The 72,089-nt window shown below is 37.6% G+C and overlaps 1 protein-coding gene and 5 long non-coding RNA genes across 10 annotated transcripts in view; 3 read left to right on the forward strand and 3 right to left on the reverse strand.

Moving 5' to 3' along the window:
- Positions 1 to 8,063: 8,063 nt before the first annotated feature.
- Positions 8,064 to 23,598, forward strand: LOC124325074 (protein Star-like). 5 transcript variants are annotated; one of them, XM_046784405.1, is made up of 7 exons: positions 8,071 to 8,128; positions 8,200 to 8,243; positions 10,714 to 10,922; positions 14,408 to 14,583; positions 14,663 to 14,857; positions 17,287 to 17,517; positions 23,381 to 23,598. In XM_046784405.1, the coding sequence occupies exons 3-7, from the start codon at positions 10,730 to 10,732 to the stop codon at positions 23,519 to 23,521; spliced, it is 936 nt and encodes a 311-aa protein (XP_046640361.1). In that variant the 5' UTR covers positions 8,071 to 8,128; positions 8,200 to 8,243; positions 10,714 to 10,729; the 3' UTR covers positions 23,522 to 23,598. The 5 variants fall into 5 exon arrangements, with proteins under 5 accessions (XP_046640360.1, XP_046640361.1, XP_046640363.1 ...); XM_046784404.1 differs by having other exon boundaries at positions 8,064 to 8,243; XM_046784407.1 differs by lacking the exon at positions 8,200 to 8,243.
- Positions 23,599 to 25,376: 1,778 nt separating this feature from the next.
- On the reverse strand, positions 25,377 to 35,571 carry LOC124329508. The gene is made up of 4 exons (XR_006916801.1): positions 35,493 to 35,571; positions 33,425 to 33,429; positions 27,417 to 27,422; positions 25,377 to 25,389 (listed from the first exon to the last, which is right to left on the reverse strand). It is a non-coding gene; the product is annotated as an uncharacterized LOC124329508 (long non-coding RNA).
- A 506-nt stretch (positions 35,572 to 36,077) lies between these two features.
- Positions 36,078 to 46,804, reverse strand: LOC124321042. The gene is made up of 3 exons (XR_006914112.1): positions 46,794 to 46,804; positions 40,802 to 40,805; positions 36,078 to 36,176 (listed from the first exon to the last, which is right to left on the reverse strand). It is a non-coding gene; the product is annotated as an uncharacterized LOC124321042 (long non-coding RNA).
- On the reverse strand, positions 36,211 to 36,653 carry LOC124321040. Its single transcript, XR_006914111.1, has 2 exons — positions 36,560 to 36,653; positions 36,211 to 36,502 (listed from the first exon to the last, which is right to left on the reverse strand). It is a non-coding gene; the product is annotated as an uncharacterized LOC124321040 (long non-coding RNA).
- A 16,491-nt stretch (positions 46,805 to 63,295) lies between the features above and the next one.
- LOC124321045 overlaps positions 63,296 to 72,089 on the forward strand; it is a 20,718-nt gene continuing 11,924 nt past the window's right edge. The window contains exons 1-2 of the long non-coding RNA XR_006914114.1: positions 63,296 to 63,307; positions 64,820 to 64,822. This is a non-coding gene — a long non-coding RNA (uncharacterized LOC124321045). The remainder of the gene's footprint in view (positions 63,308 to 64,819; positions 64,823 to 72,089) is intronic.
- On the forward strand, positions 66,446 to 67,508 carry LOC124321044. Its single transcript, XR_006914113.1, has 5 exons — positions 66,446 to 66,568; positions 66,647 to 66,732; positions 66,798 to 66,898; positions 66,957 to 67,066; positions 67,132 to 67,508. It is a non-coding gene; the product is annotated as an uncharacterized LOC124321044 (long non-coding RNA).

The following is a 72,089-nucleotide window of genomic DNA, read 5'->3' on the forward strand; positions in this document are numbered from 1 at the left end:
TTTTGTTCTGGAGAGTGAGGAGCATTAGTTTCATGTTTGATATCTTTGACGGCCAGCCAGTCAGCAAAGGTTTTTTCAATGAATTCGCCTCCGTTGTCGGAGCGAAACTTGAACCATTTACTTCGTCTAATTTTTTACTCTGGCTACAAACACTTGAAAGAGTGATTCAACTTCAGATTTTTTTTTCATGTAGGGGACTACTGTCCATCCGCTGAAATCATCCTTAAAGAGGACAAAATATCGGACTCCGGCGGGTGTCGCAATTTGCATGGGTTTACATACCCCTGAGTATATAAGCTCTCCTATTTCCTTTGCTCGTGTACATCCTTCTGGGAAGGGGGACCTGTGTATTTTCCCGTAAACGCAGTCTGGGCATGGTGCAGAGGGAACTTCTCTGTCTGCCTCTAGATTGAGTCCCTTTACTAGTTGTTTAGATGCCATCTGCAGGATTGTTTTGTAGATTGCATGTTGAGACGGCGAGTCACACACTTCTCATGTCAGAAGAAGAGATAAAGAGGTTTGGACATCACATGAGGCCAAACAGTAGAAATGAGTTCAGGTAATACTAAACAGGAATACTGAGGTTTGCCTGTTTCAACATGCTTTGTCTTAAATTTCAAATAACACTAAATATTACCTATAATTTAAAACTGATTAGATCAAATAATTGTCCCAGTCATGAAGTTAATACAAATAACCCGAACACGAAATTTCTATTTAAATCTTATTTCATGATTTTTCAATGGAATGGTTAAGACGGGGCCATTAAGGGGGAGATCGATCGAATCCAGAAGACGGCGTTCCTTAACCCATGGCATCAGAGACAGCGACTGTTCTCTCATTTTTCACGGAAAAGTTACATGCGAATGTGGTTTTGTTATCGACGTCCCCCGATGCCTCTTCGTTCTTTTTCTCCCTGTAACTTGCCGTCTGTTCTCTATTCAATATCCTACGCACTTCACCGTTTTTCTTGTTGTCTTAATTGAGATAAAGTTGTTGGCGCAATCTATCTTAAACTTGATGCCAGTCGTTGTCTTCTGCCTTTTTTATCTTTTCTCTTGTTCATTTTCCTTTTAATGGAAAGCATTCTGCCGCAATGACAGCTTTCCAAGTCTTGCTTAGTTCTCTCACTCATTTTCTTCTTCTCGTAGAACCTTCTAGCAGGCAGCCAGCTCTCGTAATATTGCCTGTCTTAATTCTTCCGCTGCCATTGAGATTCATTTCCTTAGATGTTCTGCCTCATTTCCCAGTCTTACCAGTCTACTGCTGTACTTCGACGCAGTTTCTTCTTTCTTTCTACCTCTTTTCTATTCGAATCTTCATTTAAATGCCTCTTTTCTCATCACGAACATGCTTCGCTCTTTCTCTATTCTTTTCTAATCTGCGGATTCTCCTGTGTTATCTTTTCTCTCAACTTTTTATTTTCTCCTCTTTTTCCTTGACGCGTTGCCATTCTTGCTAAAAAAACACCCTTATCAACGAAACCTCGTAGTAATCAATGGGGGGCTTTGGGAATGGTTTCGATAAATAAAGTTTCAAAAGCTTAAGACCAAACGCGTATTTGAACATTGGCCATTGGACAGCGACTGGTGCTATATCCCAGTGGTACGGTCCAGTTAAGGATCACATCTGATAAACAGATACAAGTCGAAGGTTGAACCCTCCGGTTCTCGAATATTCAAACATGCGAGTTAGGATAAGGATATGGTTTGGGAATACTGTGAAAACAGACTGGGTCTTAAATGTGGAATTTCCAGATTTTAGGAACACTTTCTCAAAATCATCATTCAGACAATATACTTACTACATTTTTCCTGTAGACAAAGGGTTGCAGAAAAGTTGTTACCTAATTTATGCTCTCATTCTCACTCTAATAAATGGGTTCAAATTTGCTTTGCTCGTTTTCTAACCGTAAACCGTTGGATACGTTGTAACAACATTTTATTTTTCATGTTGGTTTTTTCCTATTTCGCTTGATTAGTTTTTAATATTCATGAGTAATTTGAGATAATTAAATACTTCAGTTATTTTTAGGAATGGAAATTTGCCATAGGCGAACTATCTCTAAGGTGACAGGTATAACTTGCCCCAACAAGGACGTTAACACAAACAAATATTTGAAGCCTTTTTTATTTTTATTTATTATTTTTTTACTCCGTTACATAGTCGATAGAAAACAAAAATCTCTATTTCACTATTAGTTTTTAATATTTGTATTGTTACTCCAAAAGAAATTATTTGAAAAAAGATTTTCGAAAATCTTACCCCAGGAAAAACAATTTTCTTAAATTTTAAATTTTTAGAATGGCTAGTCATATATTGTTGAAATTTATAGAATAAGTGTGCATGATAATAATGCAAACATGGTGAAAATTTCAAATGTTTAAATTTATTAAATTGCTAAATAACTCCAATAGAAGTTGGAGTTATGCCATGCCCCTGGGCCTTCTAGTTCTACTCTCCCCTATATGGTGCTAATTTTGGGGTTGTTCTTGCTACGAATGAAGTTTTTCATACCGAACTTAAACTACGTTTAACTGTTCAATGGACCTACTCGAAATCTGGAGTATGTTCATGGCTTGTTCTTTGTTCTCGAAGAGGTACCGTAGGGTTTCGGCGTCAGGGTAATAGAATGCGGGTATGGAAGTAGAAGTTAGGTGTAGGGTAAACAACGTGTTAGTACACTATAGGGGTAATTGAAGGCTACTTGAAGAGACCCTACACTGACTTCGAGCACATAAAAAGAATGAGAGTGCAACACTCACCTGAAAACTTGAGATTTCATTCCAATAATAAATTAAATTGCCTTCTACATGCATGTGCTGATCAGACCGCATAAGACAATGCAAAAAATCTCCTATTGAGATTTTAACCTATTTAAACCACACTCTCATACTTTTAAGGTACTCGAAGTGCACCAAAACTCGGTGCGAAATGCGTCAACACTCGAATTCGAGTGACAATAGCTCGAAGCTCGAGTGGTTGTGTTTCGATTGCCCATACTCGAACCGTTCGAATGGAAAATTCAGCGTATATTTTAACTTCCTTCGAGTAGGATACCAGAATCAAATGGGGCCCAAAGACTATGCAAAATACAAATTACTATCTATATAGGAATGAATAAACTAAAAAAAAACTAAGTTAACATGGTGAAAAGCACTTTTCATCTATCCATGCGTATACATAGACTCTCATCTTTATCTACACTGAATAAATATATATAAATAAGTTAAAATTATATATATTAAAATAAGTTCTGCAAAGAAAAAATAAATATCTGAAAAAAATATTTTACTAGGGACAATGATTTCGGTCTGGGCAGTTCCGAACTGCCCATGAGGCCCAAACTGCCATGAGGCAAAAAACCATGAGGCCCAAACTGGTTAATATGTCTGTTTTTCGGGGTTTAAATCGGGCCAAAGCCGGTTTTTGTATACTTAAAACAAAATTAATCAAAGCTTTGTTTAAATTAAGCCTAAAACATGCTAAAAATTTGTTTTTTTTTATTTAAAAATAAATTTAAGGTTATTTCACTTAAATTGTACTTTCTGAAGCCGAATATCAAATATAAAAGATATCATTACTCGGCGTTTGGGTCGCAATATCTTTGCCTTATGAATCCGGCACCCTAACCACTCGCCTATCTCTTGTTGTGATTGGGAAGGTTGTAATCTTCATTGTAAAAATAGCATTTGGACTTAGTATTTTCGCGCCTTTTGTGTCTTTGTGAACCACATACAGTACCCACCAAACTATTAGGTACACCCCCCTATTTTCAATGCATTCTTATGGCACTACGTGTCCTAGAAAAATGCAATAACTCTTGAACCGCTTGGGCTAGATTTTTTTCCTTTTGGCCCTGAGTAGATCTAATGATGATCTACATTTTTTCTACACATGAAGTTGTCGTAGGATTAACCCCCACGGCGCTACGGTATCGTTCAGTTTATTAGGTACACCCGTTTTCCCCCCATATGCGCCGTGTTAAATACGGCGTTTTCAAAAATTTACAAAAAATACTAAAAATCAAGCTAAAATCTTTTTCTTTGTGCCAAAAGATGCAGAATTCTTCACTCTATACGAATATAAAGAATAATTTACAATCAAACCAACTCAGAGAACCCTTCCCTATACCCTAAAGTTTTCCACTTCAAAATTTGTACTTTTTACTACACACTTGCACTGTCGCCCCCATAGGCATTAGAAATTTCGACAAATTTTGAAGTGGAAAACTTTGAGGTATAGGGAAGGGTTCTCTGAGTTGGTTTGATTGTAAATCATTCTTTATATTCGTAGAAAAAGATTTTAGCTTGATTTTTAGTATTTTTTGTAAATTTTTGAAAACGCCGTATTTAACACGGCGCATATGGGGGGAAAACGGGTGTACCTAATAAACTGAACGATACCGTAGCGCCGTGGGGGTTAATCCTACGACAACTTCATGTGTAGAAAAAATGTAGATCATCATTAGATCTACTCAGGGCCAAAAGGAAAAAAATCTAGCCCAAGCGGTTCAAGAGTTATTGCATCTTTTCTAGGACACGTAGTGCCATAAGAATGCATTGAAAATAGGGGGTGTACCTAATAGATTGGTGGGTACTGTACAAAACCCAAAACATGAAAACGAGACCAGTTTTAGACTGCTTTGGGCCATACGGAATTTTATATTTGTGCCCTTAAAAAACTAATTTGGGACCACACCAACAGGAGGGACAAAAGCCGTCTTTTTTCAATCTTTTTTTCTCGGCACGATAGTGGCGTCAGACGGAACCCTTTATTTTTTAAGCGTTTAAATTAGACGGACAAAAGCCGCATTTTTCCTGCCGTCCATGTGGACGGTACCACGGTAACGGTTTTTATACCGAAATAAAACCAAGAATGATGTCTGGGTGGCATTATTTTTCAACTCATGCCTCCATAAATAATATTGCTATCATTACTTGCCAAACAATATAGTATACACAGAACCTACTACCACTGAGTCACACCTGCGTGCTTACCCGATCCTTTTTTCTTTCTCTTGTTTTCTTCTCAAAAGTAAAAGTCAAGAAAGGGGATAGGGTGAACACACCGGTAAACTTCCCGCCAATATAAATTAAAACAGGCTATACTTATAATCCTGTTCCAGAAACTTCGAAGCGTGACTGTAATACTGGAATACTGGATTTGATCCATTAACCAAATTTATCGTAATCCAGTGCTCTTTCATAGTGCTAATCAAAAGTATTCGAGAATATTAGAAGTAGCCGATTCTTCCAAATTTCCAAAGTATACCAAGAAATACTCACAGTGTACCAAGAAATGTTGAAAAAAAGCTACCTACGACCCTCTGGCTATGGTCGATGGCAACGGGGAAGGGGAAGGAAAACCTCATTTTTGGCATCAGAGAAGCGTAATATGATTGGCCGTAACTAGACAAGGACATGATACAAACGATACAAACACTAAAATTAACTTGCTTTGTTGCCAGTTAAAACTATATACGAATGAAGCCTTTTGACATCTATTTTCGATAACGTTTAACTTTTTGATTGACCTCCTCGAAATCTGGAGTAGTAATCTGTAGTATATGTAGTAATTTAATTTGTTTAGTCGCATAATAATAAAATTTACTTGCATGAACTTACTTATTATCAGTTTTCACAGAATCTTATGAAAACTTGTTATGAGTAAGTTGCTGACAGAAATATATTTAGTCAATATACATAGAAAAAAATTTTGAAACAATAGAAATTTTTAAAGTCAGGCAAAAAGTACAAAAACTTGATTCTTTCTTAAAATCAGTTAAAAATAAAGCTGATGTCGACATTTGAAATAAAAATTAAGTTTAAATTTAATTCTCATCGGTTTTTACTATATATACACTTCAGGGTCTGACAAAAAATGTTATAAAAAACAAAATAAATTATACTAGACAAGTAGATGGTTAAAATGTAAATACCATGTAGTAGAGCCAGGCAAGAATTGTATCTCCACCACAATGGTAGGTGAAATGTTAGAAAAATTGCACGTCTGCTAATTTATTTAAATATTTTCTTATAATAAATAAGTCAATGTGAATTTCTAATAATATTTCCTTTAAAATAAAAAGATTTAGAAGGTTTTTATTTCTTGATACATTAAGTAACCAATATTTGCATTAAAATGCAACACTAAGTGTTTAAGGTTTAATGGGTTTCTGAATGCATGAACATCGTCGATTGTTTGTTAAAGAAAATCGAACATGGTGGTTGTTTTAGTTCATCCCGGCCTTCATTTTCCAAGTATTACAAGTTTAAAAGCCATATTGGAACAATTGTTTTTAGGTAATTTTGTAACAAATGGTTTTCATTATTAGGACCCTATTTAAATTAGAATCGATTTCCTACCTGTTTCCTACTTTTTTGTGCTACCATTTTAAGTAGATAAAAAAAGGAAAACGTAGGAAACTAAAATTAAGAGAGAAGGGGAGACCGGGGCTATGTGGGACACTTTTTTTCTTTACGCCGCCAATTTTTTAAATAGAAGAATTAAGAAAAAATAAAAGTATAGGAGTGATTCCCATGCATTTCTCTACATTAAGTTATGTTTTCATTTTTTTCCGTAAAACTTTTCAATAGTTATTTAATTAAATGTGAAGAGGAAAAAATGCAGAAAAACTATTTTCTTAGGGTTAAACGGAACAGAGCCAGGGGGGAAACGGAACACTGTTTTTCTCTGAAACGGATGGATTAAATTTATTAAAAGACGCACTAGTGAAAAGGAAATTGATTTCTCTTTCAGAAGTACTGTCATTTTATTCATTCTATTAAGTATAAGTAGAGATACAATAAAAAAATTAAAGATGTCTTTTTTTAACTGTTTTGGCCGTTTACCTGGCAACAGATGGCTGTACCATTTAACCCGGACCCGAACAACATCAAATAAACTAAATTATCAAATACTTAGAAACATATTTTTATCAAATAAAAATACTATTTTAAACTAGAAAGAAAACTCTATCAAATAGTTATCTGGGTTTTATAAAAATATTTATAGAAGTATAAAAAAAAATTGAAAACTATACGTACAAAATTTTTTTCCCGATTCTAATTTTTTTCCCCCATAAAACTTGCCATATTAATCAGAAATTCATGAAAAACAGTTTAAAGGACAAATAAAACATCATTTAAAATACGTAGTATTTTTATCGAAATTTTTAAACAAATAGTACAAATCAAAACTGCCCTGTAAATTTTAGCCCCATGTCCCACATAGCCCGGTCTCCCCTATGTTCAAGGGTATTACTACGTCCTCGAAGCTAACCGAAGGGATTCGGTGCGGCAGGTTAACCAAATTCAGATATGGAACTCGAAGTTAGGAAAAGGGTATAATACAACCCTTTGAGAACGCTTAGGGTAATCGAAGGAATACTAGAAGGGACCCTTGGTCTTGTTGACCACTTGGTCTTTGAGTATTAAAAAAGAATGAGAGTGTAATAAAAATTTCTAACAGTGTATTTAAAAATCGTGAAAAATTCAATAGTATCTGTCCTTAATTACTGAATAATAACCATTAACAAGTGAACCGCGAGACAAAATGATATTTTTTTTAAATTCTGGGTAAACAAATAGATAGGTTTTGTTAAAAACCGTAATCGCCTAGCTTTTGTAATTTGGGAGATATTAAAAAAAAACTGAGGAGGTAAACTGGAATTTTGACATTATTTTTGGATTGTGTGCACCAGTTTTCTCGTCAGTGTAGGGGAAAATAAATGAGAAAATTGAAGAAATAAGGTATCCTAACCTCAAACAAGACTTTTCCTAACCACTTCCAAAGAGTAAAGTGTCTATTTATGCAACGAGAAAAGTAGCCACAAGTAGCTCCAGGGAGCAATACATTAACAGTGTTGCGCCAGTTGCTGCTTCTATGTATCTATCTTTTCAGTCCTTTCGTTTATTCATATACTCATTTAAGAGCCAATTAAACATGAGATGAAAAGTTGTAGTACTTAAAAAGTTGCTTCTTCATGCCAAGTTAATGTATGCTATACGCTATAAAATATTATAGAAGCCACCGTAAAATTTAGTTGAAAGCCTATTTCCAAAAACAGTGAAACTGGTAAATTGCTCTAGAAAAACCTGGAAACAAGATGTTGCATTGAAGACTGGTAACTTAATTATATTTTAAAGGAGAAGATTTTTATTCCATGAGAAATAAAGCTCTTCATTCATTTCGGAGTAAAAAGATTCATCAAATTATATTTTTTTACGCATGATGAAAAGGTTAGTCCATCTCGTTCTCCTTTACTTTATTGGAATTTTATCTTCATATTATGTTAATAAATAATTTGGTGTGATGGGGGAGGGTGTGAATAGTTGTCAGAACTGGCTTTAATATTGTGTTAAGCGTTTGTAGAGAATATTCTACAAAGTTTTGGCAGCTACTGCATTTTGTCTTGATAATGACGAAAAAATATGCCGTCAATAGCGCAAGACATGTTTGTCTTGAACTTGAAGTTATGTTGAGTTAAAGACTTATTTGTCTTGCTAAAAAACCTAAATTTCTAACTAATACACGTTCAAGGAAAAAGCGACGATTTTTAATTTTGCAGTGAGGTGCAGCTGACTTTTTTCTTGTATGTCGATACAGATGGGACTTGATACATAGAAAACAATGGAAAAAGTGAAGGAGGGGGGGCGCAGTCACATATACGGCAATCGGCAACGCCGAATAAAATGCCTGAAAAATGTGTCGAAATGGGGGTATCACGAAAATCGTGATATCTCGGACATCTTAAAGAATTATTAAAAATCCTTTGGGATTCGGAAAGAGGGATGAAAGGGCTACATTTCTTTTTTATTCGTTTTTTTTTAAAGCCGAATATACGGCTAAAAGCGATGTAGTCGGAGGGGGAGACTTTGGGTTTTCGTAATATTTCACGATTTTCAATCCCGATTATCTCGTGAAGGAGAAAAGATAAAAATCCGGACTTTATTCCGTTGGAATTGCCTTGCGATTTTTATTAAAATAGACCTATTCCGTATTTTTAGAGTCTTTTTCCGGATAACGATCCGAAAAGTACCTCAACCAGAAAGAGGGTATTTCGGTCCGGTTGAGTGGGAGATCGCCCTTTAAAAAATCAGCAAACTCGTTGATTAGTTTGCTTTCGAGTCATGTGCGCATCAATGTGGGTCTTATAACCTGGACAGTATATGTGCGTTCATGTGTATACATCTCCCCCTTTTTCCCGTTTCACGCCGCCATTTGCTTTGTTAGTGTACCCCCTAAAAATGTGGTTTTCTATCTTGTGCAGATTTTTCAACGAAAAGTCGCACAAATTCATACTTTTTTCATCAGAAACAAGAAAAAAATGTAAGTGTATATTTATGTGGTATTATATTTTTTCACTCCCTCCAAAAAAACATTTTCGTGTTTTCGGTGAGCAAAAATTATTTTTGGGAAATCTTACAGAAATTTGCCTCGGTAGACACCCAAACTACTGAGGAAAAAATCTTTTATGGAGCTATTTTCTGTATTCATCCACTCGAGTAAAAATGTCAACAGAAAACAGGATTTTTAGGTAAAAGGCCGGGGAATAACAAAATATGCGACTACATTAAAATCTAATTCAAGTTTTTCTCGTTACGGGGGAAACAATTAGAAGTTTGTGTCGGAAAGGGAATTCTTATTCTTGAGGGAATTACAATTTATGGTAAAGTTTCATCCCATTTTATGCCCTTTCCTCATTCTTTTTCCTTTTCGCACTTATCTCATCAAACTATATGAGAAAAAATATGATTTTTAATGACATAAATGATTTTTTCATAACTTTGGTGATCTAAATTTTTTCATTAAATGATGAGCATTTTCACCCTCATATTTGTCATAAAAAATGTTCATGTCAAATATTTTGGTCTAATATTATGTGAACTAGAATTCATTTCGTAGTAAAAAAGAAAACAAATCATATAAATTTCTTGAGTTTACCATGGATTTTTGCTTAAGAAATATGCAAAAAATCGTTGATTCATTAGAACCTAATAATAAATCTGGAATTTTATCATATATCATAAGTTTTTATTATCATTTTTGTATATCATTAACTTCTATTGATATTTTGTTATTTTGATTTAGTTAAATTAAACCTATTCAAGAATTCCCTTTCTCGTTAAAAAAGTGGTGACCTGCGAATGCAAGACCATTTTTGTCCAATTTATGTATGAACTATTCCGAATGTCCCGAATTGGATTCCTGTTTTTCTGGGAGAATTTGTCCGATAATCGGCAAGGTTTTTTTAACACTGTTGTCTTTGTAATACCAATAGGACTATAAATCGTGTTATATTACTATTTTTAATAAATTTCCTTGTTATTAAAACCGATAAAAACGGCTTTTAACAACATTTTTTGACATGTTTAACACAGCACTTAAGGCGGAATCCATCAACTAAAAAAAATAAATGCATTGCAAATGCATAAAACGGAACCAACCAAAAAATCCATAATTAGTCTCATTTCATAGTCCGTATAACAAACCTCACTTTGTATGAATTATATTTCTTGGGGTTGTTTTGTAAATCATTTAGGAATTTTTTTTAAAGGGTAGTTTCTAAATTCTAAATAACTTTTCTGCTGTGTTCCTCTTAATAATATATAAAAAAATGTCATCAGACGCTTGGCACCATTTTTGAGCGAGTTTAGACTGAAATTCACTTGTGACATTGTTTTCTTTTTTTTTTGCATTTCATTTTAGGAATTAGTTTGGTGAAATGTTTTTAATTTACAAACGTCGCTGTCGATCGTCGGTTCCATTTTTTGCCACTGTTATCATCTATACATTTTTCCATTTCTTGCCTCCTAATTCTTTGAATTCTGAAATTCATCTCTACAATTTGATGGAAGAGACATTTGGGGAGCATTGGTCAACTGAGCTATCCTCGCATAATTCTTTCTGTACTGTCGGTAAAGTCTACAGTCGTGGCTACAAGTTTCTCTAAGTGTAAAAAGATAAAATCCTACTATAATAAAATGTCTAGGCTATGTGCGGATGGTATTATAACAAATGTTATACAGGTTTAGGTACCTTACTTCTTCGTTTTATTTATTGCTATAACACGCTCAGTGGTCACCAAATTGGGACTTGTACAGTACCCATCACAGGTATTAGATCACCTTCCTCAAATTTTGGTGTTTTGACCCGAATTTGGGGTGTCTTGAGCAGGAAATTTTTTAGCAATTAATCCTGCAAAAAATCTGAGGGGGCATTTTTTAAATTAGTACCATCTAGGACCAGCGATTTCTTACTGCAATATTTTTCTTAAAAATATGAAAGAGGGGAAGACGAAAAATTTACAAATTTTCCAAGTCCCAAATTTTTTTCGTTAAACTATTTGATAGCGATTTAATAAAATGCCAAAAGGGAAAATTGAAGAAAAAATTATGGTTTAACGGGACAGAACCGTCTGCAACGGTGAATTTTATTTATTTAAAAATGTACTTATGAACAAGAAATTTCTTTCTCTTTCAGAAGTGCTATCTTTTTATTTATATTTTTAGTATGAATGGAGATGTTTTCACAAAAGAAAAAAATGTCTTTTTTTAGCTATTTTATCTGGCAACAGCTGACAGTAACATTTGACCGGAACACAAAAAACGTCAAATAAAATAAATTTTAAATACTTAAAAACACATTTAAAAAAAATAAAACTACCACATCAAACAGCTATCTGGGTTTTATGAAAATATTTCTAAAAGTATTAAAAACATGAAAAACTAAACGTCCGAAATATTTTAGCTGATTCCCTTTTGTTAAATTTCCCATAAAACTCAGAAAAGTAATCAGAATTTCAAGAAAAAAAAGTTTAAAGGATAAATAAAAAATCATTTTACATACGCATTTGATTGTTAAACAAATTCTGCACATTAAAATTGCCCTGTATACATTATAGCCCCTCCCACAAAGACCTGGTCTCCCCTACTTCATTGGATATTAGGTCAGAATAGCACAGTGGTTTTTAAGCTGGAGTGTGACTTCATAGATTGATGGTTAAAATCTCAGCAAAGCTAAATATGAAATTATAAATTCACCCTATGATGACTAAATTATCATGGATTTATAATGATATAAAGTTGAGTAAGTAAAATAAGTAAGTAAATTCTGTAAGCAAGATCTGCCAAAAAAACATATTGGTTAAGTACATTACTACCACTGTTTGTGTTTTGAAAAATCTCTAATCCACAAAGTTACTAACTTAGCGAAAAAATTGTTTTTCATTGAAAAAGGGTTGCGCGTATCTTAAAATATAAGTTGATGTTTAGAGATAAGTGCAGAAGAGCAAAAAGTAAGGGGTGAGACTTAAATCATTTATTAATTTTGAAATATCTTTCTTTATCATATTCATACAGTTATTGACCAATACCATCCACAAATACACATTAAAAAACGGGTTATGTGCTACATGAAAAAAAAACTTGCAGCTACGATTTATTACAAATATGGTTCATCGAAAGAATAGAAACCCGTTGCACTCTCATTTTAAAAAAAATATCTATTAATACTTACTGGATGTACTTAATATTAAGCATAATCATGATATAGGAAACGAATTTGTGTATGGTTAATATTACTGAATTTTAAAGTAGGGTAGCCCTGTTAAAACAGCTCGTTAAATTTCGTATCTTCAGTTCCAAAAGAAATTTTATATTCGTCGTTGTCAGCTGGTACGAAAAAGTCGAAGAATGAACAAAAACGAAAATTTCATAGATAACAAAAAGGAAGAAGTTGTTTGAATAGTATATCGAACCGTCATCCTAGAAAACTACATTTAAATACTTTAACCAGTCAAAGTTTAAATACCAGCCATTCGTTTTGTAAGGTCAATATTTCAAACGTCCCTGACTACCCGTTTCTTCCAACGTTCTCCCTAAGAAATTACTTAGGCACATAATAAAATTTTGCTGCACATTTAACCCCAAAAGAATGGTTTGGGAAAGTACATAAATAATCGTGCAATCCATCAACTAGGTAGAAGAAACGAAACCGCCAGCAGCGGAAAACTACATATTTTATCACCATTTTAACTACTTAACCATGAGACAATTACTACTTATCTAATTAGACTTTAAACATTTTTTCTACTGAAAAAATAAACAAACTTAAATATGCAATTCTTTTACCTGTTAAAAATTTGATCCGATTTAAGGGTCGAAAAAATTAAATAAGATTAGATACAAAATTAGCAGTAAACAAATATCGGTCTCGGGATTTCATCATTCCATTTGGATCTTCTTCCGACAACCTATTATAATTATAATATGATAGTAACTTCTTCATGTGGATTAATGATATTTTTAGGTTGATAATTTTTTTATAGTTTTCATTAGGTTTTTATTGCAGTTACCAATTGACAGTTTAAAAATTTAAAATGAAATAATTTTTTTGCCCTTAACTCCACTTCACTTTCTTTTTTTTGTGGACTTCCCTAATACCCTTAATACTTAAAAAAAAAAGTTTCTTAAAGGAAATCCTTTTCTTTTTCAGAAGATAATTTTTATTAATTTTTTTAACCATATTCTTGGTTGAAAACGTTATATTATCGTAACCTTTTCTTGGCGCAAATTAACTTTTATGGTTAGAGATACGAGGGAAAACTTCGAAAAATTTGTTCATGTCGCAAACGCCAAGTATTCTTTTTGCCTATAAGAATAAAATGGGCCATTCTACCCCGCCTACACTAGCAATTTTCCCCGTGACTCATCAACCCATCTCCTTCATTTTCAAAGCGCTTTTGCTTTGAAACAAAGAGATTTGTCATAAACTAAAAATACGCCTTTGATAGCTAATTCTTCCTCTTTTTAAAACCTATCGAGGATAAAAAATATTGAGAAATAAAGAAGTTGGGGCTCAAAAACTTAAACAAGTGCGGGTGATGCCGATCCTCCCCTAATGAAAATGGAAGGGGAGTAGGAGAAAGGGGGGCTAGTTGTTAGATTTATTTTTTTTAATTTTTTTAGTATACTGTTTGTGAAGTTTATGAATAATGCAGATTTATATTCGTTTTTTCTTTGGATTGATCGTGTTTGTTATCGTATTTAATTTACATGAAATTCAGAAATTCAGAAAAACTGAAAATATAATTTTGGGCAACTTGCTTCACCTATATATACACGTTAGATAATACGTCATTGCATTATCGCAAGTCTTCCAATTCTGTCCAACCCCTAATAAATGGAATTCTTTTAATAGTAAATTTAATCGAATGCTAAATCACTAATTACATAAAAACCACTCGAATATTGCATACAAAATTTCATGTTTTAAAGATAAAAATAATTTAAAATGGGAGTGCAAGTCTTTGAAGCATGCTGCCCACCTAAAATCTTTTTAAATGTTTTTTTATGTTTTAATATATAAAAAATAAAATAAATTTATACTATTAAAACAACAGAAATGGCCAATGAAAACCGTTTACAACAGGATCACCCTTGCGTTATTGAACTTATCAGAAGATTGTTCTTGTACCTGCCATCCCCAAAAGAGAATTCTCCTAACCTTAATTTTCCCGATGTATCGGACCCATCTTCAGGCCAATCCAAAGTAATCCTTAATCACCTAAAAAATAAAGTAGGTTTTTACAAATTTTGTGGCATTTTTGGTTTAATTTTCTTCTTTTCATCATTGTAATGTTTGCATATTGTCAAAGTCTGGAGCTTTTTTTGTTGAGTGTGGGGCATTAGATGGTGAATATGGCTCTAATACGCTATACATGGAGCGATACCTGGAGTGGAAAGGAATACTGATCGAAGCGAACAGAGAATTATTTAAAGAAGTTTTGGCAAAACGACGCCATGCTTGGTCTTTACCAGTTTGCCTCAGTACGAAACCATTCCCTACTAAGGTATGTAAGCCTAGTATCCTATCATGACTTGAAAAATTCAATAACAGATTTTTGCTTCTAATCAACACTGCTAAATTGTTAGTCGATTCTAACGGAAGAAAGTCCAGTTTTTAATTTTTTTTTGTTCCCGAGATAACCGGTATTGAAATTCGTGAAATATGTATTGTTTCATAATGTAGCAAGTTCTTGTATTATATCAAATAGAAGGGATTTGATACATATTTAACAGGAAAAAAGCGAAGGGTTGGACAGGAGAGGGGTTAAAAGGGATATAAGTTATATATAAATCGACAACGCCGAATGCAATTCTCCAAAAATTGGTATAAATTGGGGTATCACAAAAATCTTAATAATTCGAATATCTGAACTGAGTTTAAAAATCCCTTTGAAGTTTTTAAGAACAGAGCTACATTTTAAATTAATTCGTTTTTTTAGCTGAATATCTGGCAAAAAGCAATGTTGACGGGCTGAGACTTGGGGTTTCGTGAATTGATATTTCATGAATTTTGATCCGGATTAGCTTGGGAACGAAGGAGATAAATCTGAGTCGAAGATTGTTGGTCAAAAGCAACCAAAAATGTTAGTTTGGATACTAAAAGTCTATTTCGTAGATAAAATTCCCTTTTTTTCGGTAATATTTAGTTGGGTTTGGAACGCATAGCTCCTTAAGTTTCCGTGAGAACTAGATCAATTTCCCCTAAGCTGCTCTCAGCTTGCCTTAAACTCTGGGTAGGTACTGTATCTTTTTAAAAAACTGCAAGCTGTTTTTAGTGTGCGCATTACTAAGAAAATTTGAATTACCATTTTATCATTAGGGGAGACCGGGGTTTGTAGACCTTTTTTTAACGCCCACCTCTGCGCATCGTAATTTTTATTAAAACGATAAAATGTTTAGCTTATATCAAACTTTATTTTCTTAACCTAAAATTAACATAAAAAAGTATTAGAAAAGCATAAATTCTAGCAAAAAAATACGTTTTATTGCGACACCTTCAGTGGGCAACTTACCAACATAGGGATTTACACAGGAATTAGGAAAACACACAAATATAAATGTTTGTCTTCTCACAAATCCAATAACAAACCAATAAACCAAGTTTTAAATATAGTCCTGTATACCGAAACGTTATCAAGTAGGAAGTCTGGCTGGCAGCTGGCTAACACATATTTCATATTCTTCCCGATTGAATCATTGAACTAACTTGGCCTTTCCTTCATCTGTAAAACTTGGTCGAAAAATCTTTATTTCTTATTAGCTTAATTAAGTAGGCCATCAGAATGCACTTAATTTCATTGTAACCTGACATTAAAAGATTCTTCTGTGTTTTTTTAAATAAGACACTCCAGCTTCTTGGTAAAATCTTTTGAGTCAACCAGTTTTACCTAGCTAAAGATTTTTCGATCTTCGTTGTTGGTAATTGTAGAATCATTGTGGGCATAAATTGAAAGCTTTCTTACACAGGACAGAATACCATAAATGTCTTCTTATCGATGGATGTAATGAACTAGTAAAGCCCTTTCTTCATCCATGAAAACCTTCCCGATAAATGTTTGTAGACTCATTAACTCAATTGATTATTCTATAGACTGCATTAAATTTCTTTCTTAGCTGGTATAAACTTGAACAACATTTAATTTTGAAAGCACTTTTTCTAGACATCTGTTCCCGTAATTAGAAAAAATGTCCTTATTCTTTCTGTCAATGTAGTTTTACAGACTTTTTCTTAGTATATCAAATGGGATTCACACATTGGTAATTCTTCTTACTTCTTTCAAAACAATTTAAATTGCTCTTTCAATTTGAACACTTAAAGTCTTTCCTCTTCATCATAATTTTTCATAATCTAAAAAGAAAAGAGAAGATTTTGACAGAGAAACAGGACTATTAAAAAATAGGCCAACTTGCTCCCGAAAAAGGGTGCGTGTCAGTTTTTCGTTTCAAATTACTTACCTCAAATCAAGTTATATCGACATAAATAATTTATTTCAGCTAGCTCAATGAAAAAACTACGTAACGAAAAAATATCACAAATATACACGGAGTTGACAAAAAGGAAATCGGTCTGGTATAAAAAAATTCACGGCGGGGTCAAAAACATATTTGGGCTATGAAACGTAACGATTTTAGTGCAGATGAATAAAAATTTGGTACACACACCCTATTGATCCAACTGGAAACTTTTGCTATTCTGAAAAATTCTGGATCTCAAGTTAAGCAAAATTAAAGGGAAAAGAGCGACTTACCACTAAGACAACTAGCCCCGGTCTACCCTTGTTTAACCATAAATTAGCTGTTGGCTATTAACATATGAATGAGCATAATTACAGATTTGTGATTTGAAATGATATTCCATAATTTTTCTTCATCGAAACTTCTGTATAGTATTGAAAGTTTGCTTTAACATGAATAAAAATTAAATTTTTGTTAGGTTCAATTCGATGCCAATGACGAAGCAGGGAAGATTTATGAACCCAACAAATTAAAAAAAAATGCTGAAAAGGAGGACATATCAAGCTGGCTTATTGAAGCACAATGCTTCCCATTGTATTCAATTTTGCTGGCTGTGGGCCAGACTCGTGTAGATTATTTTAGTCTCGACGTAGAAGGAAGTGAAATTAATATCCTCACAAACATACCCTGGAAGCATGTTGACATAAAGGTAAAAAAAAACAAAAAAAAAACAAGGAGGGGTCAGTGTTCATATGGTAAGAGTTTGCTTGTTATACGTAAAAAATTGTCAGCTACTATATTACAAAACAGTTATGTATACCCACATAAATGAAGAATTACGTGTTTAGTACGTATTATGAAGAATTTTTTGTTTAAACCACTTGGGGTCTTTGAAGGTATACTCTCTATCAAATTTGTCTAGGAATGTGGGGACATTATTTTACATAACGAGGGTTCTTTACATATACATTCGCTGCTGGAAGTTTCAATACCCTGTGCTAAAAAAACAACCTTTTTATTCTGTATTTCTGGATGGTATTAGCCTATGGTAGAGGTCGAGTTACCTTATTTGCTTGATTTTCGTATCCTCCCTCCAACAAAACGTGTTGGGGCGGACTTTCTTAACTAAATGGATGGCCATGGCAATTGAATCAATTCCCAATAAACCAGAACACTGAATGGTGCCTTCGAGGTTTTTTATAGTTATTTTCTATTACACAATTTTTACAGGAAACAGGGAACTGCGTGGTAGGGAAAGAATGACTGGTTATAGACAAATTAAACAAAAAATGTTGTAGAAAAGCCCATGCATTTCGAGCCATTTTGCTATTGAATCATTATAGACTGTCTAAGGCCATAACTCATCAGAAACACCCTGTCTTACTGGCCCATGGAAATGTGAGTCTGTATCTCGTCTTGACTTGGGTCCGTGTTTGGTGTGGGAAAAAAGTGGACCTGTAAGGCAGGACCCTTTGTTGGAATGTGTCTTTCGAGGGGAACAGGACCCCAAAACTTCGGATGGAGAAACGGCAATAGCAATAGCAAGCGAGGGCGTTCACCCTCGTTTGCCCACGCCACCCATTACTTCAAATTAGATATCCCTATAACATTTACTAAAAGCATTTTCGTTCCAAACAGAAATTTTTAAATAAATTTATCGGAGTAGTAGAAACAATCAGGAGGTGTTAAAACATCAGGCAAGGTAAGCCACAAACCCTTTTTAGCCACGAAGAGAGTTTTCCCTTTTGGCTGCTAGATGGCAGTGCTCGACAGTGGAGGTATTCCCATGGGATGTATCAGCAAATTAAGACGGGTGGGCCATCGGATTTCCAGAGAAAATCTCTCAGAGACTAATAATAGTTCTTAAATCAAATAGTGATATGACAGAGAATCGATCAGTTTGTTACTGGGACAAATTCTAAAATTATAAGATTAATTTTAGCATTTTCCATTTTAGGCAAAAGGATTCCATAATGTGTCACCCATATAAATGAGTGGTAAATTAATGATTGATGCTAAGATGTAGAGTTAAGTAAAGAAGGCGGTAAAAAATATAGAAATAAAAAAATATTATAGCCTTTCTCTTGCGATAGTCTCACACTATCCGGCAATAGGGGAGAGCGGGGCGACTAGGATAGTTTGTAAGTTGGCAGCCACCATTTTTCGTTCTCTTGCAACCGAGAGATTGCATTTTTTAAATTACCTGTTATGGTCTTAACTAAAACGCATATTAGAAAAAAAAACAATAAAATAGTCTTAGAAGTATGGGAACAACAAATAAAATAATTTTTTAGCCCTTTAATCGTGTTGTCTATTACGCTTTATTTTTTATTTTGAAGACTTCACTAGTTAACTTAAAATTTGTCCCCGAGGTATTAAGTTTAATATATAACCGAAGGTTTAGGGTTTTTTATAGCAGCATAGGCTCCTCCTCCATCGGTCGACCTGAAAAACTTGATTGGGATTTTTTTCAACCAATAGGAATCGTGTAAAGTGAAAGTGGTCAGTAATGACGAAATAATCATATTTCCAAGCTATTCCAAGCTAAAACTGGTAGATTTACACAATGGAAAATGTAACTAAAGATGGTTCGCATAGCTTTGATGCTTTAAACATGAACCCATTTGACATTCTAATCTTTAGTTTGCATTTAAAGATGTAAAAAATCGGTCATTTTGTATTTTTTCAGCATTTAAAGATTTCAAACATAGATGGCACCACTTGTTAAGTAAACAATAGTAACTAGACTGAATTGTAAGTTTCAAACGGTGGAAAAAAGTCTTGGAAAGGGGAACATTTTGAGACTACTTTCGTCACTCTGGCTGTGATGAGTCAGAGAAAGGGGATGGGAAAGGCTGGATCCATTCGGCAACAGAGGGATAGCCAGTATGTAGGCCGTGATTGTAGTAGGCCATGCTTTCATTACAGGACTTTCTGCAAATGAAAAACTTCCTTAAAATCTTAAAATCGTAATCAACTAAACTTAAACTCACTTTAAATCCCGAAGGTGCTCAAGGGGTCTTTATTAAAAATAAGTATCTAAAATAAAATTGTTTCCTCTTTCAGACAAAAATTTTTGTTTATTTCAATTGACCAGCTTATAGGGTGAAAACGCAATATTAACGAACCTACTTTTTTCGGGGCGAATTGTCTTGCAATTTTTGAGATGGGAAGAAAACATTTTCGGAAAATTTAGTTCATGACGACATCGCTAGGTGTTAATTCAGCCCATAAGTATAGCATGTGCCATTCTACCCCATTTATCCGAGCTATTTGCCACGCGACTTGACACAACCCCCTTCTTTTTCATAGCGCTTTTGGTTTTAAACAAAGAGATTTGTCATAAACCAAAAATACGCCTTAGATACAGTACCTACCTAAAGTTTGGGAACGCGCGAGAGAACCTTATGGAAAAAGGCGTTTTTCTCGGCGTTCCCAAAAATCCAATTTTGGTCGGATTGTGACAATTTTTTTTGTCGAAGCCATTATGGGTAGCAAGAGGCTGATTTTTTTTAATTATTCCTATCAAGGGAAGTGTAGGTTTATAATCGAGCCCTAATTTTGGGAACGCTCCGTAGAGCTATATGCAAATTAGGATACTTTAAGGGGGGATAAATAAAGAACGGGTAGAGCTAGGAAGACGCGTAAAACTCTGAAATTACGAGTTTCACTAGCTGAAAGACATCCTTCATTTTCAGATTTTTTGCGTCATATTAATTGTAGTCAATTGGAAATTTAAAACAGTTTCTATTTTTTGGCCCGTTCTAGTCCCTTTCTCCCCTCCCCCCCATTTCCACCACGCGAACCTTTTTCTCTGAAAAACAGTGAAAACGCGAACTTACGAGGGGGCGACAACCCAGCGTGGGTGGGTTCATCGGTGTAGAAATGATAAAAAATCTATTTTTTTTTAGAAAAGATCTGATCAAAATTTCGACTTTGCTGTAGCAGGCGATGTTTACCCTTTCTATTAAAATTGAACAAAAGAGAAATCGTGACAACACCACAGGGAGTGATAGAAGGGGGAAAAGGGTCAGAAATAACAAATCTTGTTTTCATATCAAAATTTATTACATTTAATGTTTATCGAAAAATTTGAAAATGGCACTAGTTAAAGAGCTAACAAAGTTCTTTACTTTGCACTTTTTGGCGACCCTTTCAGGTTATTTGTTTCCTATTTGGAGAGTGGTAAAGTAGCCAATTTTTAATAAACCCGTACAGAGTGTTTAAAAACTTGTACATCCATTTTTAGCTGCCCTCCCCTTAGATATAAAAATATTAAAAATTTCAGGAAGTAGCAAACTATTATGGCTACTAAAAAAAATTTTAATGCCCTCAGTCTAAAAACCTGATTTTGAGAACGCCGCGAAAATCAACTTTTTACATGAGCTTCTCTCGGGCGTTTCCAAACTTCTGGTATGTACTGTATACGTCCTAAACAAACTAACATTTTTTGTAGAGAGTAGGGAAGCAGGAAAAAAATGTTTTGCGAATATTTTTTCGCGACACCCTTTTTTCCCTATGAACCCCCATCAAAAATTGGATTTTTGGGACGCGGTTAAAATCGAATTTTTATGTAAGCTTTACTCCCTACACCATTGAAGCATACTTTTAATAATCTTATACAAATAACTATGTTTATAATACAGTTTTTTAGAGAATTTCCCAACAATTTTTTTAACCCAGCTGTTAAATGCAGAATGCAATCCAAAATTTTAAACATAAGCTTTTTTAATGGAAATAAAAATGTTTTTAAGCATAGGAGTGAACAAAATGTATCAAAATAACATCCGTAACATAATTCCTATAAGATATATGAAAAAAAAGAAATCAGTATTTTTTTCATTTTCCTATTTTAATGTATTCTTCTAAAGTAATGGGTAAAATTTGGAAACCTGCACTGCTTCATCATACAGAAATGTAAAAAAGAATCAAAATAAGAGCTAGAAACATGATTTCCACAAAATATGAAAATGGCAGCATAGAAAAAATGTAAAAATAGTACACAGCAGCGTGTAACCACTTAAATTTAAGGTTTTAAGGAAGCTAGCAATAATTTTAATTTTCAGTGACTTAATTTCCACTTAAGGCTCAAATTCCCTACTTAATGGTTCACTTCCTCACTTAAAATTTTAATTTCATGCCACTGAAATTATTTAATTGATAATTCTATGGTAAGATAAAAGTAGTTAAAAATTCTAGATTTTGGTGATTCCATGGGAATTAGAATGTGTTATAAATATGGGAACACAGCAAGAACAAGAGCGAAATTAAGAAATTCAAATGACTCCAAAAAAACTTTGAAGTGAAAAATTCGCGTATTTTTGTAAAAAACATGTTCTTATAAAATCCTTATAATGTAAGAAAATCTACGATGTATGTGTGCTTCGATGAAGCAGTTTCAAATATCAACTATTATAACTATAATGGTCGAATTTTTTTTCATCGATTTTCTATTGATGTTACTATTTCAGCCGTGTAAATAAAAAATGGGCAACAAAAACTGTTATCTTAAATAGGGAGATGCTTACACAAACCGATACCCTAGTAAATTTTTCATTTTTTATTAGGTGAGAAAAAATTTGTTTCTAGTAGGATGCTTAAATTTAAGTATTTTTTTAATATTTGGAGTGTGAGAAAAATTTTTAAGTGGGATAGACCATAAAATATTTTCCGCACTTTAAAGTAGTATTTTGTTAAGTGGTTTACTGCTTCGGTGTTGTTCCTGAACAACTATTTATAATAAATGGTGGGTTCAGAAAATTCTGTTTAAAAGCATTTTTTAAATACTGAACACATAAATGCATTCTGCATGCTGCTGGAACTTAATTCTCACTCTTCTCAGTTGATGCAGTTATCTGGGTTGCGTTCAACGTAGGAAAAAAGATAGGTAACTTTAACCAACTTACTTGGTTAGCTTATAAATTTACCTTTATACAGAGTAACCTTGAATTACTGCAATTCTATTTGTCAAGCGCAACCAATCGTTTCTTCAAGGGGTTTTCTTATTTTACGCAACAAAAAATAGACCTCTAGGATCATAGATAACCTTATTACATTTCTCATCTGTGATGACCGTTGATGACTACGACGCAAATCTACCTTCATAATAATTTTTTATGTTGCTTAATCAATCATAGCTGGTTTGCAACAGACCAGAAACTTTGAAAACATATTCAAGCAAACCACAAAGGGAGGAAACAAAGTAGGGTAGGTTAGATACCAAAGGAAAGGGGGAAAGAACAAAGGAAAGAAAATTTTTTTTAATTGATTTTCTCTTCCTCTATCAAGCTATCAAGCTGTCAAGCCACAAAGTTTTTAATAATTCGGCTAAAGACTTTTTTAACAAATACTGATTTCGTCACGTGACGAACTGGGGGCTAGCTAACTCATCTGTCTAAACGTACACAAAAGCTTACCACCCTAACTATTTTCTACTTTGGACTCAACCAATTGCCATACTTGAACTCCTCCCAATTTAATAGCGCATATTTTTTTTCATACTAAATTTTTTCAAAAGTACCCAGAAAATAATACAATTTTTAAAATTGCTATTTTTAATCATTCATTTACAGACACTGACAGTGGAGATCACATCACGAAGCAAACGAGAAATACAAAATCTTACAAAATACATGAAAAAACAGGGATACCAAAATACTGAATTAATGGACGGACCTGGATACTATGATTTAGTTTTCATTAAAAAAAGCTGATCACATTAATACATTATTTTATTGGAAACTGGGATAAAACCAAAAAACGTATAACAGATTTCTTTTAATTGTAATAAACGATTCTTGTTTAGAGACTCAAAGTCGTCTATGCACGAAAAATGAAATTTTACAGTAGTAAGTTACTAAGTTTACAGTAATCTTCCAAGACTTTAGATTTGTTGGAACACACGAAAAATGCACAGCAGCGGAAAACTACTCATTTTTTTTCTTTTTTGGGTAGTTTTAGGCTACTGATTTCATAAGTGATATTTTCATACTTATTTTTCTAATTGCCTTTTTTAACACTTATTTTTGTGAAAAATAATTAATTTACATAAATATAAGTGTTTTTGCAAATAAGTACTTTAAAGATGAATACTTATTTTTCGTTTTCATACTTATTATTTGAAACTTTGGTTTAATTTAGAAATTAAGTAGTTTTAAGCTATTTAAAACTAAATAATAATTGGTAAAGCTAATGGTTTACTGATAAAAATGAGTTGCTGACAGTAGAACTCCAAAGACAGAAGAACTCCACCGATAATAGAACCCCAATATTTTAAATAATTTTTAAAAATTTATTTGTATTTGACAGTAGATTTCTAACGACAGTAGAACTCCAAAGACATAAGAACTACCTTTTTAAATTTTTAAAAAAATACCCTACAATAGAACTTCAGTAATCGACAGTAGAACTCCACTGCCAAACAATAGAACTCCAATAATTCTTTTAATCATTTTAATGTCCGAAAATAGAATTCCATTCAGTTTTTTTAATTTTTTGCATGCCAAAAGTAGAACTCAATTGTTTTTTAAATATTTCAAAAGTCCAACGATAAAACTTTAAGTATTATAAAATTATTTCGTGTTCAACATTAGAACTCCATTTAAATTACAATATACAGGGTCCTCCAGTGAAGAACTTTGTCACTGCACTGCGAAAAAGAATTACATATCATAAAAAAGCTAAGATTGTTGTACAAGTGTTTTATTAAAAAAGCTTCTTAAATTAGTTTTTGTTCAATAAATCAAAGTTACTTACGTCTTTCATGTTTAAAATAAAACTTAAAAAACGCCAAACTTTAAAATACATGATAAAGGCAAACTGTTGCATTTATGAAATATTGCCGTGTTGATCATTGATCACGCGTTGGTTATTTCTCTCGCTATACGATCCTATTGGTATGTAATAATAATAATAATATATATTTATAAGGCGCCTTTTTCATTACATGGTCAAAGGCGCCCTTAAGATCAGAATAGGTTGACTACACTGTTATTAGGGGTGGGGAAGGCAAGTCTGTAGTAGTAAGTTTTTAGTCTGGATCGAAAACTAGTCAGGGTGGAAAGAGAGCGGAGTTCAAGAGGGAGGTCATTCCAAAACCTGGGTGCACTGCTAGAAAAAGAGCGCTCTCCCCATCGAACTTTCTTTGTAGGAGGAACAACGAGTTTGAGTGTTTCCTTATCCGAACGAAGCCCACTCCGGGTTGCTGTTTGAAATGACACCAATTCCATCAGATAAGCTGGTGCTGTGCCGTGAACACAGCGGAAGGCAAGTGTGTCGACCTTAAAGTCGATTCTGTACCGGATCAGCAGCCAATGTAATGCAGCCTACAAGTGGATAATGTGCTGCTGTTTTTCTCCATTCTTGACGTCCTGTTGATCAGTCGGACCGCAGAGTTTAGGACTGACTGAAGCCGGTCAAGTTGCTTTCCAGATAAACCAAGTAGAAGCGAGTTGCCATTGTCAAGGAGAGACAGGACAAAAGCAGAGATAAAACGAGCTGTTGCACTTTGGTCCAGGTACTTTCTTATAAGACTAATTCGATGGATGTGATAGAATGCACGTCTACAAATATCACTGACATGCTTCTCCATGTTGAGATTGGCGTCAAACGTGGCTCCAAGATTACGGACAAACCGATACGATGTGATGACTCAAAACACCGTTCAATCACTGAATCAGGAACATTAGCTTTCACATCCGATACCGTCAGCACATCCGTCTTTTCCACGTTCAGCATCATCTTGCTGACAATCGTCCATTGTTGAATAGCAGCAAAGCAGTTTGCCAAAGTAGAGCAGACTACTTGTTGAGAAACACCTCCAAGACGACGAAAAGTGCGAAAAATCTTGTAGAGCTGCGAGTCATCAGAAAAGAAGTGGGAATCAACGCGAAAAGCACGAATCAGTTGGTAAAGAGACGTAGTGTAAAGACTGAACACGATTGGTCCCAACACTGATCCTTGCGCCACACCAAACAGTAAGGGTAAGAGCGCAGAGGTAAAGCCATCAATAAGAACCGCTTGATGCCTGTCAGTGATATAGGACCGCATCCATTCCAGCGCCAGGCCCCAAATTCTAAATGTTGACTCTAGCCACCGAAGCAAGATGCTATGGTCAATGGTGTCAAATGCTGCACTAAAGTCTAGAAGCACCAGCACTGCAGCGTCTCCAGCATCCACAGCCAGGATCAGATCGTTGTAGACACGAAGAAGAGCCGTTACAGTCGAATGAATGGCCCAATATGCTGACTGGATAGGGACAAAGAGGTTATTGTTAGAGAGATGGTGTACAAGCGTAAAATTAAGCAAGGCGCTCCAGACATTTTGAAGAGAAAGCAACATTCGTTATGGGACGGAAATTGTTGAAAGTCTTGGACAGAGATTAGGCTTTTTTTATGACTGGAGATATAAGACCAATTTTGAGCTTTGAGGGAAACACACCAGTGGAAACAGATAAGTTATACAAGGAGGCAATCAGTACAGTAAGGATGACTGTTTTCAGGAGAGAAGTCGGGATTGGGTCAAGAGAACACGATTTAGTTGGGAATAATTTAACCATTTTAATCACATCACTATGTGAAACTTAAGGAAACTCAAGGAGATAATCTTTATCAGGAACAGCCATTGCAGCAACATCCTTTTCGTCGTTGGCCCCAGACAGTCGCGAATCCAGTTCAGCTCGAAGTTTGGTCGGTTTGTCAGCAAAGAAGGCGATGAAATCATCAGCAAGTTGCTGCAATGAGTCATACTCTGGAAGTTTCCTCGCCGGATTCACCAGAAGCCGATCACCAATTGCACGATACAGCTTCCTCTTATCAGCGCCACAGTCAAGTATCATCCTACTCAGCTGCTTGGTCTTGGCCTCGTCACGCAATAATGTGAGAAGGTCGCGGGCATCCCGCAGTAGTTGCTTGTCAATATCTAATCTCCGACTGATCCATCTTCTCTCAACCACACGTGCTCGCCTTCTCGCTTCTTCAACCAATTCAGTGCTCCAAACATTCTATGGTCGAATCGTTATAACAATTTTCTTTAAAGGTGCATGTTTGTCCAGTAAAGAAGCCAGCCCTCGATCGTATTGCTCAACCAACTATTTTACATCATCAACAGGATTCTGTATTACGGGCAGCTCCAACAGGTCACTCCTGAAGGCCGCAGTATAAATTTTTTTAATTAATCTGAAAATGATGCTTTTTCTCGACCGAACAGGGCGATGAGCTCGTACCAGTACCTCAATGGCCAGATGATCACTGAAAATACCGCCGACATTGCAACTAGAGATCAGGTTGTCGGTCACGCGCCAAAGAATAAGATCCAGTGTGTGTCCCTTAGTATGAGTGGGACCTTTCGCATGCTGGCACCAGCCGAATGATTTGAGGAGCGAAAAGAACAGAGCTGGAACGTTTTTCTCCACATTGTTAACGTGAATGTTAAAATCACCCGTAAGCAGAGTCTTTTTAGTAGAGGAGGCCAGACGTTCTAGAAGTGAAGTGAATTCAGTAAAGAATCGGTTGATGCAGTTTAGTAGCGGTCGATAGATAACAAAAAGATCAATAGAGACCGAATTTACGCAGAGCATCGTACTGGTCAGTTCAAATTATGTGCAGTCACCTGAAGCTCTAACTGCTTCCAAATCAAAGGAGCAAAACGTGTCTTTATAATCAATGGCTACACCTCCTACCCTTCCAGTGCATCTCGCCGAGTAGACAAATAAATAGCCAGGTGGACAGGATCGCCCCAGCAGATCGTCGCCATCCTCAACACTCTTCACCCATGTCTCGGTGATGGCAGCACGTCCAAATCAAGAGACTCAATGTGATGTTTTAGTCGAGGAATTTTATTATGAAATGACCGTGCATTCACGTAACCGAGAGGCAGGAACTGCTTCAATGCGTATTCCCGTCTCACTTGTGCCCCTGCACGATTGCTACGTCTGTTTGGCGGATGGAGATGTGATGTCTATTTTTTTCCATACAATAAAAACATCTTTCTCTAGCTTCTGGCTAATTGGCGGAGAATTAGACAAGGCTCGGATAAACGAGGAAGTGAAGGAGCGCGTAATTGCCATCGGCTCAATGGCGTCACTCAGATCCTGGCGTGAAGTCAGAAAACAAGAGATTTGCACAATCAAAATGAGAGAAAAATGAACTCAGAGCAGCCAAAAAGACTTGACATTCAGGTTCACTGTCACTAGTTTCACAAAGGGTCAAAATTTCAGACACACAGTCTTGCTAGAAATACACAACAATAAACAGTGTAGTGGGAGTTCGAAATAGGTGCTGCCAGTACAGCGCGACTCAGTTCTTTTTTCGTAGGCCAACCAGTAATGTGGCGTCAGCATCCGCCGACGCCAAAAACCTATATAACCATGTAGCTACCCTTGTATCGCTCTCGTGCTAGTGCAGTAGTTAGTAGAATACACGCTTGTACGTTACATGGTGGAGATGCACTGCTGGTAAGTGCGAATTTTCACCATTATTTTCATATTAACGAGTTGCTTATTGAGTGGTGTGACTAGCCGGCGGTTAAGCTTTTTGAGGTCAGAAACCATTGCTGACGAGCTACTTATGGGTGGAAAGATCGAACACTACTAGTAAGACCTCAGTACGCGTGTAAACTGCAGGTAGGCGAGCGTAGAAGTGTTGGTTATAAGCGCACAGTGAGCAGCGAGCTTTTTGGCCGCGGGCAAGACCTAGGGTCGCTTGAAAAACGCACGTTGAGTGGAAAAACGTGAGCCTTTTGCCCGCAAGAAACGGGGTCGTTTGTTTTATAAGCGCACAGTGAGCAGCGAGCTTTTGGTCACGGGCAAGATCTGGGGTCGCTTGAAAAACGCACTTTGAGTGGAAAAATCGAGAGTCTTTTGTCCTTAAGAAACGGGGTCATTTGGTATAAGCGCACGGTGAGCAGCTAGCTTTTTAGCCGCGTGCAAGACATGGGGCCGCTTTAAAAACGTACGTTGAGTGGAACAAGCGTGAGTTTTTTCTCCGCAAGAAATGTGGTCGTTTGGTTACAAGCGCACGGTGAGCAGCGAGCTTTTTGGCCGCGTGCAAGACCTAGGTTCGCTTGAAAACGCACGTTGAGCGGAATAAGCGTGAGTCTTTTTTCCACCAGAAACGGGGTCGTTGGTGGCAGCGCATGGTGAGCAGCGAGTTTTTGGTCACGGGCAAGATCCGGGGTCGCTTGAAAAAAGCACGTTGAGCGGAAAAAGCGCGAGCCTTTTTTCCACAAGAAACGGGTTCGTTTTTGTGGTAGTGAAACCAGGGGTGAATGGACTTTTGAAAAGTGACAAGTAGAAACGGTGGCATTTGTCAGTGATTAGAGTAAACTTCTTTTTGGCCGTTTGCGTGCGAGTGAGAGTAGCAGCACGCGGAGGGACGTGGTAATTGTATGACGTGCCGCGATCTACAACAAATGGTTTCGTTCTGTGTTGTGTTGGTTAGCGCGGTGAGAAAGTTGGAATGGTCAGTGACTAGTTGAACTTGACGAGCGAACTGTATGACTCAGAAACTATATGTCACACCGCGATCTACAACAAACGGTGTCGTTTTTGTTATGCTGGTAAGCGCGGTGTAACGAATGAGATGGTCGAGGAACATCGGTTATTACGAGAGAAGCAGAGACGCACGCGGACGCTTTGTTGCACGAGCAGGGTTACACGGGAGCATCACCAGCCCGCGAACACGCAGTCAACCAGGTCAGGAGAGGAGCCCAGGGGGAGTAGCCACTCGACGGACTCAGGGAGAGGTAGAAGAAACGCAGCCGGATACGCAGCTCCTTTCTGCGTACGAAGTGCATTAAATTTCGTTTAGCGAAGAAGATACAGAGCAGTGGGAGGATGCCGAGGATGACGACACGATCGAGCAGCCAGAGTGGGATTTCTCAGACTTCCGGAGGTGGTCGTCGATCCTCTGTGGACTTCTTCGGGTGGCCAACAACCGCGTGAGCGCAGGAACTGGACAGCGACGGCAGCCACGCCCACAACCAGTGATGGTGATGGCAGCGCAAATTAAATTCCAGTCCCCTACTGTGTTCACAGGGAAGAAGGACGAGGACGTCGTGCAGTGAATTCACCGGTACGAGAGGATAGGGAGATACAACCGCGGAAGAGATGACGCCGTGGCGATGCCGGGCATACACAACGGTTCTGCCCTGGAATACGACTACCCGGACCTCCTCCTCAGCAGTGATAGAGTGGGGTCAGACAACAACTGATTGGTCTGGTCGGGAAGGAGGACAGGAACACCGATGAGAAGGTATGCCCAGTACTGAAAAAAGACTTTAAACGGTTGGTGGTCCAAGATTTTTTGTGTGGAGGAAGGCGTATCTCGGCCGTGATCGACACGGGGGCAGCGGTATCCGTGTGTTTCCCAAAGCTAGTGGAAGAACTTAAGCTAACAGTGAGACCATGGCGTGTGAATCGCCTGGTTTCAGTGGACGGGTAGGAAATCATTCCAGGAGGAGCTGTTCAATTAGTGATTTCGGACGGAGAGACCAGAGTGGAGGGAGAGGCACTGCTTTCAGGGAAGGATCTATTAGAAAAACTAGTAAAAAGAATGAAGATCGGCGCACTGCCTGAAATATTCATCGGAAATATGCCCATCGGGGCGATAGCGGAAGAGAGGCCGGAGAGTGTCCAAAAACTAAGGATGCAGACCGGGTGCTAGGTACCGGCCAGATCCCTAAAGGTAGTAGCGATCAGTCCCCTGGAGCTGACGAAATATGGAGACTGCGTGCTGGTTGAGCCGTCGGAAAAACTGCTGGCCTCGAAACGCCTCTCGACTGGGAAGGCGTTGTTGAGCACCGTAGAGATACTGAAGCTCTCTTAGAATACGACTTCCAGTTTGTGCGAAAGGGAGAAAAACTAGGAAAGTGCACGGTGGCAGAATACACCATCGATACAGGGAACGCCAAACCCATTCGACAAGCGCCGAACGCCAGAGCATGGAGAGAGCGAGTAATAGTGGAAGAACAGTGTAGGGTGATGGAAGAGGCCAGGGATGATTGAACCGTCGAACAGTCCGTGGGGAGCGGGTGTGCTACTATTGCTGAAAATGGACGGGACCTGTAGGTTCTGTGTGGATTACAGGAACCTAAACACGGTGACCATCAGTGAAGTGTACCAATTACCCCGCATATAGGCGACGTTGGCTCGTCTGGAGGGGGCGGCATTTTTCTCGATCATGGATTTACAATCCGGATACGAGAAGATCCCATTAAGGAAGCGGATCGTACCAAAACAGCGTTTGTAACAGCGGACGGCCTGTACAGCCGAGTCCATAAATATCTACCCCCTCCCCCCTCCAAAGAAAAAGGCGCGAAAAATAATAGTACCGCAACGAAATTGGTTGTGCGCTTACTGTCATCTAGAAATGTCTTTTTTCAACGCAAAATAAGTGGAAAGGATGGGTTATAAGGATATTGTTTACAATGACAGTAAGTGCATAACCATTTTTGTTGAGCTACTATTATTTTTCGCGCTTTTTTGGGGAGGGGGGGGGGTAGATATTTATGGACTCGGGTGTACCAATTTAAGATTATGTTCATGGGACTATGTTCAGCCCCTGGAACATTCCAGAGGATGATGGATGTGGTGCTGAGTGGTCTTAAATGGACTACCTGTCTTGTCTACTTGGACGACATAATTGTATACTCGCGGACATTCGAGGAACACGTTCACGGGTTACGGTTAGTATTGGACCGGTTGAGGGGCGCAAATTTTATGGTAAAATTGGAGAAATTTGAATTTGCCCGGCCCTTCTGAAGGCGCTGGGACACATCGTCGACAAACACGGTGTCTCACCGTACCCCGAGAAAATACAAGCGGTTCGCGATTTCCCGCGGCCGACACTGGAGAAGAGCCAAGCAAAACAACTTAAAGTTCTGCGAGCATTCCTTGGATTTTTATCTTACTACAGGAGATGTGTCAGAGGGTTTGCGATGACGGCCAAGGCCACTCCAAGACCTGGTTGGGGCAAAAGGACCTAGGCAATGGGGATCAAACGCCAAAAAGAGCTTCCAAGCGTTAAAGAAGGCACTAGAGGAGGCCAATCGGTTGGCCCACCAAGAACATTCAAAACCGTTTGAGATCCACCCCGACGCTTGCGACTACGGGATTGGGGAAGTATTGGTCCAGAAAACTGCGGTGAGGGAAAGACCAATCGCTTTCGCGAGCCGCCTTGCTGACAAAAGCTGAACGTAACTATTTCATTACCGAGAAGAAGTGTCTGGCGCTTGTGTGGGCTGTTAAAAAGTTCCGCAACTACATTTGTGGAGCAGAGGTAAGGGTGGTGACCGACCATCACGCTCTTGTAGGTTGATCACCAAGAAAGACCTAGCGGGCCGTTTGTTGCGATGGGTACTTTCCGTACAGGTGTACCAACCTCAAATTGTTTACAAGAGTGGTCGGCTGCATGAGAACGTGGATGCGCTATCTCGGTACCCTGTAACCACCAAAGGGGAGATGGATGACGAGGACGATTGATTGCCAGTCTTCTCTTCAGCCTTGGAAACATTGCGTCACCGGACAAGGGAGCGCCAGGAAGCCGTACCGAAGTGGCAGAAAATATTCATGCAGTTGGGAAAGCGAGATGGTCGAGCGCATATGAACTTTGTTGTTTCCAACGGGTTGCTGCATGTACGCAGGTTGGTTAACCAAGGTATGCGCCTGCGACTTTGTGTCCTACCAGAGCAGCGAAAGGAGATATTGGATTCGTGCCATGGGGACAAATGAGCAGCAAACCTCGGGATGACACGGGCCATAAACAGGATTACGGAGAGCTACTACTGGCCACGGATGGTGCATCATGTGATGAACTATGAGTGGGCATGTACACTGTGTCAAACCAGGAAGTGCCCCCCTAAAGAACCACAGGGATTAATGGAAGTTATTCGGGTGGAACGACTATTCATGGTCTGTTTCCTGTAACTACGGGCAATAATGTTAAAATTATCGTCGCGGTGGACTATCTGACGAAAAGGGCGGAAACCCGGGCTATGCGAACAGCAACGGCGTGGGAGGCGGCTGAATTTTTCGTCGAGGACATTGTACTACGCCATGGCGCCCCGGAAAGTGTAGTGACTGACTGTGGCAAGTGCTTTATTGCAAATTTCACCAAAGAAATAATGCGACTCATGGAGGTCGACCACAGGACCACGACGCCGTACCATCCGCAGGCTAATGGGCTGGTGGAGCGGCTGAACCATACGCTGGCGGATATGCTGTCGATGTACATCAACAGCACCAATCCCAAACAAGATTCTAACGTACGTTACGTTCGCCTACAACTCCAGCAGGCAGGAGTCGACGGGAAGAACCTCGTTCTATCTCACCTATGGACGAGAGGCGGGGTTGCCAGTGGATGTGGGTCTGGGGGCAAGACCTTCAATCGGATCTAATGACCCACTTACAGTGGCCAAAATATTGGAGACGGCAAGAGAGGAGGTAAGAACGCATTTGGAGCAGGTACAAGAACGACAAAAGGAGCTCAACGACTAGTTGGGACCTTACGCCAGCCCTACAGGCCGGTGATCTGTGAAGGGCATATCAAGAGGTGCAAGTCATCTCGGCCGCTCAAAACCGGACTGCGACTATTTATCCATCTGCCTTTTATTGAAGTTACACAATCTTTTGAGTTGTATGAAATTTTTGTCTTGCCTGTATTCAGCACAACCGGGAATATTGGGCTACGCTACGCGCCAATACCCGCATTTCTGGCCGTTAGAATTGACCGTCAGACATTCAGAGAGTTAACGAAGTCCGAAGTCTGGGTCGGCTCTGTTTGTCCACCTAGTAAAGATATCTACCGCAAGAACTTTAAAAAGACATGCGCGATGGCGCTATTCTTACAAGATTCTGAAAAGAAAAAAAAGAAAAGTGACCAAATTGTAGTTGAATGGAGAGGCCCGGAGGCCATTTACTTGGGACAACGCCAGTGGGCGGTATCTATGAGTAAACTTCAATCACTTGTGATGGCCTGCTCTCAGCAAGTGGATATGCTGAATCATCCGAAAGCGGAACTGCCTTCAGTTGGCATTGTGAAAACTCCTCGTGGATGTTCGATCCAGACGGACGAATGGATTTTACAATCAAGCCAAAAATATTCTACAGTGTCTACCCGGAACGCCAGCATCTTTATGCCTCGGCTGCGAGGTGAGGCGAGGTGAACTTGGCTGTGGCGCAGGACTCGGGTGACGTACACACGGACGCGGGCGGGCGTTCGGTCAACTCATCACTCCAGACGTCATTGGAGACGTCCTTGAAACGCATAGCAAGCGGCAAAACTAGTGCTAATGATTTTGGTAAGACAGTCAGGGCTCTTGAGGAAGGAGACAAGGAAAGGCGAGACAGAGCTGCGGCAATATCCATACGAGCTGTGGGGAGGACTTTCGTTTGCTGCGTGTGGCGTTGCGATATGGATTCTATGGCGCCGCGGCGGTGGGAGTACTACGGAAATGGCTTGACTACGCATTCGTTTACTGGCCTTGGAGGATATCCTAAGAAATGAAGCGGAAGACAGGAGAGGCCGCCGAGGTAATACGTTGGAGCGTCTGACGAACTTAGACGGCCGGATGACAGTCCATGAACAGACCTGCATGTTGGCATTGAGCAGCCTAGAGTGAGCTGTTGGAAATCAGCCTGGGGAGTAAGCGTGTAGGCCTAGCGGTCTACTTTTCATCGACATTTTGTTATTTCTTTTTACACTTCTGTTCGCTCTCTTACTATTCATTTCGCTTGTTCGTCTTGCTTGTTTTTGTATGCATGCCTTACTATGTAGTATTTGTGTCTTGACAGACGTGTAGTGACATTCAGGACGAATGCGTCTAGAGGGGGAGATGTCGCGTTGATCATTGATCACCCGTTGGTCATTGCTCTTGCTATACGATCCTATTGGTATGTAGGCCAACCGGTAGTGTGGCGTCAGCATCCGCCGACGCCCAACACCTATAAAACCATGTAGCTACCCTTGTTTCGCTCTCGCGCTAGTGCAGTAGCTAGTAGAATACACGCTTGTTCGTTACAATATCCAAATGAAATCTAACACAATTTATATATTGTCGTTCTATTGTTGGATATACAAATAATAATTTAAAAAATATTATTTGAGTTCTATTGTCGCGTAGTGGTGTTCCAGTGTTCCACTGTCAGGCACTGGAGTTCTATTGTCGGGTATTGTTAATTTTATTTAAAAATTTGAGTTCTTATGTCTTTTGAGTTCTACTGTCGTTGGACTTCTACTGTCGCATACAAAGAAAGTTTAACAAAATTATTACAAATATTTGAGTTCTATTGTGGGTGGATTTCTTCTGTCTTTGGAATTCTTCGGTCGCCATACAATGCCGATCCCTTGCTGCGCGCGCGAGTTTCCCGATAGGAGTGGTCCAACAATTAGAAAATAGTTTTCCTCAAGTCTATATTTTGATTTTCCGATTTTCCCTTTATGGTAAAATCTATTGCACTCCGGAGCACTCTAGTGTCAATAAAAGAGGCTAATGCATTCCGGAGTCCTCTAACGTCTATTGTGGCTATTGCACTCTCATAAGTAGCAGTGAGAGAAAACCGCCTCCCAAAAAAGTTAATAATGTGATATTAGAGAAGGCTGTAACCGTACGTTCACCATTGAACTTGCAAAGTTGGAAGGACAGATCAATTTGGACATCATCGTGCAGACAAGAACCAACCAGGAAGACTAGAGACCCTGAAAAGCCCAACACGTTAGAAGACCTGTTGGTTATTACAGATGAATCTGTTCAAGTACAACCATTTGAGAAAATTTGGTTAGTTGGTTAGAATAGATTTCAATCCTGCAGTTCCTCATTGTTCACTTGCCAGCCTTATTGGTCTCTGCATGAGAGGCAAGATTTAGAAAAATGTGGTGGAAAGGATCAAATTGGACATAGTTATTGCAGAGGGTAAACACAGCACAGAAGAAGAAAGTAAGCCCTAATACCATATTTAAATGTTCAAAAAAGCTTTCATAAAATATTCTTTTACTTTATTCCCATCCAGTCAATAAACAAATAAACAATAAGGAAAGAGTCGCCGCCGCCTTAGAGAATCCCAACTTAAAAGAAATGTTCGATAGTTGCATAAGAGATGAAGAATAAGAATTTTGTTGAGAAGAAAAAAATAAAAGACAATAAATTTCCTCAGAGTATTTTGTATTCCATTCCATGAGATCAACTCACAAGTCAGAAGTATGAAATAAGGCACTGCAGAGACAATTTCATCGCACATATACACCCTGGATTGATTTTAGTAGAAGACTAGAACAATTACCAAAAAGCTCCCTGGTATATTTATAAATTTTGCAAGTGTTATCTCTGGTAAGAAGAAAAGCATAACCAAAAGCGACAAGCAAGTTTGTTTCGTGTCTTTGGACTTCGTGTCTTGGACTGTGGACTTTTGAAACTTCGGACAGGACCGCAGGAGTGCTGGGAATAACATCCATAATCACTTTGACAGGGTCGTTGTTGTTTTCCTCGGGCTCGATCTTGGACGCAGGCTGCTGCTTCTCCAAGTCCGTGGCAGTGCAAAGGGAACCAGTGCGGGGTGCTCGACGGCCGCTACCGCGTCAGACGGGCTTGGCTGGCTGCGCAAGGTGTTGATTGAGCAGCTTGATGACTTCCTCCACGTCGGCTTTATTCTTGCCTTTAATGTTCTCTTTGATAACCTCGACCACACCGTCATTTTTCTTGTCCTGCGAAAGAAATTTCAATTATCCGGTTAAGAATTGAAAATAAGAAAACAAACTCACCTTGAATGTTTCCGTAAGGCCTGCATAGGTGATGCTTGACTCGACGAGCATATGGCGGAGGAATCCAGCTCGCCGGCGAGGCTTGATACCTTGAAAGCCCAATGGTCATACGAAGGAATCTCGACCATTCTCTTAGTGTAGGATGTGCAAAATTTTTCTTTGCAGGTCGAAGAAAAGAAACTGCTTTTTGGAATTTCACGATGATCGGATACTCACTCCAAAAAAGGCTGCTGCTGAAACGGTACTTGTTGTCGATCCTGAAAAGGAAATCGCAGCCCAAACTGTCGAAACGGATCCTTTGGGGATTTATCCTTCATCTGATTCCTATGAAGATTCTGATTATGGTGTACATACGTGCTTGATAATGGTGTACATGCTGGTCTCTTTTTAAATGAAGAAATTTGGCTGAAATAAACTGTTTTATGTTGTATCAATTTGTTATTTTACTGGGTTTGAGGATCTAAATGAGTGGTCACCGGCGTTCGGGCGAAAGCCCGGAACTTAGCAATTGATATCAACTGAAATAGGAACGGTCGAAAAAAATGGATTTGAACCGGATGTTGAATTTTCCTTTCACCGCTACAAATGGATTTATTTTGATTCCAATTTCGGTCGAGAAAAATAAGAAAGAGAAAAGACGAAGAATTTCCAAGAAGTGTCGGATCATTTTTGTTTTCATCTTTCGCGTTCTACTCGCTGAAACCCCTAAGACTTTTAGTGCGAGCCGTCTGACGGGGCAAATTTTTTTAAAGTGGCTGCTGTGTGTAACCGTCGGGAATTTTTTTTTGTCCCGGCGGACGGCAGTCGATTGGAAATTTTGCCGTTCTTCGGTGACTGAAGTGCCACTCGGGTTTTCCTGGCGAGACAAAAAACAAAAAAAGCAAAAAAAAGTACAGTAAAATAGGAATTTTGAATTTCTTTTTAATTGAGTGGTTTGAGACGTCCTCAGCAATCTGTACTTTTAATTTCAGTAAAGCACGGCCAAAAAACTTTGGCGTCGAAAAAGGGACCCTTTATCTACCGTCGGGACAAAAAACAATTGACGGCTTTTCATAGGATGTGGCGGGCGCAAGCTCGCAGACACGAGAGAAAAAAATCAGAAAAAGTGCCTCACTCTAACGCTGTTTTCTCAATCATCTACTTACACAATTAAATCGCCTTTTCACCATATGTCAATTGTCCCAGGGTTTATCGAGGGTTAGAGTTTCAGTCCATTCGTGTACGTGGTTATGGAGTTCTAACGATTTATCGTTTAATTACTAGATGCTTAGGAGAAATGGTCGCTAGAGGGCACGATGAAATTTGTTATGCACGCGCTTATTACTCTTGTGCCGCCTGGCAACCGGTGGTGTGAGGGTAAAAAGCGTTGTATAAGAAAAATGATTGGTGCGAAAACTGGCAAATTTGACCAACATGATAAGGTTCGAACAGTTGGTATGGCTACGGCTCCTAAACTCAAAATACGTTCGAACGATACATTCGTTGGTGACCAACCGTCCGTTTGGACAAATATTTACAAAGTGGCTGCTGTGTGTAACTGTAGGGACATTTTTTTTTTCGCCATAGGTGTCCCCCCAGACCTCAGCGGTGGTGATATTTGGACTTTCCCGTCGGGACAAAACCACATAACGAGCGGAAATGTACATAGCAAACCGGCAGAATTGGGTTTTTTTTCTGAGTGAGGTAGTGACGTCACCAGGAATATGTGCACCAACGCTCAGTTGACTCCGGCAAAAAAATTTTTGGCTTCGATAAAGGGTTAAACTACACAGTTCATACAATTATACATTGTGTAAAGAAAATGGGTGTACATTTTAATTTATGGCCGTCGGCTCCATTCGCTATACGGCATTTCTTAGAGGCCATGATAAACTGAAAACAAATCAATGAATATGACTAGGATTTTAGTTTTGATTTCAGTTTGCATCACGCCCTAAATGTGGCCACTAAATTTGATTCCTAGGCGGCTTTAGAAAAGGCAACAATACTTTAACGAAATGTTTGAAGGTAATCTTTTTCTATGCGATACATTTTTTTCTCACTCAACTTTTTTTAGTTGTTAGGCAACTGTTTCACAGCCTGAAGAGAAATCGAAAAAAAACACATTGCTTTTTGGAATCGGATTGATTGGCACTTGTTTTCTTTACTATGCCGCAGAACATTTTAGTGTACGTAGAAAACAACTGGAACAAGTGAGGAACATAAGTTTTTATCATTTCGAAAAATATTTCTAACATTCCAACATACGTATTTCAACATTTGATGTCGTTGAATTCTCAGATGGTGTTTGAATCCCATCGAACGAAACGAATTCCTGGGATATACCGAAAACGATCGTCTTCTGGACAAATTTTTACGGCGATAATGTGTGGAGTAAATTAAAAATGGATTTGAATGAAGAATGTCCCTCTCATAACTGTCGATTAACCACCAATCGCTGCATGTTGAACGAAAGTGACGCTGTTATCTTTCACTTTTGGAATGATAAGTTGGATCGGATACCGGCTTATCGCAGGCCAGATCAATATTACGTCCATTTAAATTTCGATTCTTCCATTCGCAGTCGTCATAATTTCCCATGGAAAAAAATTCCATGTGATTTCTTCAATTTGACGGCCACCTATCGACTCGATTCTCGGAAAAATGTTTTACGGCTTCAAGTTTGAGCGTAAAGAATCAATCCAGTTAAGTGATGATTTGACTAATTATCACATATGGTTTGTCAGCAACTGCCTAACTTCAGTTAATCAAGAGGAGGTCTTTTTGAAAGTGTCGTCTTTGAGAAGTGTCTAGAGAATGGTAAATCTTGTCCGAGAGGAAGAAAGATGCCAACAATCAGCCGCTTTATTACGTTAAAACGGAGTGTGACGAGGTTCTGGAGCAGGATTATTTGTTTTACCTGAGCTTTGAAAATTCTTTTTGTCCTGATTATGTCACAGAAAAGTTTTACAGAGCTTTCGAAATGGGTACTGTTCCGGTTGTGTTTGGAGGAGCAAATTATTCCTTGTTCGCTCCGCCACTTTCGTACATCAACGCCCGTGATGTAAAAACTCCCAAACTGCTGGCAAAATATTTAGTCGAATTAAGTCGGAATCTGGAAAGCTGTATTCTAGATATTTTGATTGGATTGGAGAATTTAATTTGAATGAGGTTCTGGTTGGTGTAAGCTTTGCAAAAATGCTAAACGATCCCATTGCTAAAATAAAAAGTTATCAAGTTATTTAGGAATGGTTTTTTTTATAAATATCTTTGTGAAACATTTCACTGGACCAAGAATAACGTAAATAACCTTGCCAGACTACTTTTTTTTCTAGTTTTTGTAGTAAAGATTGAGCAAAGTCTTTTCCAAACAAACTGTGCTGTCAGTTTAAAATTATGTTGTTACACAGCAACAATTTTAACCCCACTTAAGCCCAGTAAAATGTGGAAAATTGTAAGTACCACTTATTTTGGTGGGGTACCATACTATGTAGTATAGTGATACACTTATGGGTACACTAAAATATAGATGGTCCCCAGAGATAAGGAGATGGGACACTGTGTGGGGAAAGCGGTCATGACACTTTTCGAGTCGCCATCTAGCGGCTAATGCCCTCTCTTCGTCATAAGCAGACTAATTCCCAGTAATTTTTGCCCCGGTTGATTTGAAGTTTCGAGGGGAATCCACTGGAGGACTCGAATAGGGCGAGTTGCCTGTATATTACGTTGACAGTCCCCCTACAGCATTAAAAATACGGCTTGTCACCATAACAAATATTTTCGAGTTTTTTTATGGTTTATACAGTCATGCCTGTGTAACGACCTCTCCATCTCGCGGAGAGCGGGTCGTACAAATAACACAGGCGAATAAATGACACTCGGGGCTTCCCACAATTGCTGAATGTATTCTGGATTTCTAAGCTTAAGAGTACATAAATGAGATAAGAGTTAAACGCGGGACATACCGATATTGCCGGAGGCCGATGACACGGGAAGAGAAAAGAAGTAGAATGAGAACACGGCACAAAAGAATACACGGACGATAACTGCACGACGGCAGACGTGCGTACACACACGACACAATAAGCGCAAATGCGCACACAAAACAGACACGAAGATAGGAAAATAGAAATGGGCAAGATAACTCGTAATTGGCACTGAACTGGGTTAACTGAAGAAGAATAGGGAAAAGTGAAAGGAGTCGATAGTAACTAGCTAATCAGAAATTAGGGAGAGCTCTACGAACTGGTCGGAGAGTCGAACAAGACTAACTAACTGTTCGTCGCACATTTGCGACGAAACTTTGCATACAGCTGGGCCCGTCTGGTCCAGCGACAAAGGCACATTAGTCACTAATAATCGCCCTGTGTAAAGGGTACCCCCAAATACGTTGACGTGTGAAACGATCACTTGTCAATATTATTCTGGGGTAGGCCTAACACTATGGGAACTAACACATTAACACACAATTTATGGGTGGCTCTAATTCTAAAGTGGTTGATAATATTACTGGCGCCGGACGGCGTCAGGTTGCAGCATCTTCAGCTGTTGCGGAGCGACGCTTCGTTACACCTGTAAGTTTCTTGAGCAGGCAAACTCCTCTATGTCATTTTAATTAAACTTGATGGAAGGTATAGCTTACGAAGCACACTGTTCCTCTAATTTTGGTTTATTCTTGTGGAAAAAATGAAAGAGAGAAAAAAGAGAATGGAAACGCGCAAAAGAAATGTAAAAAGGGGGATAGGTGTGCTTTATCGGTATACTTTCCGTCAATTAAAAATAAATGGCCTGCTCAAGAAACTAACAGGCATGACTGTATATATTGATATTATTGTAAGATTAAAAGAATAAAAAAATGAAAATATGTATGTTTGGTTGATCAATAAGAACGATCCAATTCAAAACCTTTTTCATCAATCAGATGGATTGTGAGATTAAAGTGACTCAGAAGAAGGGAACGGTCCAACTAAAAAAGGCTTTTAACTCAAACTATTTTACATCAATAATTAGAATTGAAGTTAATCACTAAAAGGGAACAGTTTAACTAAATTTCTAATCCCTGTCCCTTTACAATTGTGAAGTCAGGCTGTGTAGGAGAATTTCAGTTGGACCATTCCCTAATAACATTTTAACTTGTTGAAGTAATAATATCTTAAGACATTTACGATCATTGGGAACAGTCCAACTTTAACCCTTTTACATCAAGAATATGTTTTAAGTGACTCAATATAAGGGAACGGTACAATAAATTTCTCATTCGCAGTACTTTTACAGTAATGAAGTCATGGACTGTGAATGAAAAATTTGGTTGGACCGTTTCCTTCTTATGAGTCTTTTCAATTTGGTTTGATGAAAAAGGTTTCAGATGGACCGTTCCCATTGATCAGCTAAACAAACATTTTCCTTCTTGATCATTATTACCACAAATAATATCAACATATATAAACAAAAAACACTAGTTAATATTTGTATGGTGACAAGCCATATTTTTAAAGCTGGAGGGGGATTGGCAACTTGCTCTATTAAAGTCCACTGGGTTTCCCTTGAAACTTCAAATCAACCGGGGTCAGAATTACCGGCAATTCGGCTGCTAATGATGAAGAGAGGGCATTAGCCGCTAATTGGTTCGCCTAAAAGTGCCATGAAGCATTCCCACTCATGTGTCCCATCTCCTTATCTCTGACTGCGGCTGACTGCGGCGACTGGTCAGACGAGTAACGCGAGCACGTCCGTTTTTTCAGCGCTCATCGCTGGTCAGTACGCTATTTTACCGCTGTCGCCCGTCCGTTGTTTTCAACGGCTTATTAGAAGCGAAAAGTAATCCATTCAATTCCTTTGCGCTAGATCTAGCGCTATCTAAGCGCGCCTTGCGCTAGCGATTGGTTTGCGATAAACTTGCGCGCGATGCAATATATTTAGCGCAATTTATTTCATTGTATATTTTATGAAACGCGCAAGTGCTTCGTTAATTTGTTTGCGACAGGGAAAACAATTGCGGTGACTAGACAAGTAGCGCACACCCGTCCATTATTTAACGCTTGTCTCGAGTCCGTTTATAACTTACGAAAAACTCAAGCATTAGAAAAAATGTTTAGCACTTGTTGTGCGATAAGCGATAAATTTGAGCGTATCATTTTATCATATATTTAAAAAAGCGCAAGCGTTTAAATAACGCTACTTAATGCGAATCGCTCTAAATTAATTTTTTTATTTAAGCCATCTCCAGATGGACGCAGCGAGTGACAAGGCAGGTGAATAAAACGCCCCAGCGTTTTACAGTTCACAGAAAGATGGTGACTTCAATGGGCCCGAAGTAGTTGACTCCCGTATGCGTGAACGGGGGAAGGTCATACGTCAGGTGTTAAGCTGGTAGATCAGCAATCTTTGGCGTACATCCGGCAGCGTTCTTTCTCCGGCACAGGTAGCATGAATTATACACCCGTTTAGCAGTTTTCCTGCCTTTCGGGATCCAGTACTCCTTTTGCGCTTCGTGATGGAGCTGTTTAGCGCTCAGATGAGCATTTTCACGGTGGAGCTGGGACAGAATAAGTTCGGTGACGCGTTCTTTCCTGGGTAGAATAATCGGATGGCGAGCGTCGAGGGGAAGCGGCGCCTTGTCGATTCTTCCACCGACGCGTAAGATTCCGTTGGGATCCAAGTATGGAGAGAGCTTGATTAAATCGGAAGATTTTTTAATCGCGCGGCCTGCCCTTAAATCTTCCACTTCCTGGCGGTAAACGTTACTTGGAATGCGCTTAAAGATGAAATTTCGAGCGTATTCAATCTCTTCTGGACAAAGGTCGCCAATTCCTGGCCGCTTGCGGATTTTCCTCCCGCTCCGGATTAACCGGAACACGTAGGCGACTGCGTTGACAATTATGTGGATTTTTGATTTATTGATGATCAGCCGGTCAATTGCGTCGGTTTCACGTTGAGTTAAGCCGACCCAAATGGTTTCACGGATTTACCGGTCACCAGCTTCCACTTGCGGCAGAGTCGGAAGCGTTGGCCAGTCGGTCGAAACTTTGAGAAATTTCATAGGAATTGGTAGCGGGGATTTGTATTTCATTCAGAATTTTTATTTGTTCTTCTTGACATTTATTGATATTTTCTGTATTTATTCCCACTTATCTTTATAGTTACCCATCAATTTATCCCTTCCCGTTGGGTACCTGCCAGTTTATTCTTCAATTTACTGGTTACTGTCTTGAGTGTCGTTTGAACAATAGTCCGCTGAATCTTGAGTTCGACGCTCTAACCCCTGAGCCTTGGAGTTGTGAGACAATGTAGTCCGAGTTGCTGTAAATCGTCATTTAATGTGCGACAAAATTGTAAGAATTGTTCTATGGTCCAGTGTGGACTCTTGTATCATTTCCAAATTGCGATTTTATAGCATGCTATATTTAGACTGCTTATTTTATTCTTTGCCGAGAGTGGCTTTGAATCATCATCCTTTGGAATACCAATCAAATGCTATAACCAATACACCAACAGCGGTGTATGTAATCTAGTTCCGACGTGACCAGTTGGATAGCGCATACTTATACATTGTCATAGTTATCACCCAGCGTGAACAAAAGCGTTTAAATTACATCAGACTTTGACTCTATCGATATTGAGAATAATTGATTCAGTAGTCAGTTGATTGCCGAGAGTGGATTGAACCACTATTCTTTAGGTTACCACTCCAATGCTATAACCACTACACCAATAGCGGTGTTGTTTCGCAAGTCTCGACGTGACCAAATGGATGGAGCATACATCTATATTGTCATGTTCAGCGAAAAAAAGCGAAAAAGGGTGCATTATTTAAAGCCCGGCGTGAGCAACCTACCTTCGATTATTTTAAGTGATCCGATACTTTTGGAGCAACTTTTAGAGGCCTATCCCATGAACGAAAAAAATCTGAAAAAAAATTCAGACAAAATGCAAGAGGTAAAATGACATAAATTCCAAGTTTTGTGAATTTATGTTATTTTTTCACTTTTTGCCACCCGAAAAACCAACTAGAAAAATGCACGCCGCCTCACGGAACGGTGCGGGGTGATCCCATACTTATGGAGGGGACTGTACTTTGGAAAATTACAAGTCCCAAAACACCTTAAAATACCAACTGTCTAAGTCCAAAATCACACCCAAATTACCCAAATTACCTTCAGAGGGAATGTGTCAATTCCAACACAACCAAACTCTTAAAAAATATAAGTCCCCAAATAAAACATAAACTGAACCTATACTTGGTTGCAAAAAAAAAATATTCCACAAACAAAACCAAAAAGACCAACTGGCTCACGGTGGAAGATGTACAAGTCCATAAATGGATGAAAATATAAGTCCCAAATAGGAATTGGCCAGTGGGATTTGACGAGTGGTGTTTTGCTCAATGTGTACTGTGCGCGGTGGTCATGATGTCTAGCCGCCTGGTTCGCCGTCCTTGGAGGGCATCGGGTAAACTAGTAATCACACACAAAGTCACAACGATACAAATTTTCGGGTTTCGGAACCCCAGATCTGGTTTGCCGAGAATTTAGGGCGTTAAACCCCGAAATAGTTGATAATTTCTGGCGGAAGAGTAGAGCCTAGCATGCGCCACAGGAAGCGAAAGGCCGGCCCGTCAGCTGGCGCCACCAGCACCTGATGAAACATTCATATTACCGGAATCGCAATTAGATGCCGACGAGGCTGGTAAGTAGATCCGGGCCTATCAGGAGCACATCATTGAGACAAACTCCGTCACATTTGGCAGACAGGTCAAACACGACTCGGCATTTTACCGGTTTTTTCGGGTTGAAAACGGGGTGATGAGGGTTGCACCATGTTCGCCCGGGCGGGCCTTCGTCTATTTCCTTCCGCGTCAGCTTACGGGCGTGTTTGTATTCGACGTAAGTGTTGATCACGCTCTTGTAGATATCGGCCAGATTTGAACAAACTTTGATTCGAGGTTGAAAATGAGTCCCTGGACGGCGAAGAAGTTATTTGGGAGCTTGGGTTCGTCCGTCTTCCATAAAAGCCCGGATTGATACCGGACGCCATTATGTTGATTCGTGCTCTTCAAAATATTCCACGCCCGCTCCTCTTCCTTGCTGATAGGCTAAACGATGTCGGGCTTTGTACCAAAGGTGTCCGCGTCGATGAATTATTCCAGCTGGTGATCGCACCTGTCTTCGAGCGAGCTCGCGTGGAATGAGCTGACCTCAATATCGCCTCCGGTCCCTGTTGGTCCGCCGATACACCACCCAAAGGCCGTTAAGTAGGCGCGTGGCGCTCGCTGGTGAAAGGGATCCTTACGGGTTTCAAAAATATCGATGGCCGCCGGATGATCGTGACCAATTAATATCGTGATGTCTTCCTCCAGGACGGAATGAATTGGGACATACCCAGGTAGCACACAGAGCTGTTACAGACTCCTGTAACCGATCTGTTTCACATACTTGTGAAACAGATCCGTATCAGGCTTGTTACATCTCTGTTTTACAGGAAATTTGTCTGGAATTTGTCTGTTTTACAGGATTTGGTTAAAGTTTGATTCACTAACGGATTTGGTTAAAGTTTGTTATTTTTCTGTAATACATAAATCTGGTTTTTAACTGTACTACAGCCATGTTACAGATCTGTTTTTTACTTGAGAAAATTGTTTCTGATTTAGCTATGTTTCCCATGTTTGTCACTTGTCTGTTTTTACTCTGTAGAAAGACATTCTGTTTTTCTTCTGTATTACAGGTATGTCACATGCATGTTTTTACTCTGTATTACCGAGTACAATATGTTTCTGTTCTGTGTCTGTACTCCAGGTCTGGTACGGGTCTGTATTTCCCTTGTAAGACATAGTCAGTAATAATCTGTTCTGAGTCTGTACCCCAGGTATGGTACAGGTCTGTATTTTCTATGTAAAACTTAGTTCAGTGATTATCTGTTCTGTGTTTGTGCCCCAGGTATGTACGGGTCTGTATTTCCCTTGTAACACCTATAAGTCAGTAATCATCTTATCTGTGTCTGTATCCCAAGTATGGTACATGTTTGGATTCCCAATGGAAAACTGAATTAAACGTTTTCTAATATGTGTAATATCACTGCAATACCATGCAGTAAGAAGTTACACTTTAATAGTCAATGCAGGGCTAATGGCTATGAGTTTAGTTCAGTAGGCCCACTCGAACAACAACAATAGTTGTTTATCCACCGGACGGAGAAGTATCACCTAAATAGGTATAATAAAGACTTGTAATTGGTTTGGGGCCAATCTTGGTCTTGTTACTATCGGAAGAGACCAGTGGTAGTCATATGCAGCAATCAGTTTCGTGAGAGAGACATGTCAGACTGTTTGTTGAATGTACAAGTGTACAACTGTGAAATATAGATCATTGTGAAATATATCTACAAGTCAATATCGAATTACGGTGAAGTGGTTAGCGTAGTGGCTTATGAACTCAGAGGTTGATGGTTCGATACCAGGGGGAGGCAAATCTCTATTTTCTTGAAAATCTGTTTTTGGTCTGTATATGGTGATCCCGTTTTACGGATCTGTCACAGACCTGTATGACAGTCTGTAAAAGTGTTTCACTCCAAACAATTTACAGACTCTCAAAAACAGATCTGTAACAGACCTGAAACAGAGTCTGTGTGCTACCTGGGTATGCGAGGTGAGGCCACCTCTCGGTGAGGGCTGTTAATTCGATGGATCGCTTGTTTAGCTGGAACGTTTCTCTCACTTGACCGTCGACGATGTTAAAAATGTAGCGCCGGTCCAGTGAAATAATGTCGAAATTCACGATCAACTAAAAAGCACCACTTTCCCCCTTTAGATTTCTTTTGCACTTTTCCATTCTCTTTTTCCCTTCCTTTCTCCCTTTTAACATTCCCACCAGATCGAAATTAATTAGAGGAACAGTGAGATTCCTAAATTATACCTTCCGTCAATCTAAATAAAAATAAAAAGAGCAATTTGCCTCCTCATAAAACTAACACGTATGACTGTGTATTAGAAATAATCTAGGAGAGTCATACGATTTTGGGGGAAGTAAAATTCTTAATATTCTCATTACTTAACCGTTTGGACGATTTCAACAATATTTTTTTAAAGATTGAGAATTTTAACGCGAAATTTTTTTTGAAGATTGCCACTCTTTGTTTACATTTCGAAATTTGAGAAGTTCCAACTTACCCAGCTACCTACTTGCCCCACTCTTCCCTATAACAAATAACCCTGGAGGCCTATTCGATAAATTTCTTAACTGCAAATATTTTATAGTCTGTGGAAAATACTTTTTTGTTCAATGTTTCACAATCTTAACTGCCTGAAAGAAGTACGGAGAATATTTCAGAAGAAGAGGTAAGTTATACATCGTGATCAAATGTGCAGGGTAAGAAATATATAAAACAGTAACTATTGGTAAAGTGATTAGCTCCGTGATCTAGGAAATAAATGGTCGTAGGTTTACTCCTGTAGGGGAACATCTCTTTCTTCAAGAAGGCTACTTAAATTTAAGCAGTATGCAATATTTTAAGTGGAAGGAAAAATATTAAGTAGGAAAGACTGTTAAGTATTTTCCGCAATTTTAAGTAACTAATTATCTTACTGACTTTAAGTGGTTTACCGCTGCTGTGGATATAATATTAGAAAATATTAAAATAAAAATTGAAAATAATTAGTTTGCTGCAGCTTTATTGTTTAAAGTAAAATAATCTAGCCCTCATGCAGTTTTGAACAACAGTAACATTTATTTTCAAGGCATAATTACATGTGAAAGATTGCTGTTATACCACGCTATCTCGTATCCCAAAGAACCTGCCAATGGAAATTTGGTAAAATTTCCCACATACCATGGATTGTATTCAGAATCAAAACGTACCATGCCCATTTTTTCAATCGTTCTCAAAAGTTTGGCCCAATAAACATGCAGTTTAAGTGAACCATAGATGTCTAAGTGTATTTCCATGCCCAATTGACGGACATAAGACAACATTCCAGACTCAATAACCTCCGGCAAAGCAATCCATTCATAATACTCGATGTCAATTTTTAAGTAGTCGATGATCTTTCTGCCGTGGCGGTAGGACAGTTCATCATAGATCGAAGAAAGACTACGGTACGTCCAATTATTATGATGATCAATTTCGTCTCTGTCGCCCAATCCCCAATTATAGAAGTGTACGTTACCAGGAATGTGGTCGTGATGATCCATTCCCATGGACGGATCGAAGGCAAATACCTCACAGCCATAACGTGACATTTTTTCATCGAAAGACCATTCGTTATCTATACCAAATGAGTAAACAATACATTTTCCAGGTTTAGGCGCTATTTTGGGATCGATACAGACGGCTTTTTGTCCTGCCAATCCCGATGGATTATCCAGCATCTCACCACCAAAATCATGTGATAAGTGGCACGATGAGTGATTAGTCCACATGAAGTATTGAACGAGTTGAGCTCCTGTTAATGTAATGTCATCTAAGAGCATATCCCAATCAATAGATGAATCACATTCCGTATTCGTTTGATTATAAGTGGAATTATTTTTAGGCATTAAATTGCCAATGTAGTTTTTTCCATATGATTGAAACATTTTCCTCCATTTGTTAGTGAGTTGCTCGTTACCTTGTCCCATGTTGGCTGACCATGAAGGAATAATAGTGACAAATATGAACCCGAATATTGAAATAATTACAACAAGCAGAATACTTTTCTTTGCTCTGTAAAAGAGCTTTACAGAGAAGTTAAAAAACGACATTTTATGATTTTCTTTAATATACTCTGGTTGAGATTTTGTTTACACATAAAAATTAATGTAAAGGTAAGATTGATTGATAGTCTTATCAATGTAACCCAAGAAATTTCATTTGAAAATTATACTTTAACTTGTTACACAGCAAGTGGCGCTTCAGAAGTAAATCGGGAAGAGATATCAATGAGAACTGAAAAGAAACTATGTAATGCGTAAGGAAAAATATTGGCCAGAAAATTAAATGCCTTTGGCTATTGTACACTTCCTTTCCAATAAAAAAGCATATTAAGGAAGAGTGGTGATAAAGTTGGCGTTTTTTTTCTGATTTTGAGCCACTTATTTATTTCCGAAGATTTTTAATAGCTATTATCGCTCACTTAAAATATCACAAAGTACTTAAATTTCTTTAGCCTACTTGATAATTTTAAGTAACTTTATGTTAATAAATTCAGAAAGTATTTTTTCAGTTTAAATTATTTTACACTGAAAAAATCTTTCTTAAAATTTAGGAGCACTAGCACTATAAATAGAAAACTTTCAATACAGTATTTCTTTCAAATGTGTATTAAACAATTATTGAACACTGTTTAAAGGTTGCCAATTATTTGTATTTTTGGTATCAATGAAAATCGAGACTAGGTACCGAAATTTTGATAACAGTGATAAAAAGTCACTGAAAAAAGAAATTGGAAGCTATAATACCTCAAGTATGATTTCGAAAATAATAATTGCACGATTTTCGAAATTTTATTTCTTCGCTTGGCTTGAAAATTATAGATTTTTTTAAACATTTAACCAGCATGAATTTCTATAATTATTATGTATAGGGGAGAGTTGGCATAGTTGGCGCGATTTTTTATTTCTGGGTGACCGTTTTCTTATCTCCCAATATGAGAACACCCGATGGACTTAAAATTAAAAAGAGAAAATTAGTTTTCCAACCTGGGGTAGTATTCTAGCCTTGTCTTGAATTCTGGTCTTACCTTATACAATTTCCTCACTTAAGCTAGGAAAAAATTTAAGTTCCCCATTTCATAAAACCGTATTCCAGCCTAAATGTTCTTTCTTTTATTTCTTAACTTTGTATAAGTTCAAATTATAAGATCTAATTTTTTCAAGTAAAGAATATTTATTTTCTTAGAGGGCGGGGCTTATCGCAGCCAGTAAAAATATTTGTTTCAAGACATTTTGCATACTTATCGATGCTGTTTATTTTATTGTAGGAAATTTTAAAGTCTGCTATAATTTTTTTTGAATGGTACAAGACTTTTATTGAAAAATGCAAATTATTGTTATTTGAACTCTTACTAGTGTTTTTTGTTCCAGTGAACAAATAAGTTGCATTATGTCCCTAGCCATGGACTACTTAAGCTAGAGGACGGGTCTCTTCGACAAATCCTATGTTGGCTACCATTTTTTTTTGTTACTTTAATGAATCGAGCTTCAAAAATGAGCTAGAGTCTATTAAATTATCCCTATGCGGGAATTTTTTAATTTCGGTGATATTTTAATTAGAAATTGACGTAGGTGTTCGTTGGTTGTCGCCGCCTAGCGGTGATTGTTGGTTGACCACTCTGTGATTCTCTGGTTTCGGTTTGGTTTGGTATGATTAGGTGCGTCTGCTATCTGTGATTCTCTGGTGATTCTATGGATTCTGTTTGTTTTCTTTCTAAAAACCATGGAAGAGTTTAGAATTCTTGGCGCTAGGTGGAGACAACCAACGAACACCTCTCCCGTCCTCTCAAAATTAAAACGCAAATATCTTTTAATTTAATATATTCACAAGAAATGTGCATTGGAGACTTATAATAGCTTTTTAAATCTCTATCGATTGACCCTTCTTCAAAAATTATGATTAAAAATCCACCCGACAAGCTATAACACGGCGGGATAGGACGAGAGACCCGTCCTCTAGCTTAAGTAGACCATGCCCTAGCAGCAAAATACAAAGTTGCCAAGTCACAAATGTATTAACATGACAAATATATTTAGTTGCAGAATGTATCACAAGAAAGGTAACTACAATTGTTTTTCTAATAACTGTAATTTTTACTTTATTATTGCTTTTAATTGGTCTAGAACCGTGTTGTTCTTATTTTCTTGAAGATGGATACAAATAAAGTGATCACAGCATATATTAATACAATATTGCTGTAAGCAAACGAAGGGTGAAAAAGAAAGGTATTGCATCATTACTTTTAATAACTTTGTTGGGAGGTGTGACTCACATCAGTGACACTAACGACATTGCATTTCAAAACGCTTAACGCTCTGGGACCACCATTTTTTAAGAATCTTCGTCAAAAGTACTTTTATTTTGTAATAGAGGAAAGTGGGGGGATCAGGTGTTCGGGTCGGTTCTCTCAATGGATTTCTTGATGATGGGTTAGAATTGCAATAAAATATTGAAAAATCAGGAGATGTAGATGTTAGCAATTCGCATCTTACATAAAATTTTCATGGTATTATGCTAAACGGTTTAGAAGTGACAAATAAAATAAAAATTTCGTCTTAAAATTGGGTCTTCTTGAGTTTTTCTGTCATTCAACGGTTTTCCCATAAGAAATCCAGGGGCCCCGTGGGTGACCTCGTATCTGGGAAGGGTTTGCTCTCTTTGTTTTAAATCGACAATAACTTATTCTTAATTAATTTAGATCGGAATGAAAAAATTACCAAGCAGGAATTATTCAGTTTTTTTTAAGATTTGGTGGATATAAATACGTTGGAAAAGAAGGAAATGGGAGCTAAGAGGGAAAAAATGAGCCAGTCGCCCCACTCTTCCCTACACGTTACACAATTAATAAGTACCTTCACCTTAAGTACTTTTTTAACAAGTAATTTTGTCATTATTCCTTTTTTTGGTCACAGTTACCTCCAAATTCACAACAAGTTCTTTACCTTATTTGTCACAGCTTACAGATACCTCCAAGTTAAAAACAACTCGCGTTTTTGTCACGAGTTATAACAAATCAAAGACAAAAAAACAGAACGGAATATGGCCCAGGAATTGAAATTTTTAAATAAATACACCCAAAGTACAAAAGTTTTATTTTTAAAAATTGTGTTTATTTCTTACATAAAACAAACATTCATAAAAAATAGAAGTCTAGGGGCGAAAATATGTATGCTCAAACCGAAGGTCGCATTTTTATAAAATGAATTATCATTATTTCACATTAAATTACACTGAAGTTGTCATATTACTTTGTACTCGTAAATGTAGTCTCTAAAATAATACATTCATTTGCACATATATTCACAAAAATTAGAGAAAAAGTAGAAAAAAAACATGGAAACCCCACTCTGAGAGGATAACGCCTTATGGGGTAGTAGGTTGGATAGAAAGGAGATCTTTCTAGAAAATTTATATTTGTTTTTTATTTCTATGTATAAAGGAGATAAAAAATATGGAGGTAAATAATAATGTGATAAATAATATTAATAAGAATGTAATAATTGAAATGTACTTACGACGGAGGTACTAATGGTCTCAAATGAAAAGTAGGCTACTTATGACGGAAGGAACTTATGACAATTTATTTTTCTAAGGAACTTGTGACGGAGGTTCTTAAAAAAAATTGGTACTAGTCGCATGTACTCAACCCTCCATGGCAAACCAAATGCTGGCTATTCAAGAAAAGTCTTAAATCTTAGCTTTGGTGACCCAATGATATTTCAAAAGTTCAATTTAAAAGCGTCTATGTTTTAAAAAAAATATGTATTCCAACAAACCATAACACATAATTAATATGATAATTCATTTACTGGAATTATTTTGTCACTTTGCAAAACTTTGTTTTATAGTAGGGGAGAGTGTGGAAATCTGGCGTACGGGTCGGTTGGCTCATTTGATTTCTTGATGGGTAAGAATTGCAAACATATTGGAAAAACCAGGAGATGTAGATGAAAGTAATGAGCATCTTAAAACAAAATTGCTTGGTATTACGACGAACGGTTTAGAAAATAAAAATTTTAAAAATTTTCTTCTTAAAATTGGGCCGTCCTACCTTGACTTTCAAATCAATTATCGGCTTTCCCGATTACTTTAAAATTATGAAAAATTTGAAAAATACTTTACATAAGCTCCTCTTTAAGCCTGTTTAGTTTTTTTTATATTCAAAAGAGTTAAAATAAGAGATATTAAATAATATGCTAAGACCCCTTTGTTTGGGGCGCATTTGCCACACAACATCGGGGCTTTTTGGCTTATATAAAGTTGCATATGCAGTAGTAAAATTATTAATATTCAAGTTTTTTCGTGTTTTTAGTCAACTACCATACCTATTTAACTTTTTTTTATTGATTTTCGGTTGGTGGGTTGCAAAATTGGGTAATTTTTTAAATTTTGAGTTTTTACTTCATGTTACGTCAGCCAACGGTTTTTCCGTAGTAAAAACAAGGGCCAAGAGACTCTGGTGGGGTGAACAAGTGACCCCGTATCAGGGGCAAGTTTCCTATCTTTATTAAAATTGGCAAGAACCTCGTCTTAATTCATTTAGATCGGATTGAAAAAAATCACCATTCAAAGCAGGAATTATTCTCTTTTTCAAAGATTTTTGCTCATCTAAATACGTTGGAAAATAAGGAAATGGGAGCTAAGGAAACAATATTAAGCCTGTCGCCCCACTCACCCCTAAGAGTTGGTAGTTAGAGCTATGTTTAGGCCAATATAAAGAATTGACACATGGAAAATACTAAAAACTGCAATAGCTTTAAGCAATAATCAAAGCACGGAAGAAAATAGTTGCCGTAAGCCAGCTAATAGTTGGCTTACAAAAATTTGCAAACTTAAGCATAAAAATATAATATACATACAAAATATAAAATATAAACAATTTAAGTTCAAAATATTTCTTTAAAAAAACGTCACCGGAAAAAGCTAGAATAGGTTCAAGTAAATCCAAGCATAAATTTGTCTTTTAGTAAAAAACAGTAAGTTAAGAAAAAATTCCGTGCTTATGTCAAGGCTAGAAACGGCCCCTGTATTTTTAATTTTAAGAAAAAAAGAGAAATTTCGAGGAAATTTAGGAAATTAAAAAAAAGCTATAAAATCGTCTAATTAAATTATTATTTTTTTAGTTTCAACTTGTTCTTGTGATTTAACCCGTAAACTATGTAATAAAATATTTTTATTCAAACTTAAGAAAATTTAAGGAATCTGAAATAAAATTTGACTTTGAAAGTATTTTCTAGATTGAAGTTCATTTCGTGCATTCAATATTTTTTTATTGTCTGATAGAAGATAACGAGCAAAACTGAGAAAAAATGTATGGTTAGAACAACGAGCTTCAAAAACAAAAGACAGACGTTAAGGCCAAGGGAAAACCTTCCCTTTTTGTTTCAAACGGAAGACTAATTGCAACTGTTTGTGACCTAAAACACATAGGAAACTTCTAACTACGAAGGAAAATTACTACTGGCGAGATAAACGGCCAGAAATGGAAAATCGGGGGATGAAGGAAATCACGAAAATAAGAGAGATTGGAGAAATTCTGAAAAATCGCGGAAAAAAGGTAGAACATAGAGGACAATTCTTCGATGTGCACCTTGAAAAAAGTGGGCAACCCCTCGTAAGTGGAAAAATTTGAAAAAAGTAGGCTAAAACTACTGATTTTAACACGACTTATGAAATCAGTAGCCTATTACTATTCAAAAATGCCAAACTATGTAGTCTTCAGCTGCTCTGTATTCCTATGGCTATAATTGATTTTTTATTGGGCGTTTGACGGTTTCCAACATGGCGGTTTCTAACTTCATGAAATTTATTTGGCTGTTACGAAACTCGCCTTATATTATTGAATAGGCAAATCCATTCAAAACATACCTGGTACACCCGAGTCCATAAATATCTCCCCCCCCCTTACTGTCATCTAGATATGTATTTTTTCAACGTAAAATAAGTGGAAAGGATGGGTGATAAGCATACCATGTGAATGACAGTAAGCGCACAGCCAATTTTGTTGCGGTACTATTATTTTTCGCGCCTTTTTTTTTGGGGGGGGGGGTAGATATTTATGTACTCGGTTTTTTATTGTTTGTTATATTTTAGGTGCCGTCTGCTATTCACAGACATTTGGTCTTCTATATAGATGACCTTTCGCACCGGCGATAGTAGATTGCTATGGTGTGTTCGATGAAGTGAGCAGCGTAAGTGTTGTATTGTGTGGAAGAAGCCCCAAGAAGGGGGATGGAAGTACCATCATTTTGTACGATTTTTTGTTCCGTTTTTGGTTGATCTTGGCAGAAGAGGTGTGAACTGTATGTGTAGTGGTAGTGCCCGGGTATGGGAGCAACTATGCTCACCAGGGGAGTCGAACTCGGGACTCAAGGTGCCCCGATAACCAAGCGACGCCTTATTTGACTCACCTACCCGCCCCCCTTATGTACTCGGGTGTACCGGGAACATTTTGAATGAGAACCTATTGTCATACAACACTAGGTGACTCTACGGGTATTTTTTCTCAATTCATTATTCGAATTACCTTTCCTAGGTGGCAGAAATGTTGAGCTATTCAAACCGGGGTATGAACTGGTTCTATTGAAAATGAGGTATTACAGAAATTTGATAGAAAAGCAAGCTCATCAGCCCGCAGAATGGATAGTCGTAAGCCAGTTGAAAACTATCTTAAATGACAAATTCAGGGCCTATTTTTAAGTCGGACTTTTATTATATTCGCCAATGCTGTATGCTTTATACATTTGAAGAATGTGCTAGTCTTCATCATTTTAAAAAGAATTGTAATTGCGTGTAGACATTTTTCATTATAATGGGTAATCCTACCATTCAATTGCCAATAAGGTGACAAAAAAGTAGCAGAGAAGTAGTAAAAAAAAAAAAAAAAAAACAGTTGTGAGAATTGTCCCTTTTGTCTAATTTCACGAATGGTAGACAAATGGGGGAACTATAGCTGATTTTTCCGTAATTTTAGCAAATGGTAGCCAATCTCTACCAAATAGTAGGGCATCGCTACCAAATGGTAGATTGTTTCCCTTAGCAACTATTTGGTAGCCAAAAGTATAGGAAAAGTAGGGGACAAAAATTGAGAGTGAAGCTTGCTGAAAATAATTAGAAATAAATAATTTAAAGCAGTTTCGTAAGTTCATATGTTGTTTAGATCGGGGCAAGTAGGATAATGTGTAAGTTTGCACCCACCGTTTTTCTTCCTCTTGCGACCAAGGGATTGCATTTTAAAAATTACCTGTTATGGTCTTTACTAATGCGCATCTTAAAAAAAAAACAAATACTGAAATAGTCCTAGTAGCATGGGAAAAACCAATCAATTTTTTGCCCATAAATAAAATAATCATGTCTTCCATTCGTTTTCTTTTTTCTTTTGTAGAATTCTCTAGTTTATTTAAAACTTAGTAAAAATAAGTTTATAATAAAAGAAAATTCTTTCCTCTTTCAGAAAACAATTTTTATTAATTTTTATTCCATATTATTGTTTAAAAACGCAGTAAAAAAGAAACTACCTTTTCTCGGGGCAAATTGCCTTATAAAGCGTCATTTGATCATGTAGTTGTAAAGTGCGCTATAGAAATTGAATTGAATAAATTATTGGGTTAGAGATAGGGGGGGGAAGTTTAGGAAAATTTAGTCCATGACGCCATCGCCAGGTGCTCTTTTCGTCCGTAAGAATAAAATGGACCATTCTATCCCGTTAACACGAGCAATTTGCCCCGCGACTCAACAACCCCACCCCTTCATTTTTAAAGCGCTTTTCGTTTTAAACAATGAGGTTTTTCATAATCTACAAATTTGCCTTTGATAGCTAATTTTTTCGTCTTTTTTCTAGCCTAGCAGGGAAAAAATATTGAGAAAAAAAGAAGTGAGGGCTAAGAAACTAAAAAAGCGTCAACTATGCCGACTCTCCCCTAGTTTACATTTTTCAGCAAATTAAAAGTAGGAAAAAAATAAGTAGGCAAAATAAATAAGTATGAATGTCTCGTGATTTAGTTTTTAAAATGAAATAGTTTACCGCTGCTGTGTATAACGTAAATTCTAGACCTAATTATATTTTTTCAGTCATCTTTTGCAGATATTACATCAGCCATTTTGGGTAGTTCTGTAGATGTTAGTGAAGAGGGAATTGTTGGACGAAGAAGGGAGTCGTATGATACAATATAGGCATTGGAAAATAAATCGACGTCCACTATTTCTTAAATGGATATTCTTTTGCGCCAAATTTTTTTGTTTTTAATAGCACGCATTTTCTATACAGAAAACCATTATCAAACATTGTGTTCCAATAATGCTCAACCTTGAATTGTTTGCCGTTGCGAAGGCACTTAACCGACCTTCATGACTTACTAGTGATCTTCCGCGAACGACCCTGTGCTGTCTCAATGGACAACGAAAAAATGTTCTTCCAGGTACGTGTTAAGGAGGAGGATCAAACCGTATTCCGCTTTCTGTGGCGCCGCCCAGTCAGTAGCGGACCGCCGTTGTTATACCAGTTGATGGTCGAAATATTCTACGCAGCCTCGTCTCCAACGTCATGTTTGTTTGTTTTACGACAAACAGGAAAAGGCAATTCCGCGTACGGCGACGTTTCAGAAAAGATCAAATTTCTACGTCGACAATTATCTCGAATCGTTTGACAACGTCGCTACAGCAGACAGGACTTGTCATCGTTTGACGGAGCTGCTAAAGAAAGGAGGCTTCAGATTGACACATGTCATTACCTCATTGATAAAGCTTTGGTCGTCTTTGCCTCCCAAAGAACGAGCTGGCCTGGAGTTGAATGCCGACCTGGACGGACTACCAATGGAGAGGACGCTCGGGCTTTTGTGGCGGGGTGAATCTGACACCTTTTCGTTCACACTAAATTTTGAACACGAAGCCACTATTAAACGAAAAATCGCCAGCTCCGTCACGAGTATCTTCGATTCACTTGGGATTTTAGCTTGTGTGACCATCGTATCAAAAATAATCTTGCAAGACGTTTGGCGCCTAGGAAAAGACGGGCGGCCCGGCAAAGAAGCGGATTGGGACGATGACCTATCAGAATGCATCAGAAAAAGATGGCGCGCAAATACGAGAACTTTAAAAAATGTATAAGAACTGCGGGTGATGCGGTTTTTGTGACTAGCTGACTTCTAACCGGATGAAACAAGATTCGAGTTGCACGCCTTCACAGACGCCTCGGAACGTACTTACACAGTGGTGGTTTATCTCAGGTTAGTGTGTGGTAGGCGAATTCATGTGAGTCACGTAACAGCGTGGTCGAAAGTTGCTCCACTCAAGCAGCAATCAATTCCACGTATCGAACTGCTGGGCGCCGTTCTTGGTTATAGGCTGGTCCAACGCGTCAAGAAGACTTTAAGGATTGAAATAGCGAATAGGACGTGATGGACCGACTCCACCGCGGTCCTACACTGATTAAGAAGCGAAGCCACTTTTTTCCACGCCTTCGTAGCGAGCAGGAAGGAAGCCATCCTCGACGGGTCAAGGGCCGACCAATGGCGCCATGTAGCCGGACGGACAAATCCAGCAGACTACGGGACCAGGGGGGTCCAAGGAGACTGCCTAATTACATCTTATCGATGGATCGTTGGACCAGAATTCTTAAGGGTGGACGAGGAAGCCTGGACAAAACACTGCCGTATTACACCGGAGACCGAAGAACTTGAAGAAATTCACGCGATGGTTAACGTCATCGACGTCGATTTAAAACAATATCTTTCAGAAGCTTACTCACTGGCAAGCTTGGTGTGGGCCATCGCAGACAGACGCGGGAGAAAACCACACCTACACCTATGACGAAAATGAATACAAGGCCGCATGGATCGTGTGCGTTCACATCGCTTAATGGGAGTATTTCCGACTAGAGATTGCTGCTTTGGAGGCAGGCAAACCACTACTGAAATCGACATCGCTCCTGAAATTGGCACCGTCGATCGATAGTGCAGGAATTCTAAGAGTCGGTGGACGGCTGAACAATGCAGCTTTGAGTCACGATACTGCCCACCCGGTGGTCCTTTCCAACAAAGGACCTTTTACTCAATTGATCATCGCAGAAGCTCACGAGCGGGTTCATCACGCATATTCACGCATTATTCTCTCCGAAATTTTGTCGAAATTTTGGGTAATAAAATGAAGACGAACGGTACGAGTTTTCGTAGAACGCTGTTCAACCTGTCGAAGAGAGAGTAGCCGACCTGTCCAGCCTTTCATAGCCGCTCTTTCGGCTGATCGTCTACGGCCATTTCTTTCGCCATTCACGCATGTCGGCTTGGATTATTTTGGTCCTCTATTTGTCGTAGTGGGCCGACACGTTGAAAAACGTTATGGATGCTTGTTTACGTGTATGACCACCCGCAGTGTCCACATTAAATTATCCACGAAGATGGACGCCGATTCGTTCTTGGTGGCGTACCGGCGCTTTGTTGCAAGGCGAAGAACACCGAGAAAAATGTACAGCGACAACGGGACTAATTTCGTTGCTGGCAAAAAGGAATTGGAAAAAGGAGCGACCCGGATGGCTGAACAACAAGAATTTTCACGTCGTGGACAACTTATCTCGATCCATAACGCTACCTGGGATGATTTGGCGGTGGAGGAAAATGAATTGCGAGAGGCTCTCGACCGGCTGGAAAAAACTGGAGAGATAAACAAGAGATGGCCGAAGAAGAAATTAGCTGGACATTTTCAAAACCGCTGGCACCACAATTTGAAGGAGTGTGGGAGCGGCTTGTCCGCTCCGCTGAAACAGTCCTACGTGTCGTATTGCGTTCTCAAACCGTATCCGAAGAGGTTTGAATTACGCTATTGGTCGAAGTGGAGGACATGAAGAACGCCCGTCCCCTTACTCATCTGAGTGTCCACCCTCAAGACAACATCCCGATGAAACCAAAATCATTTTTTCCTTCTTAGGGCGCACCCTCACGTAGGGGAGAGCGGGGTTCGACGGGACAGAAGTTGGGTGGGACAGAGGGATTTTATGTTCGTTCCTGTGATGACAGGAAAAATTTCTTTTAACCCCGTTTTAATAAGTGTGGGATGCATATGCTCACAAATTTTTTTTTATTTCCAACCAATTACTTTTATGGGAAACGGCTAAAATGTGTTTTACCTTTTTGGTTTTACCTTTTACCTTTTTATTCAAGGTAAAAAAGGTGTTTATATAACATCGTTTCAATGAAATGTAATTGCACCTTTTTAAATGAAATTTCTAAGTCTTCCATTTTGCTATTTGAAAAATGTATGTTGGTCCCTTCGTTCGTTCGCATTAAACGAAAACGTTGAGGTACCTTGAGAGGGGTTGGGTGGGACAGCAAGAACGGGGTTGGATAGGACAACTTTTGTAAAGGTTCGATTAACTATCAATTAACTATCAATTAACTATCGATTACTACACAGACAAGAGCTAACAAGCACCCAGGTAGCACACAGAGCTGTTACAGACTCCTGTAACCGATCTGTTTCACATACTTGTGAAACAGATCCGTATCAGGTTTGTTACAGCTATGTTTTACAGGAAATTTGTCTGGAATTCCTATGTTTTACAGGATTTGGTAATAGTTTGTTTTACAGATCTGTGACAGATCTGTTATCTTTCTGTAATACATAATTCTGGTTTTAAACTGTACTACATATATGTTCCGGATCTGTTTTTTACTTGAGAAAATTGTTTCTGATTTATCTCTGTTTCCCATGTTTGTCACTAGTTTTTTGTCTAGTTTTTACTCTGTAGAAAGACATTCTGTTTTTCTTCTGTATTACAGGTATGTCACATGCATGTTTTTACTCTGTATTACCAAGTAAAATATTTTTCTTTTCTGTTTCTGTACTCCAGGTCTGGTACGGGTCTGTATTTCCCTTGTAAGACATAAGTCAGTAATCATCTGTTCTGAGTCTGTACCCCAGGTATGGTGACTTTGATCAAAGTTTGGTTTTGTATTGTAAACAGCCATGTAAATAATGTTTTTAAAGTTATCGTTGCATAATCTCAAATCGACATAATACTAGCTTTCTTCCTTTTATTATGGGTTAAGTACGGTTATTCCAAGATTCAAAGGGCTATATTGAGATACATTTGGAATTTTCTTAATTTCAAGAAACTGATTCACAGAGCTGGAACAAACCTGAACTACATGGCTTATTTATATTTACTAATATATATTTACATTTTTCTAAAATATTTGTTATAATACTAAACTATGCGACTTAGAATAATAATCAGCAGTTTTAGAAAGAAATCCTAAGTCAAATTATCAATTTAACTAGAACATGAACGGTATTCATGATATTATACATCTTTAACATTACAAGCATGGTGTAGTGGATAGCGAACTGGATTGTATTTTCTGAGGTCGATGGTTCAAACCCCAGACCAGCTTATTTATTTCTCAAATATAATTTGAAAAACATATTTGTAACAGACATGTTTTACATAGTCTGTATCACAAGGCTGTAACAGCTAACTTATATGCGATCATTACCGACCCAAAACAGGCCGATAAAACAACCCTGTTACAGGTCTGAAACATAGTCTGTGTGCCACCTGGGGCAGACAAGAACAATCGTCTGATTAAATGTGTACTTAGTTACAATTGTTTACCTGATATTTCAGGCAACAAGTGAAAACATTGAAAATCTAGCAGCCATAGCTTTGACATTTATCGATACGAATATTTAACACATTGATTATTTATAAGCAATGAATCGATTATTAGAAGCCAGCTATCGATTGAAAATTTCTCGTTTTTGAGAAAAATTTTTTTTTTTAGATTTCTAAACATAAAATGTGTTTTTCGTGCGCAATATTTACATGGTTGCAAAGAAAATGGAATTTCGCACCAAATTTGTATACCAGTTTTGTTATTTTTTCGTCATTTTATGCACAAAAACTAACATTACGAAGAGTGTCCCAGGCAACCCCGTGTAAAAATTGATTTTCATAAACGAAGTCACTTCATTCTTAACATTCCCGATTATGCATTTTTCTAGATAAATTAAATTTAAAAAAAGATTTAGAAAGATTAAATAAATGCCTTTATTGTTCATTTAAAACCCTTTCTTAATTCTATATATTTAATAAAATATAGGAAGTCACACTCGATGTTAATTTTTTTGTCCCATCCAACCCCGCTCTCCCCTACCACCAGACGTCATCGAATATTCCGGGAGTCTGTCGCGGCGAAGGTATCTAGCTGCACAAGAATTGGTTGAGTTCTTCTGGAGACGATTGCTGCTGAAATATGTTCCAGCCCTTATGGAGAGGAAGAAAGGCTGGACCGGAAAGCGCAGAAACGTACTAGTAGGGGACGTGGTACTTCTGATCGAGAAAGACATCCTTCGAGGAGCTTGGCACAAAGGAAAGGTGACGGAAGTCATTCCATCCGGAACCGCAGGTGACGACACTATACGGGCCGTACGAGTTCGGACAGAGAAGGGGGAAAATCTGAGACCGGTGGTGAAGCTATGTTTGCTGAAAACGGTAAAAGATCTCGAAGAAGTGGTGGACGGTGTAACGAATCAAAAAGATCCGTAAGAACGAGGAATCAACGCTGTTTGTTTCGTTGACGATCTGTCGTATTCAGTGTTTGGAACGTCAATTGAATTTCGTGACATATGTCATGAAGGCAAACCTCACCTTCAATTAATAAGCAGTACGTCAAACGTACAAAAAAACGTCAACGTAACGTCAATTTTTTTCAAATTCAAACTTGACGTTTAACGTCATTATAATGTTAGAATTTTTAGAAAAATTAAGAAGTTATCTGAAACCGATTAAAAGGTTATATTTTAACATAATATGGCAACCTATCTACCACATCGTGTGACAAACCTTTGTTTTAGTTAGGGATCACTCATTCAGACAAAGAATTTTCTCAAGAATGTTGGATGTTTTTAATTGAAAATTTTTTTATTGATATTTTTCTACCACATATTTTTTTATTATACCGTTTGTTACAGCTTTTGGGTCCTTTCCCGCTAGATGCATCTTGAGACAACAGTTTAGGTGCGTCCAGTCGGTATTCGATCGAATTAGTTTTAGTCACGTGATCTCTGAAAACCAATGGCGTTGCTGAAAGTTAGGTCGAAATCGAAACCACCTCAAGATCAAAACACTTTCAGCATTGCCAAACTGTTATATAGAGATCTTTGAACTAATTCTTTTTTTGGGAAAGACACGAGATGAATATGTGTCAACTATGAAAAGGTATTGTATCTGGTTGGGTGAGCTGTTTTGGGTGTCACTTGCTTTGTGAAGCTTTTTCAGAAGATATGAAATTGAGAGTTCAAATCTTGGTTGGAGAAAGTATTTTACAATATGCAGATTACCAAGAATATTCACTGGAATCAGAAATTATTGTTGCAGAAAGTTTGAGATTGCAAAATTAAATAAAAAAGTAAGAAATTTTTTTTTGAGTGATGCTATACTCATCTTTCACTTTTAGATAGCCTTCCCAGGTAGCACACAGACTCTGGTTCAGGTCTGTTACAGATCTGTTTTTGAGAGTCTGTAAATTGTTTGGAGTGAAACACTTTTACAGACTGTCATACAGGTCTGTGACAGATCCGTAAAACGGGATCACCATTTACAGACCAAAAACAGATTTTCAAGAAAAAAAAGATTTGACCCCATGTGGTATCGAAACCATCAACCTTTGTATTCACAAGCCAGTGCGCTAACCACTATACCAAAATTCGTTTTTCACTACCAGATATATTTTATATTGATCTATATTTCACAGTTTTACACTTGTACATTCAACAAACAGTCTGACATGTCTCTCTCACGAAACTGATTGCTACCTATGACTACCACTGGTCTCTTCCTATAGTAACAAGACCAAGATTGGCCCCACACCAATTACAAGTCTTTATTATACCTATTTACGTGATACTTCTCCGTCCGGTGGATAAACAACTATTGTTGTTGTTCGAAACGAGTAGGCTTCTGAACTAAACTCATAGCCATTAGCCCTGCATTGACTATTAGAGTGTAACTTCTTACTGCATGGTATTGCAGTGATATTACACATATAAGAAAACGTTTAATTCAGTTTTCCATTGGGAATCCAAACATGTACCATACTTGGGATACAGACACAGATAAGATGATTACTGACTTATAGGTGTTACAAGGGAAATATAGACCCTTGCATACCTGGGGCAAAAATACAGAACAGATAATCACTGAACTAAGTTTACATAGAAAATACAGACCTGTAACATACCTGGGGTACAGACTCAGAACAAATTATTACTGACTTATGTCTTACAAGGGAAATACAGACCCGTACCAGACCTGGAGTACAGACACAGAACAGAAACATATTGTACTCGGTAATACAGAGTAAAAACATGCATGTGACATACCTGTAATACAGAAGAAAAACAGAATGTCTTTCTACAAAGTAAAAACAGACAAGTGACAAACATGGGAAACAGAGCTAAATCAGAAACAATTTTCTCAAGTAAAAAACAGATCTGTAACAGGTCTGTGAAACAAACTTTAACCAAATCCTGTAAAACAGACAAATTCCAGACAAATTTCCTGTAAAACAGAGATGTAACAAGCCTGATACGGATCTGTTTCACAAGTATGTGAAACAGATCGGTTACAGGAGTCTGTAACAGCTCTGTGTGCTACCTGGGAATTTCCATATATTTCAAAATAAAATAGTACCTGTGCACATACCATTAAACAAAAATTTAATTGATGATAGTGTTTTAACTCATTATACTTCTAGATCTTAAAGTAAAACTACATTAAAGAAAACTAGTATAATTTCAAAACTCATCGAAAAGTGATGAATTTTGAAAGTAGCAATGCTGTATTCTGTCAATTAATTCGAGCTGTGCAAGAACTTATAAAATCAGCTGATCGAAAACTAATTTGATTCAATACCGACTGGACGCACCCTTTGTCTCAATTTTATTAGTGATTTTTTAGATCCATCAAATTTGTCAGATAAATTAATGTAAAGCTATAGTTTTAAAAATTGCCTTATAATATGTGAGCTCAAAACTGACACTTTTTCAAATAAAAATGTTTTCGAGATATTTAGGTGAGAATTGGGTGATCTGGCGTTCAGTTCCGTTGGCTCAATTGATTTCTTGACGGTATGAAATTGCATCTAAATATGGAAAAAAATCAAGAGACGTAGATGTTAGTAATAAACCTATCCTCCACATCTTGAAACAAAGCTTTGTCTAATTTAGGGGTCACTCATTCAGAAAAAGGGTTTTCTCAAGAATATTTTTTTAAATTATTTTGTTCTTTTTCTTTAAACTGATATTTTTCTGAAACCTTTTAGGATTTTTTATACCTTTTCTTTATGGCTTTTCTGTCCACTCCCGCCCTATGTCTCTTGAGACAAAGCTTTGTCTTAAAATTTGCCATGTGGTATTTTACCGAACATATTTATGTAAAGCTCTTCTGTTAGTTTATGGTTTTGAAAAAGATGTTTTACATGAAAAAAATACCGACAACAATTTTTTTGTGGTGTCTTGCTATTCATCCTCAGACAATTCTTTGTTTCATAATCGATTTAAAAACAAGTGTTTTTTTTATTCTATACCGTGTTGCATCGTTGACGATTTTTCTTATTCACGTAAGCCTTTCATAGGATTTTGTCGTAGTCTGTTAATCAAAATTGCTAGAAAACTAAAGGTGTGGAAGTGTATATAATTACACTGTCAAATTTATTATTGTAATTGTACCCGCAGTATCTTGAGACAATGATTTTTCTCAAGTTTTTACACTTTGGTAATCATTACTTAATCTCAATTTTAAACGACTTTTAAGTTGTTCCATATATAAATAACTTTATAACTTTTATATATAAACGGCATTTTTGATTTCTATTCGGTTTTGTCAGTAATTTGCGTTGCGTAACAGTACAAATTTTGAAACAAAACTTTTATTTTTTTTTAAGGGAACACGTTTAACGAACGCTTTTTGCGGGGAAAAGGGCGGATCTTCTACTTCAGATCACTAGGTTCGCCGACTACCCCAGCTGATAGTTCGAACGACCTTAGCGCTCCAAGTGTTCAGTCATAATCAGAAAAGATGGTTTTGAAAAATTACTTGAAACTCGAATCACAAAATTCTTTGATTCCTTACTTATCCCTGAGGGTAGTACTTGTACTATCAGAAGGCATTAAATTAAATGCGGGTGTGTGTGTGTGGAGGGAGGGAGGGGGGGTGTGGGGGAGGTACGCTGTTCTGGGCCAGGCTTCCAGAACCTTTAATTCAGAATCAGAATAAATTTATAGAAATCTAAACTACTCCATCGATTTTCTTTAAACTTTTTGTGTAAACTTACAGTAATTTATCTCGGCGGATAGGTAAGTTTCGATTCATTTGGTAATACTTAATTTTATTTAATTTTATGCGGATTTAGTCATTAGCTTTTTGTGACTTAGGACAACCACAACATCAATTCGATTGTCTGTTTGTTTTGTTTTTGTTTGATTTACCAGTTACCGAATGTCGTCATCATGTGAACATGGTAAGCTTGAAATTTGTAATTATTAAAGTAACGCATAATTTCAATATTCCTGTTTCTATTCTCAGGCAAAAGACTATACTATGGATTACCTTATTTATGATTGTCATTGTAATGGTTTTGCATAGCTAAATGCTTCATGAAGGGTAAATCAGCGCGATATCATTTGGTATTTTGAGTTTTCTTACATATTTTGTTTGCCTTACTAATTTTGTTGTGATGCCCAGGAAAATGACCATCAAATGGATTTCTTGATTTTCATGGTAGTGCACTAAACCATTTCTGTTAGTCACGCACTGATATCAATATACCATACGATGAGTAGACATCATGCATGGTAAGCACTGAAATAATTTACCATATTTGTAATGCCCTAACGAGAAATGTTATTTTGACTGTTAGGCTGATGATTAGACATTAGACATGGATATGTATCGTCCTCACCTAAATTTGGATGTGCAAATGTCTGTTTCAGAAAGAAAGTTAAGGACAGGAGAAGATGAACACATTAGCTCAGGCATACCAGTGATTTATATCTTCGTTGATTGTATCTGTTAGAAAAATGGAAATGTATTTAACATTGGATTTTTACTGAATAGTTGTATGTGTAATATTTTTCAAATGCAATCATTGATGTCATAAAATCTTCGAGAGCTGTGCCGTATCACGACAAATTGTTTACCGTAAATCATACTTTTGAAGACATTCTTGTAATCATTGTTAATTTTTTTCATTTTCTAATGGTAGACCTTTGCTAATATACCACCGTTTTAACTCTTCGTATACTCGCTTTTCCGATTGCATAATACTTAGCACAAAAACAATTCTGAAGCGGTAAGATCCTCTTTTTTCGCGCCTTTTTTGGGGGGAAGGGGGTATTGGGGGTAGTTATTTATGGACTTGAGTGTAGTTATAGCTTGACTCGCCCCGGAAGTATTCGTTCCGTGCTGTCTGTCAAACAGGTTGATTTACTTCGAATTTTGCTAAAAGATGCCACCAAAATCAAAAGAGTGTGTTTCAAGTCCAAAGGATAAAAAGCGGAGTAAAAAACGTCAGCAGCTTAAAGCTACCAACCAATTGTGAACAGAATAACATTATGGATAATAATCTTAGAATTGCACAACAAAATTCTTCCGAACTACAGATTCAGGTGATCAGTTTAATAGAAAATTACAATAAAACAAAATCTTACGAAATTCCTACATTTTAATTGTTCTGAAAATAAGCAAAAGCTTTTAACTGATAGTGATATCTTCCCCGTTAATACCCGAGGGCGAACCTGGAAGGGTCTTGTTGATAACGAATTGTGCTTTAATGTTGTCTTTTATTTATTTATGTAGTATTAAGATTTTATCTTCAATAAGACGATATTATTTTATGAAAACTTTTAACTTGTATTTGTGGAATGATGACAATTGAAAATCACCGACCAACTAATAACTAATTGAAAGGTTGCAAGTTTATGACAGTTTTAAAAAAATTTAAATTATAATTTCATTAATTTCATTGGAATTTTAAAAAAATTGTGATTGTAACTCGTAACTTCGCGCATATAATAATCGCAAATCGCCATTTCATGAATCTCGTGGCTGCTGCTCATCAAACCTACGTATTTTCTGATCTTTCTTTACGAATAGTTCTTATGAAAAGGTTGGAGTTTTCCTTCATCCCTGAGGTATATTTATATACGAAGGTCCTTAACAATATAGGGTGTGGGGTATAGAGGGTAGGGTAGTAGTAGCTAGTAGTGAAATTCAGAGAGTTTAATGTCCATTAAGTAATCCTTTATACGTTCCTTCCCTGAATGACCAATCGTCACCAAATTTTGTACATAATTCTGTCAAAATTTGATACATTGCGTAACGGGGTTTTCATTTGTTTGTATTACTGTTTTAGAAATTTAATTTGCGTCTTTGTTACCAAGCTGGTTGCCGAATCCTAGTTAGTGAATTCGCTTTTTTTTGCGTAACCTTCCAACTGTCAGGGCACTGAGTGCTCAGCAGTGTAAACTAAAAGAAAAAAATGTTTTGATCTTCCCTAGCAAGACAAGTTTTCTATTGGGAGTGGAGAGTATGTCTTATTTGATTTGATTTGGTTTTATGTTCTTGTTCGATTTCGTCTTTATTCTTCTTTTTGCTTTGTATTTTCCCACTATTACTTTTTTCACCTTTTTTTTATTATTATCTGTTTTTGTTTACTGTTTTTTATCTTGATTTTAATAAATTTGGTTGTCCAAGTAAAATTTCTATGCCTCGTTTTTTTTAACAGTTAGTCATCAACCAAGAAATTGAGGAACATTTTAAAAATGTTAGATTGTATTCATTTTGAAGCTCTGGGTCATCTCTCCCTTCTTCTCTTGTCCTCTCCTCGGTCATCAAGATCTTCTTGCAGTCGTGAAGAGTTACCTCCTATCTTCCACTTCCATTTACCTCCGAAAGTTTTGTAAGAGTAATTTTTCAAAAATTACAAACTAAGTTTTCCTTTCCGACTTGATTGAGTTTCGAACCGCGAACCATGCGAATGGCAGCCTGGGTTTATAACCATTAGACCATGATTGTTATATTATTGAAAGGGAAAAAATGGTTATGATGGTAGCTCGCTATCTATTAGCCAAGACTCATGAAATGCAACATGTGACCGCATAATATAATTGTATTGTTACTATAGTAATAAGTGTTACTTTAACTTAATCTAAACATGAAGTGCGACGTGGGGTGGCGGGGCGAAGCCTCCGCCCCACCTAAGTCGCACCACTCATAATATTGACAGATTATTAGTCAATTAGTTAATAAGAATCAAATCATTTAAGAGAATAAAGGGAAACAGAATTTTCCAAACATAATAGTATGTATACTATTTACTTTCTACTATTTAACCTTAATTTTCTGTCTCTTTAACGTTTAAAAAAATTCCCGAAGGACATTACCGAAGGAAACTTGTTAATTCCCACATCAATATTTAAAAAAAAAAGTATTTTGGGGATTCTTAATTTGTTTCATGAATCAAATTTATTGAACAGGCTTCAAATTTTTCAGAACTGGCGGTTAAACTGTCATGTTTACTTTTTAGTCAAGACATCTATTATTCATTCTTGAAACTTTTTCAATTATTCGCTTAGTTAGAAGTCTATAACTCCAACACTCCAACACTACTTTGAATCAGTGCCGAAGTTAAGTAAGAAGTATAATTTTTTTTCAGAAATGTTGACATTAATAATAATGAAGAAAGATTAAGTCCAAAAACGAAGAATTGGGCCATCTGCAACAGAAGACGGACCAAAAGAAACAGAAATACTGAGCCTGCAAAATGTTTTTTAATGCTACCAAGTGACAGTATTGGGAACTGACATGCTCAATGTGGACATGTAATGGGCATTAAAAACCATCAAGCGCTTATTCTTAGCAGACAAGTAAAAAATGTCTACTAAATTTACAGTTTCTTTGTGATCAGAAAAAAATTGGCGAGACTATGAGGAATGAAGAAAGAGATTTTCCACGAGACGAAGTTTTGGTAGTTTATAAACAGAAGGAACAAAAGAGAAATTCCTTAACAATATGATTTTCATTTTCCTTGGCTAACATGTAAGAAGTTTGAATGCTGTTCAGATATGAAGATTTTTCAGTTCAGTCACAGAATTGTTTAGAATTCAGAAAATGAATTTGAAGCAGAAATGATTATCCAAGATACAGTTTTATTATGTAAAGATGTTTAAACATGTCAAACACCCGTAAATTATTTCTGTTTCAGTTATTCTCATTTTTTATTGATTTTAATTACTTGTGATTTTAAATAAAATGGACGGGCCCTGTATGGAGCAGTTGGACATGAGGTCTGGAAATCAGTTTTGTGTCCAAAAGAGCCAATCAGCTTACAGCCTCTTTAAAATTCTGTACGCTGATTGGCCCTATTGGACAAAAACTGATTTCCAGACCTGGCAACGCAGGATGTCAAACTGCTCCATTGTACACAATCCTTATATTTATTTTCCAATGAGATTTTGGTAAATTTTAGAAAATGTAACGTAATTTTAACAGCCGAATTACGCCAGAAATACAGTGGGTACCGAAAGTATCCTTACGGCTGAGAGGATCAGTAGGGAAAACGCGTTTTTCAAAACGCTCCCATTAATTGAATTTTCGGTAGAATTCAATAAAAATGTTTTCTAAGGTTAATATTAGGGTGGGGTTTCATGTGATTTTTTTTGAAAATTTTTCAGAAACGCGATATGTGGTTTTTATTGCGTTGCGTAAGTATCCATACGGCCGAGAGGCCTAGTAGGGAATGGGCTTACTTTGGAGTCCTGTCATTCGGTATCTACGTAATATTATAGGGTGGGAAAGTTCTTAAAAAAAAGAGCTGCATTAGCTCTATGTGTGGTCATAAGATCACATTTTTCATGTTTCATTTATAGTAATGAAATCGAAATTGAAAACACGAATTATAATTTTTCTGTTTATTTCCCCTCGATTCCCCCTCACCAGTGTTGCCATATCTCAAAATCTCTTTCCTCCCTTGAACGGAAGAGGGAGAAAGAGAAAAGGTATAGATTTTGGGATATGGCAAGGTTGAGAGCTTCAATCGAAAAATATTAACCCTTAATATCTTCAGTGATGGTTGGACTAAACTGTAACAAAACGCTCGGCCGACTCCCGTTTTTCTGTTACTTTCCCTTTCTACAAGACAATCTCTAACGTCGACTACTAGATGTCGCTTCCGCTATACTCCATCTCATACCAGCGGAGGCTGCTACCATTTGAATCTGCCGCCAACTCGCCCCATCTCTGCCACCAACTCGCCCCATCCCTTTCCCTTTTTACTATTCCTTTTCCCTTTTTTGCTCTTTTAACTTTAGGCGTACTTTTATCTTTTATGACACTATAGAAATATATTTTTCTTTTTCCTTCCACGCTTTTCAATAACAAACTCCCTTTTCGTCCGTCTCCGCTCTGACCATGTCTTAACGTGTCGGTTCACGTTTCCCTATACTATCCTCTCTAGGCCTAAACATGTCTGTTCCCTTTACTTCCTCTCTAGGCCTATGCTAACCGTGCAACCACAATTAGTATAAAAACAGTATGTAAATGTTATTCTGGACTGCATTCTCCCACGGCATTCACACTGCCATTGTGTTCCAGTCGCACTGTCATTTTTGGTGTTGTATTAGTTATATTTTTACCTTGTTCTCAGTGCCTGTTATTTAAGCTAAGTGCCATTTCCAACTGTACCTCGAAAGTTGCCGTTTCTCGACAAGCCTAACCGCTCAGCCCGCTACCACATTTTCTCCATACAAGTAGTATTGCCTCACTTATTTCTCTTCTCACTATTTAATATTATTAGTTCACCTTATTGTATGATCTGTC

Source organism: Daphnia pulicaria, chromosome 1 (genome assembly GCF_021234035.1).
Source record: "Daphnia pulicaria isolate SC F1-1A chromosome 1, SC_F0-13Bv2, whole genome shotgun sequence".
Lineage (NCBI taxonomy): Eukaryota > Metazoa > Arthropoda > Branchiopoda > Diplostraca > Daphniidae > Daphnia > Daphnia pulicaria.

Bases quoted from the DNA above. Each gene is read 5' to 3' on its own strand.
- LOC124325074 (XM_046784404.1), top strand. From the start codon at position 10,730: ATGTTTTTAATTTACAAACGTCGCTGTCGATCGTCGGTTCCATTTTTT. The intron at 10,923-14,407 runs GTAAAGTCTACA...TTAAAACAACAG, and splicing joins TAATTCTTTCTGTACTGTCG to AAATGGCCAATGAAAACCGT. The intron at 17,518-23,380 runs GTAAAAAAAAAC...ATTCATTTACAG, and splicing joins GGAAGCATGTTGACATAAAG to ACACTGACAGTGGAGATCAC.